The sequence below is a fragment of the Loxodonta africana genome, chromosome X, assembly GCF_030014295.1.
Source record: "Loxodonta africana isolate mLoxAfr1 chromosome X, mLoxAfr1.hap2, whole genome shotgun sequence".
Lineage (NCBI taxonomy): Eukaryota > Metazoa > Chordata > Mammalia > Proboscidea > Elephantidae > Loxodonta > Loxodonta africana.
In genome coordinates, this window is record NC_087369.1 from 120612852 (window position 1) to 120673799 (window position 60948).

General features: G+C 39.6%; 1 protein-coding gene across 1 annotated transcript; it reads left to right on the forward strand.

The window, feature by feature from the left end:
* Positions 1–32582: 32582 nt before the first annotated feature.
* TNMD (tenomodulin) lies at positions 32583–49867 on the forward strand. The gene is made up of 7 exons (XM_003420017.4): positions 32583–32630; positions 32794–32925; positions 41434–41574; positions 41783–41884; positions 45812–45965; positions 48830–48996; positions 49529–49867. The coding sequence occupies exons 1-7, from the start codon at positions 32583–32585 to the stop codon at positions 49736–49738; spliced, it is 954 nt and encodes a 317-aa protein (XP_003420065.1). The 3' UTR covers positions 49739–49867.
* Positions 49868–60948: the final 11081 nt, after the last annotated feature.

The window sequence follows — 60948 nt, forward strand, 5'->3', positions numbered from 1 at the left end:
TACAGAACACTCCACCGAACAGCTACAAATTATACTTTCTTTTCTAGTGCACGTCGAACATTCTCTAGAATAGACCACATATTAGGTAGTAAAACAAGCCTTTGCAGAACCCAAAACATCGAAATATTCCAAAGCATCTTCTCAGACCATAAGACCATAAAAGTAGAAATCAATAACAGAAAAACCAGGAAAAAGAAATCAAATACTTGGAAACTGAACAATACCCTGCTCAAAAAAGACTGGGTTATAGAGGACATTATGGAGGGAATAAAGAAATTCATAGAATGCAATGAGACTGAAAACACTTCCTATCAGAACATTTAGGACACAGTGAAAGCAGTGCTCAGAGGTCAATTTCTATTAATAAAAGCACATGTATAAAAAGAAGAAACAGCCAAAATCAAAGAACTGTCCCTACAAGTTGAATAGAAAAAGAGCAATAAAAGAAACCATCAGGCACCAGAAGAAAACAAATAATAAAAATTAGAGCAGAATTAAATGAATTTGAGAACAGAAAAACAATTGAAAGAGTTAACAAGACCAAAAGCTGGTTCTTTGAAAAAATTAACAAAATTGATAAACCATTGGCCAGTCTGACTAAAGAAACACAGGAGAGGAAACAAATAACCCGAATAAGAAATGAGATGGGGCATATCACAACACACGCAACTGAAATTATAAGAATCATATCAGATTACTACGAAAAATTGTACTCTAACAAATTTGAAAACCTAGAAAAAATGGATAAATTCCTAGAAACACACTACCTACCTAAACTAACACAAACAGAAGTAGAACAACTAAATAGACCCATAACAAAACAAGAGATTGAAAAGGTAATCAAAAAACTCCCCAAAAAAAAAAAAGTGCTGGCCCTGACAGCTTCACTGCAGAGTTCTACCAAACTTTCAGAGAAGAGGTAACCCCAATACTACTTAAGGTATTTCAAAGCATAAAAAAGGATGGAGTACTACCTAACACATTCTGTGAAGCCAGAATATCCCTGATACCAAAACCAGCTAAAGACAGCCCCAAAAAAGACAATTACAGATCTATATCCTTCATGAACATAGATGCAAAAATCCTAGCCAGCAGAGTTCAACAATGTACAAAAAAAATAATTCACCATGAACAAGTGGGATTCATACCAGGTATACAGGGATGGTTCAACATTAGAAAAACAATTAACGTAATCCGTCATATAAATAAAACAAAAGACAAGAACCACATGATCTTTTCAATTGACGCAGAAAAGGTATTTGACAAAGTTCAACACCCATTTATGATAAAAACTCTCAGCAAAATAGGAATAGAAGAGAAATTCCTCAACATAGTAAAAGGCATTTATACAAAGCCAACAGCCAACATCATCCTAAATGGAGAGAGTCTGAAAGGATTCCCCTTGAGACTGGGAATGAGACAAGGATGCCCTTAATCACCACTCTTATTCAACATTGTGCTGGAGGTCCTAGCCAGAGCAATTAGGCTAGATAAAGAAATAAAGGGCATCCAGATTGGTAAGGAAGAAGTGAAACTCTCTCTGTTTGCAGACGACATGATCTAAAACCCAGAAAACCCTAAAGAATCCTCAAAAAAATACTGAAACTAATAGAAGAGTTCAGCAGGGTATCAGGTTACAAAATAAACATATGAAACTCAGTTGGATTCCTATACACCAACAAAAAGAACATTGAAGAGAAAATCACCAAGTCAATACCATTCACAGTAGCACCCAAGAAGATAAAATACTTAGAAATAAATCTAACCAGACACGTAAAAGACCTATACAAAGAAAACTACAAGGTACTACTGCAAGAAATCAAAAGGGACTTACATAAGTGGAAAAACATACCTTGTTCATGGATAGGAAGACTTAACATAGTAAAAATGTCTATTCTACCAAAAGCCGTCTGTATATACAATGTAATTCCGATCCAAATTCCAACAACATTTTTGAATGAGATGGGGAAACAAATCACCAGTTTCATATGGAAGGGAAAGAAGCCCCAGATAAGTAAAACATTACTGAAAAAGAAGAAGAAAGTGGGAGGCCTCACTCTACCCAATTTTAGAACCTATTATACCACCACAGTAGACAAAACAGCCTAGTGCTGGTACAACAACAGACACATAGACCAGTGGAACAGAATTGAGAACGCAAATATAAATCCATCCACATATGAGCAGCTGATATTTGACAAAGGCCCAGTGTCAGTTAATTGGGGAAAAGATAGTCTTTTTAACAAATGGTGCTGGCATAACGGGATATCCATTTGCAAAAAGATGAAACAAGACCCATACCTCACACCATGCACAAAAACTAACTCCAAATGGATAAAAGACCTAAACGTAAAGTCTAAAACGATAAAAATCATGGCATAAAAAATAGGAACAATGTTGTGAGCCCTAATACATGGCATAAACAGAATACAAAACATTCCTAACAATGCAGAAGAGAAACTGGATAACTGGGAGCTCCTAAAAATCAAACACCTATGCTCATCTAAAGACTTCACCAAAAGAGTAAAAAGACCACCTACAGATTGGGAAAAAGTTTTCAGCTATGACTTCTCCCACTAGCACCTGATCTCTAAAATCTACATGATTCTGCTAAAACTCAACCACAAGAAGACAAGCAACCCAATTAAAAAATGGACAAAGGATATGAAAAGGCACTTCACTAAAGAAGACACTCAGGAGGCTAACAGGTACATGAGGAAATGATCCCAATCATTAGCCATTAGAGATATGCAAATCAAAACTACAATGAGATTCCATCTTGCCCCAACAAGGCTGGCATTAATCCAAAAAACACAAAATAATAAATGTTGGAGAGGTTGTGGAGAGATTGGAACACTTATACACTGCTGGTGGGAATGTCAAATAGTACAACAACTTTGGAAATCAATTTGGCACTTCCTTAAAAAGCTAGAAATAGAACTACCATACAATCCAGGAATCCCACTCCTTGGAATATATTCTAGAGAAATAAGAGCCTTTACATGAACAGTTACATGCACACCCATGTTTATTACAGCCCTGTTTACCACGGCAAAAAGATGGAAGAAACAAAGGTGCCCATCCATGGAGGAATGGATAAATAAATTATGGTATATTCACACAATGGAATACTACTCATCAATAAAGAACAATGATGAACCCGTGAAACATTTCGTAACATGGAGGAACCTGGAAGGCAATACGCTGAGTGAAATTAGTCACTTGCAAAAGGACAATAGTGTATAAGACCACTATTACAAGAACTTGAGAAATAGTTTAAACTGAGAAGAACACATCCTTTTGTGGTTACGAGAGGAGGGATGTAGGGAGGGTGGGAGAGGGGTATTTACTAATTAGATAGTAGATAAAAACTACTTTAGGTGAAGGGAAGGACAACACTCAATACAGGGAAGTCAGCACAACTGGACTAAACCAAAAGCAAAGAAGTTTCCTGAATAAACTGAATGCCTCAAAGGCCAGCATAGCAGGGGCAGGGGCTTGGGGACCATGGTTTCAGGGGACACCTAAGTCAATTGGCATAATAAAAAAATATTAAGAAAACATTCTGCATCCCACTTTGAAGAGTGGCCTCTGTGGTCTTAAACACTAGCAAGCGGCCATCTAAGATGCATCGATCAGTCTCAACACACCTGGATCAAAGGAGAGTGAAGAACACCAAGGACACAAGGCAATTTTGAGCCCAACGGACAGAAAGAGCCTCATGAATCAGAGACTACATCATCCTGAGACCAGAAGAACTAGATGGTGCCTGGCCACAACCGATGACTGCTCTGTAAAAGGAACAAAACAGAGAACCCCCGAGGGAGCAGGAGAACAGTGAGATACAGACCCCAGATTCTCATAAAAAGGCCAGATTAATGGTCTGACTGAGATTAGAAGGACACCAGTGGTCATGGCCCCCAGGCCTTCTGTTAGCCCCGGACAGGAACCATTCCCGAAGCCAACTCATCAGACATGGATTGGAGTAAACAATGGGTTGGACAGGGATGCTGGTGAGGAGTGAGCTTCTTGGATCAGGTGGACACTTGAGACTATGTTTGCATCTCCTAACTGGAGGTAAGAGGAGAAGGTAGAGGAGGTTGAAGCTGGCAAAATGGATACGAAAATAGAGAGTGGAGGGAGGGAGCGCATTTTCTCATTAGGGAGAGAGTAATTGGGAGTATGTAGCAAGGTGTATATAAGTTTTTATGTGAGAGACTAACTAGATTTATATAATTTCACTTAAAGCACAATAGAAAGTACAAAAAAAAAGAATGTCACCAAGACATATTATAATCAAACTTGGCAAAATAAAAGATAAAAAGAGTTTTAAGAGCACCTAGGGATAAACGAAAAACCATCTACAGAGGAGAGTCAATAAGAATAAGCTCACACTACTCAGCAGAAACCATGCAGGAAAGAAAGCAGAAGGATGGCTTATATAAAGCCCTGAAGGAAAAAAAATTGCCACCAAGAATCACATATCAAGCAAAACCGTCTCTCAAATATGAAGGCGAAATTAGGACATTTCCAGATAAACAGAAGTTTAGGGAATTTGTAAAAACAAACCAAAACACAAGAAATACTAAAGGGAGTTCTTTGGTTAGAAAATCAATAATATCAGATATGAACCCAAGACTGGAACACTGGAAAGAGCAATCAGATGTCAACCCAGACAGGGAAATCACAAAAATAAACCAAGATGAAAAAAAAAAAACACTCAAAACAGGGAAACAGCAATGTCATTATGTAAAAGAAGACAACATTAAAACAATAGAGCGAGAATACGAAATGTAGTCATAGATCTTTCAATAAAGAGGAAAATAAGGCAATACAAACAAATAAAAGTTAGCTTTAAACTTAGAAAAATCGGGGAAAATATTAAGGTAACCACAAAGGAGACTAACCTATACAACAAAATAAAATACAAGAATAAAATACTCAGCAGAAAAAAAATCAACAACAATGAATATGAGGAAAAGACAATCTATAAAGATAATCTACTCAGCACATAAAATTACATGGGAAAAAGAAACTGCTAACAACACACACAAAAAAAGACATCAAAATGGTAGCACTAAATTCATACCTATCCATAATTATGCTGAATGTAAATGGACTAAAGGCACCAATAAAGAGATGGAGTGTTGCAGAATGGATTAAAAAACATGATCCATCTATATGCAGCCCACAAGAGACACACCTTAGACTTAGAGGCACAAATAAACTAAAACTCAAAGGATGGAAAAAAATAAATCAAGCAAACAACAATCAAAAAAGAACAGTAGTGGCAGTATTAATTTCTGACAAAATAGACATTAAAGTTAAATCCACCACAAAGGATAAAGAAGAACACTATATAATGATTAAAGGGACAATATACCAAGAGGATAAAACCATATTAAATATTTATGCACCCAATAACGGGGCTGCAAAATACATAAAACAAACTCTAACAGCATTAAAGAGTGAGATAGCACCAAAATTATAGCAGGAGTCTTCAACACACCACTTTCAGTGAAGAACAGAACATCCAGAAAGAAGCTCAATAAAGACACGGAAGATCTAAATGCCACAATCAACCAACTTGATCTCACAGATATACAGAACACTTCACCCAAGAGCAGCCAAGTATACTTTTTTTTCCAATGCGCTTGGAACATTCTCCAGAATAGACCACATATTAAGTCATAAAGCAAGCCTTAGCAAAACCCAAAACATTGAAATATTACAATGCATCTTCTCTGACCATAAGGCCAGAAAAGTAGAAATCAAGAACAGAAAAAGCAGGGAAAAGAAATCAAACATTTAGAAACTGAACAATACCCTGCTCAGAAATGACTGGGTTATAGAAGACATCAAGGCTGAAATAAAGACGTTCATAGAACCCAATGAGAATGAAAACACTTCTTATAAGAACCTTTGGGACACAGCGAAAGCAGTGCTCAGAGGTCAATTTATATCAATAAATGCACATGTACAAAAAGAAGGAAGGGCCAAAACTAAAGAATTACCCCTATGACTTGAACAAATAGAAAGAAAGCAACAAAAGGAGCCCTCAGGAAGCACAAGAAAGCAAATAATAAAAATTAGAGCAGAATTAAATGAAATAGAGAACAGAAAAAAATTGAAAGTGTTACCAAGACCAAAAGCTGGTTCTCTGAAAAAATTAACAAAATTGATAAACCATTGGGCAAACTGACAAAATAAAAACAGAAAAGGAAGCAAATAACCCGAATAAGAAATGAGATGGGCGATATTACAACAGACCCAACTGAAATTAAAAGAATCATACCAAATTATTACAAAAAAATTACACTTGAACAAATTTGAAAACCCAGAAGAAATGGACGAGTTTCTAGGAACACACTGCCTACCTAAACTAACACAGAGGTAGAACAATTAAATAAACCCATAACAAAAGAACAGATTTAAAATGTGATGAAAAAACTCCCAACAAAAAAAAAGCCCTGGCCCAGATGGTTTCACTGCAGAGTTTTACCAAACTTTCAGACAACGGTTAACACCACTGCTACTAAAGGTATTTCAGAGCATAGAGAAGAATGGAATCCTCCCAAACTCATTCTATGAAGCCAGCATATCCTTAACACCAAAACCAGGTAAAGACACCAAAAAAAAAAAAAAAAAAAAAATTACAGATCTATATCCCTCATGAACTTAGATGCAAAAATCCTCAACAAAATTCTAGCCAATAGAACTCAACAACATACCAAAAAAAATAATTCACCATGAACAAGTGGATTCATCCCAGGTATACAGGGATGGTTCAACATTAGAAAAACAATTAATGTAATCCATCATATAAACAAAACAAAAGACAAGAACCACATGATCTTATCAATTGATGCAGAAAAGGCATTTGACAAAGTTCAACACCCATTCATGATAAAAAAAACTCTCCGCAAAATAGGAATAGAAGGGAAATTCCTCAACATAGTAAAAGGCATTTATACGAAGCCAAAAGCCAATATCATCCTAAATGGAGAGAGCCTGAAAGCATTCCCCTTGAGATCGGGAACCACACAAGGATGCCCTTAATCACCACCACTCTTATTTAACATTGCGCTGGAGGTCCTAGCCAGAACAATAGGGCTAGATAAAGAAATAAAGGGCATCCAGATTGGTAAGGAAGAAATAAAAGTATCTCTGTTTGCAGATGACATGATCTCATACACAGAACACCCTAGAGAATCCTCAAGAAAGCTACTGAAACTAATAGAAGAGTTCAGCAGAGTATCAGGATATAAGATAAACATACAAAAATCAGTTGGATTCCTCTACACCAACAAAAAGAACTTTGAAGATGAAATCATCAAATCGATACCATTTACAATAGCCCCCAAGAAGATAAAACACTTAGGAATAAATCTTACCGGAGATGTAAAAGACCTATACAAAGAAAACTACAAGACACTACTGTAAGAAACCAAAAGAGACCTACGTAAGCGGAAAAACACACCTTGCTCATGGATAGGAAGAATTAACATTGTAAAAAAGTCTATTCTACCAAAAGCCATCTATAGATACAATGCAATTCCCAATCCAAATTCCAACATTTTTTAATGAGATGGAAAAACAAATCACCAACTTCATATAGAAGGGAAAGAGGCTCCAGATAAGTAAAGCATTACTGAAAAAGAAGAACAAAGTGGGAAGCCTCACTCTACCTGATTTTAGAACCTATTTTACTGCCACAATAGTCAAAACAGCCTGGTACTGGTACAACAACAGATACACAGACCAATGGAACAGAATTGAGAACCCAGATATAAATCTATCCACACGTGAGTAGCTGATAGTTGATAAAGGCCCAAAGCCAGTTAAATGGGGAAAAGACAGTCTCTTTAACAAATGGTGCTGGAATAAGTGGATATCCATCTGCAAAAAAATGAAACAAGACCCATACTTCACACCATGCACAAAAACTAACTCAAAATGGATCAAAGACTTAAATATAAAATCTAAAATGATAAAGATCATGAAAGAAAAAAATAGGGACATCGTTAGGAGTGCTAATTCATGGCATAAACACTATACAAAACATTACTAACAATGCAGAAGAGAAACTAGATAACTGGAAGCTCCTAAAAATCAAACACCTATGCTCATCCAAAGACTATGTACAGACAGGGAAAAAAGTTTTTAGCTATGACATTTCTGATCAGCGCCTGATTTCTAAAATCTACATGATACAGCAAAAATTCAACTACAAAAAAACAAATAACCCAATTAAAAAATGGGCAAAGGATATGGAAGGCACTTCAGAACAGGTAGCTAGCAGATACATAAGGAAATGCTCATGATGATTAGCTATTAGAGAAATGCAAATCAAAACTACAATGAGATTCCATGTCACTCCAACAAGGCTGGCATTAATCCAAAAAAACAAAAAATAACAAATGTTGGAGAGGCTGTGGAGAGATTGGAACACTTATACACTGCTGGGTGGAATGTAAAATGGTACAACCACTTTGGAAATCAATTTGGCACTTCCTTAAAAACCTAGAAATAGAACTACCATACGATCCAGCAGCCCTACTCCTTGGAATATATCCTAGAGTAATAAGAGCCTTTACATGAATAGATACATATACACCCATGTTCACTGCAGCATTGTTTACAATAGCAGAAAGATGGAAGCAACCAAGGTGCCCATCAATGGATGAATGGATAAATAAATTATGATATATTCACACAATGGAATACTACGCATCAATAAAGAACAGCGAGGAATCTGTGAAACATTTCGTAACATGGAGGAATCTGGAAGGCATTATGCTGAGTGAAATTAGTCAGTTGCAAAATGACAAATATTATATGAGACCACTATTATAAGAACTTGAAAAATAGTTTAAACAGAGAAGAAAATATTCTTTGATGGTTACGAGAGCAGAGAGGGAGGAAGGGAGGGATAGGAGTTTTCATTAATTAGATAGTAGAGAAGAAATATTTTAGGTGAAGGGAAAGATGCAGACAACACAGGAAAGGTCAGGCACGACTGGACTGAACCAAAAGCAAAGAAGTTTCCTGAATAAACTGAATGCTTCAAAGGCCAGCATAGCGGGGTGGGGATTTGGGGACCATGGTCTCAGGGGACATGTAAGTCAGTTGGCATAATAAAATCTATTAAGAAAACATTCTGCATCCCACTTTGGAGAGTGGCATCTGGGGTCTTAAATGCTAGTAAGCGGCCATCTAAGATGAATCAATGGTCTCAACTCACCTAGAGGAAAGGAGAATGAAGAACACCAAAGACACAAGGTAATTATGAGCTCAAGAGACAGAAAGGGCCACATAAACCAGAGACTATATCAACCTGAGACCAGAAGAACTACATAGTGTCTGGCTACAATCGATGACTGCCCTGACAGGGATCACAACAGAGAACCCCTGAGGGAGCAGGAGAGCAATGGGATGCAGACCTCAAATTCTTGTAAAAAGACCAGACTTAATGGTCCGACTGAGACTAGAAGGACCCCAGAGATCATGGTCTCCAGACCTTCTGTTAGACCAAGACTGGAATCATTACCAAAGCCCACTCTTCAGACATGGATTGCACTGGACTATGGGATAGAAAATCATACCAGTGAAGAGTGAGCTCTTTCAATCAAGTAGACACATGAGACTATGTGGGCAGCTCCTGTCTGGAGAAGAGATAAGAGGGCAGAGGGGGACAGAAGCTGGACAAATGGACATGAATATAGAGAGTGGAGGGAGGGAGTGTGCTGTCTCATTAGAGGGAGAGGAACTAGGAGTATACAGCAAGGGGTATATAAGTTTTTGTATGAAAGGCTGACTTGGTTTGTAAACTTTCACTTAAAGCACAAAAAAATTTAAAAAAAAAAAGAAAGAAAAGAACTTAACCAGGCACCAAATGGAATAAGAAACTGATAGAGAACAAAGAGTGAGGAGAGACAGAGCAGAGGTCTCCCATCAGCTAACGCAGCACAAATTTGCCATCTTGAACTCCTGTTGAAGATTGGTGGACAGGGAGTACAGGAAAGCAGCTTCACGGAGCTCCCAGCAGGAAACAGAGCACCCAGTAACCAGAGATACAGGCTTTCTCACCCCCCCTTTTTCTCTTTCTCGGCCTCCACTGCTTTCCAGCAGCCTGTGGTCACTCGGCCTGGGAGACACCAACTCTGTACCACCTGGATTCACCCCACCCACAGCAGCCAACTCCTTCAGTGCCATTTCTTTGTTGCTTTTTTGGCTTCTTTTGGTTTCTTCCCTCTCTCTCATCTCCTCCCCTTCCTTTCTCTCAAACCCCTGGCTCCGTGTGCCATCTCTGCTTGTTCTTGATAGGCTGTGAAGTGCCCCTTGGCTGGGGAACCTCTTCCCGGGACCTTGCCACCACACCAGTGAGATCCCTGAGGCCAATTTTTTTTCCTTTGGTTTTTCTTAGTTTCTTGTCTCTAGCTACTTTCTTTCTTTTCCTGTCTCTTGAATAACTGGTGCTGTGTGCCATCTCCACTTCTTCTAGACTGGCTGTACCACGTGGCTTGGGAGCCAATTCCTGGTCTGCAGAACCACGCTGGTGGGATCCCCAGGGCATTATTTTTTCTTTTTTGTTTTTCTTCATTTCTCAGTTTCTCATCTCTCTATACATTTCTCCTTTTCCTATCTCCTGAGTACGTAGTGCTGTGTGCCATCTCCACACCTTCTAAACAGGCAGCGCCCTGAGACCTGGGAGCCACTTATCAGGTTGCTGATAGGATCCCTGGGGACAGGTTTTCTTTTCTTTTTCTTGTTTCTTTTTTGTTTTTCTTCATTTCAACATTTCTTGTCTCTCCACTCCAATGGCAGACACCCTCAGCACTTCCCCTCCATTTGTCCTGTTTCTCTCTACTCTTTCCCTCCTCTCTCATACCCACATAGCTCCACGCATGACAACTTTCTCCCATCCCTCCTGCCTATCTGCACCATGCCCTGGACGTTGCACCCTCGAAGCAGCACAGGTGTGGTCTACCAGAACCTGCCATGCACTGACCCCTGGCCCTGCCCTGTCGGCCCCAGTACATGCCACAAACAAGCCATCCCAGAGCCATCCCGTTCAGGTGCACCTGCCCTGCTGCATCATACCTGAGCAACTGGCCCTGCCTATTAGACAAGGTAGTGAGAAATATCATGCCCACAGAGAAGCAAACAACAAAGAATGCACAGCCTGCCTTCTCAGACATAACCAAATAAAACAAAAAAGCAGGACAAAACAAACAAATCTACAATCAATAGACAAAGAAAATAACTATTCAACGTCCAAAGACAGCAGACAATTTCAAAACATATTTAAAAAAAAAAGGACAGAATGGATTCAGTAGGGGTCCAAAATAAAACACCAGATGACTTTCCAGTAGAAGAAAAGGTACTGGAACTACCTGATAGGGATTCAAATCTCTAATATTCAGAGTTATCCAAGAGTTGAAGAAAAGGCAGACAATGAGGAAAAAATAGACAAAATCATGGAAAAGTCAGACAAAATCATGAAAAAGGCAGACAAAACAATGGAAGAATTCAGGAAAATAATACAGGAACAAAAAGTGAAAATAAACTCACAACTTGAAATCATACGAAACACCAATTAGAGATCCAAAACATAAACAACAAGATTTCAGAAATGGACAGTGTCATAGAATGGCTGAGGAGCAGGTTTGAAACGATGGAAGACAAGATAAGTGAAATTGAAGACAAATCTTTGGATACCACTCTGTTTGAGGAAAAATCAGAGAAAAGAACAAAGAAAAATGAAGAAACCCTGAGAATGATGTGGGATACAATCAAAAGAAAAAATTTGCAAGCCATTGGAGTTACAGAATGAGGGAGAAAATGAAAAACACAGAGAGGATCACTGAAGAATTGCTGACAGAAAACTTCCCTAATATCATGAAAGACAAAAGGTAACTGTTCAAGAAGCTCAACAAACCCCATATAGGATAGACCTCAAAAGAAAATCACCAAGTCATATCACAATCACACTAGCTAAAACCAAAGACAAAGAAAGAATCCTGAGAGCAGCTCTAGAAAAATAAAAAGTCACATACAGAGGGGAAACAATAAGACTAAGTTCTGATTACTTGGCAGAAACCATGCAGGCAAGAAGGCAATGGGATGACATATATAAAACATTGAAAGAAAAAAAATTGCCAACCAAGAATATTATATCCTACAAAACTCTTGTTCAAATATGATGATGAAATTAGGACATTTCCAAATAAAGAGAAATTAAGGAATATGTAAAAACCAAGCCAAACTTAGAAGAATTATTAAAGGGAGTCCTTCAGCTCCAGAACAAACAACATCAGACAACAGCCTGAATCTAGGATGTGAGATTGCATCAGTCAGATACCAACCTAGGAAATGAACTCTCAAGAATTATTCAAAACTAAAAGATTTATAACAGAGAACAAGTGAAGTTAATCTGTAAAAGACAACAATGTAAGAACAATAAAAGAGGGAATAAACGATGTAGTTATAGAACTTTCTAATGGGGAGGTAGGCAAAGCGATTAAAAAAAAAAAAAGCAAAGCGATACCAAGTAATAAAACACTGATTCAAACTTAGGAAGATCAGGGTAAGTTTCAAGGTAACCACAAAGGAAGTTAACAAACCTACTCATCAAATAAATAAGAAAAACATAAAGTCTCAGTAAACACAAAATATACAAAAACAAAAGAAAAGAAAAAAAAATCCACAAACAAAAGAAATTCAGTATAGGAGAGTAAGAGGAACAAAGAAAAGGTCAGCACCACAAAAAAAAAAGCGCTACAAAATTACAGCAATAAACTCACAACTACCAATAATTACACTGAATGGAAATGACCTAAATGCACCCATAAAGAGACAGAGAGTGACAGAATGAATTAAAAAAAAAAACAGGATCCATCAATATACTGTCTACAAGAGACACACCACAGAAGCAAAGACATAAGTTTATTAAAAATCAAAGAATGAAAATATATATCAAGCAAACAGCTACCAAAAAAGAGCAGGAGTGGCAACGCTATTCTCAGATAAAGTAGACTTTAAAAAAAAAATCCACCATAAAAGACAAAGAAGGGCATTATATAATGATTAAGAGGATGATCCATCCTGAAGACAGAACCATAATAAATATCTACACACCCAATGACAGGGCTCCAAAATACATAAAACAAACTCTAACAGCACTGAAATAAAAAATTGAAAGTTCCACAATAATAGTAGGAGAATTCAACACACCACTGTTGGTAAAGGACAGAACATCTAGAAAGAAACTCAACAAAGATACAGAAGATCTAAAGGCCACTTGAAATCATAGACATATATAGAACACTCCACCCAACAGCTGCAAAGTACACATTCTTTTCAATGCAAATGGAACGTACTCCAGGATAGACCACATCTTAGGCCAAAAAGCTACCCTCAACAAAATTCAAAATACTGAAATAATACAAAGTATCTTTTCTGATCTCAATGCCATCAATGTAGAAATTAACAACAGGAAGAGCAAGGGAAAAAATCAATTACATGGAGACTGAATAACACCCTGCTTAAAAACCTCTGGGTAATAGAAGAAATCAAAGATGGAATCAAAAAGTTCTTAGAATGAAACATGAATGAAAATGCATCATACCAAAACCTTTGGGATAGAGCAAAGACAGTGCTCAAGGTCAATTTATAGCAATAGATGTAAACATCAAAAAAAAAAAAAAGAAGAAAGGGACAAAATCAAAACATAAGCACACAACTAAAACAAATAGAGAACAACAAAAGAAGGCCACAGCTACCAGAAGCAAGGGAATAATAAAGATCAGAGCAGAAATAAATAAAATAGAGAATAGAAAACCAATAGAAAGAATCCACAAAGCCAAAAGTTGGTCCTTTGAAAGTATCAACAAAATCAACAAACCACTGGCCAAATTGACAAAAAAGAAACAGGAGAGGACACAAATAACACCACCAAGAAATGAAATGGGGAACATTACAACAGACCCAACTGAAATAAAAAGGATCATAACACAGTATTATGAAAAGCCATACTCTGACAAATTTGAAAACCTAGAAAAAATGGACAAATTTCTAGAAACACCCTACCTGCACAAACTAACACAAGACAATCTTGAAAATCTGACCAGACCCATAACAAGAGAAGAGATTGAAAAGGTAATCAAAAAACTCCCTCCAAAAAAAAAAAGTCCTGGCCCAAATGGTTTCACTGGCCCAAAGAATTTCACCAAACATTCAGAGAAGAGCTTACACCAGTACTACTCAAACTATTTCAGAACATAGAAAAGGAAGCGGTGCTTCCGAATTCATTCTATGAAGCCAGCATAACCCCGATACCAAAACCAGGCAAAGACACCATAAAAAAGAAAATTAAAGACCAGTATCTCACATGAATATAGATCAACAAAATTCTAGCCAATGGAATTCAGCATCATATCAAAAAAATAATACACCATGACCAAGTAGGATTCATACCAGGTATGCAAGGATGGTTAGCATTAGAAAATCAGTCAATGTAATCCACCACATAAATAAAAGAATCACATGATCATCTCAATTGATGCAGAAAAGGCATTCCACAAAGTCCAACACCCATTCCTGATAAAAACTCTCAATAAAATAGGTATAGAAGGGAAATTCCTCAACACAATAAAGGATACAAAACCAACAGCCAACATCATTCTTAATGGAGAGAGGTTGAAAACTTTCCGCCTGAGAACAGGAACAAGACCCTACTTAACACTGTACTGGAAGTCCTTGCTGGAGCAATAAGGCAAGAAAAAAGAAGTAAAGGGCATCCAAACTGGTAACGAAGAAGTTAAACTCTCCCTATTTGCAAATGATATGATACTATACAAAGAAAACCCAAAAGACTCCACAAGAAAACTACCGGAACTTATAGAAAGATTCAGCAGAGTAGCAGGATATAAGATAAGCATGCAAAAATCAGTTGGATTCCTATACACCAAAAAAAGGAACAACAAAAAGGAAATCAGGAAAACGACACCATTTACAATAGCCCCTAAAAAATAATAAAATACCTAGGGATAAATCGAACCAGGGATGTAAAAGACATATACAAAGAAAACTACAAAACACTACTGCAAGAAACCAAAACAGATCTACATAAATGGAAAAAATACCATGCTAATGGATAGGTAGACTCAACATTGTGAAAATGACAATTCTACACCCAGAGCAATCTACAAATACAATGCAATCCCAGTCCAAACATCAACTACATTCTTTAAAGAGATGGAAAAACTAATCATTAACTTTATATGGAAAGGGAAGAGATCCCAGATAAGTAAAGCACTATTGAAGAAGAATAAGGTAAGAGGACTCACACCACCTGACCTCAGAACCTACTGTATAACTAAAGTAGTCAAAACAGCCTTGTACCGGTACAACGACAGACACATTGAACAATGGAACAGAATTGAGAACCCAATTGTAAATTCATCCACCTACAGTCACCTGATCTTTGAAAAGGGCTCAAAGTCCATCAAACTGGGAAAATACAGTCTTTTTAACAAATGGTGCTGGCAAAACTGGATGTCCATCTGCAAAAAAATGAAACAGGACCCATACCTCACATCATACACAAAAACTAATTCAAAATGAATCAAAGACCTAAATATAAAAACAAAACTATAAAGACCATAGAAGAAAAAAATAGGATCAACACTAGAGTCCCTAATACATGGCATTAACAGGATACGAACCATAAGTAACAACACACAAACTCCAGAAGATAAGCTAGGTAACTGGGATCTTCTAAAAATAAAACACTTATGCTCATTAAAAGGCTTCACCAAAAGAGTAAAAAGAGAACCTATAAACTGGGGGGAAAAATTGTCTATTACAAATCCAACAAAGGTCTAACCTCTAAAATCTACAGAAAATCCAACAACTCTACAACAAAAAGACAAATAATTCAATTAAAAAATGGGCAAAGGAAATGAACAGACACTTCACCAAAGAAGATATTCAAGCAGCTAACAGACACATGAGGAAATGCTCTCAATCACTAGCTATTAGAGAAATGCAAATCAAAACTACAGTGAGATACCATTTCACCCCGGCATTACTGGCACAAATTAAAAAAACAGAAAATAACAAATATTGGAGAAGCCGTGGGGAGATTGGAACTCTTATGCACTGCTGGTGGGAATGCAAAATGGCACAACCACTTTGGAAAATAATATGGCACTTCCTTAGAAAGCTAGAAGTAGAAATACCATATGATCCAGCAATTCCACTACTAGGATTATATCCTAGAGATATAACAACCATCACACAAATAGACATATGCACACCCATGTTCGTCGCAGCATTGTTCACAACACCAAAAAATGGAAACAACCTAGATGTCCATCAACAGATGAATGGATAAACTATGGTACATACACATAATGGAATACTATGCAACGATAAAGAACAATGATGAATCTGTGAAGCATCTCACAACTTGGATGAATCTGGAGGGCATTATGCTGAGCAAAATAAGCTAATCACAAAAGAACAAATATTGTATGAGGCCACTACTATAAAAACTCATGAAAAGTTTTACACACAAAAAGAAACAATCTTTGATGGTTACTGGTGGGGAGGGGGTTGGAGGTGAGGAGGGAAAAACACTAACTAAACAATAGATTGGTTGTGATTCTGTTGAAGGGTAAGACAGTGCACAATACTGGGGAAGCCAGCACCACTTGTGCAAAGCAAGGTCATGTAAGTTCCACAGACATATCCAAATTCCCTGAGAGACCAAATTACTAGGCTGAGAGGGCAGTGGGGACCATGGTTCATGGAACATCTAGCTCAATTTTTTTTTTTAGTTTATGAAGAAAATGTTCTACATTCTACTTTGGTGAGTAGCATCTGGGGTCTTAAAAGCCTGTGAGCAGCCATTTAATATTCTGCACTGGTCTTACCCCATCAGGAGCAAAGGAGGATGAAGAAAATAAAAAACACAAGGGGAAGATTAGTCCAAAGGAGTAATGGACCACAGCTACCACAACATCCACCAGACTGAGTCCAGGACAACTAGATGGTACCCGGCTACTCCCACTGACTTCTTCGACTGGGATCACAATAGAGGGTCCCAGAAAGAGCTGGAGAAAAATGTAGAACAAAGTTCTAACTCACAAAAAAAAGATCAGACTTACTGGCCTGACAGAGACTGGAGAAACCCCGAGAGTAAGGCACCCTTTAAGCTCAATAATGGACTAACTCCTGAGGTTCACCCTTCAGCCAAAGATCAGACAGGCCCATAAAACAAAATGAGACTAAAGGGGCACACCAGCCCGGGCGCAAGGACTAGAAGGCAGGAGGGGACAGGATAGCTGGTAATAGGGAACCCAAGGTGGAGAAGGTAGAGTATTGGTTGACATGTCGTGGGGTTGGTAACCAATGTCATAAAACAATATGTGTACTAATTGTTTAATGAGAAGCTAGTTTGTTCTGTAAACCTTCAGCTAAAGTACAATAATAAAAAGAATAAAGAGTCCAGAAATAAATCCACAGATTGATGGTCAACTGGTTTTTGACAACGGTGCTAAGTCCATTCAATGGGGAAAGAAGAATCTCTTCAATAAATGTTGCTGGGAAAATTAGATTTCCACATACCGAAAAATGAAACAGGATTCATGCCTCACACCATACAAAAAAACAAATTCAAAACGGATTAAGGATCTAAACGTGAAAACTACAACCATAAAATTCTTAGAAGAAAAAGAAGGGCAATGCTGTCGGGCCTAGCTTTTAACAATGGATTATCTAATATAATAGGAAAAGTCAAAATAAATAAATGGGACCTCATAAAAATTAAAAACCTTTTTTCATCAAAAGACTTTACAACGAAAGTGAAAAGACAAGCTACTGACTGGGATAAAATATTCAGAAACCATATATCCGACAAGAATCAAATAAGCCAAATGTATATAAAACGTTGACAACAACAAAAAGACGAATAACCCAATCATAAAACGGGCAAAGGACTTGAATATATATTTCAACAAAAAGGACTTTCGAATAGCTACCAAACACATGAAAATATGCTCAACATCATTAGCCACCAGAGAGATGCAAATCAAAACCACAATGAGATACAACCTCACTCCCACTAAAAACTAGGAAGGCTAAATAAAAAAAAAAACAAAACTGAAAACAGCAAATATTGGCGAGGGTATGGGGTAGTTGAAACCATTACTCATGGCTGATGGGAATGCAAAATGGGACAGCCATTGTGAAAACAGTGTGGTGGTTCCCCAAAAAACTAAAAATAGAACCACCATACCCCAAAACAAAACCCAGTGCCCTCAAGTTGATTCCAACTCATAGCAACCCTATAGGACAGAGTAGAACTGCCCCATAGAGTTTCCCAAGGAGTGCCTGGTGGATTCGAACTGCCGACCCTTTGGTTAGCAGCTGTAGCACTTAACCACTATGCCACCAGGGTTTCCAGAACCACCATATGACCCAGCAATTCCAATCCTAGATACATACCCAAAAGACTTAAAAGCAGAGGCTCAAATAAAGACCTGTGACAACAATGATCATTGCAGCACTATTTCTACCAAAAGGTAGAAATAGCCTAAATGCCCATCAACAGATGAACGGATAAACAAGATATGGTACATACATACAACGAAATACTTACTCAGCCAGCAGGAGAAATGAAGTCTCGACACATGTTACAATCTGGATGGAGCTGGAAGACATGCTGAGTGAAATAAGTCAATCACAAAAGGACAAATATTCTATGACCTCATTTATATAAGAAGACAAGAAAAGGCAAATGTATAGAGAACAAAGTTTATCAGTGGTTACCAGGGGCAGCAGGGAGGGGAAAAGGGAGGATTAACAGTGATGGAAATATATTGATTAAGGGTAGGATTGCACAGCTTATTATTTTAATTGCAGTCAATAATTTCTACACCTGCAAAAACTGTACAATTGGCAAAAGCTGTGTGATAGACATATTTACAACAATGATTTAAAAACAAAGAGTAACTGCTGAGGCTGCTTATGTACACCCAAAAACTCATGGGACTTGGTTTCTTGATTTGGAGGTTTAGGGTCATGCTTTCATGGGACATCTCACTTAATTGGCCTAATAACATGTTTACTGCTTCTGTTCTACCTCCTAGTTTGTTGCGTAGTGCCTGGGGGTTCTTAAAAGCTCACAGGCAGCCATCCACAGCAAAACAATTGGCCTCCATTTGCCTGGAACAACAGAGGAAGGAGAGTCAAGAATAGAAGGAGAATATGGAATGTGTTGGTAATTGCCTCCGTGAACAACTGCCTCCTTTGCCACGAGACCAGAAAGCTTGGATGGTGCCCGGCTACCATTACTGAACATTTTTATTAAAGATTCTATAGAAGAATCCTGATCAAAAGGGGGGAAATGAAGAACATAATTTCAAATTCTCTTGGATTCCAGGCTTCATAGAGACACGAAGGTTGAATGAACTTCTGAAACTACTGCCCTGAGATAATTTTTAAGTCTTAAACCAAAAGTGGCTCCTGAATTCTTCTGAAAACCAAACAATAGTTTAGCTTAACTAGTAAAATATGTCTGTCTTGAGCGTTAATGCTCTTTTAAGAACTATCTGTACAGGATCAAATTGACAACAGCAACTTGAAAAATTAGACAGGAACTTTAGGAGGCAGTGAGTTTATGTTAATGAGGGAGGAACAACTCAGAAAAGGAGGGTGAGAATGGTTGCACAATTCGAAGAATGTAATCAAGTCACTAAATGGTACACGTAGAAACTGTTGAATTGATGTATGTTTTGCTGTGTATAAAAATAGTCTGTATTTATTTATTATTGTGCTTTAGATGAAGGTTTACAGAGCAAATTAGTTTCTCACTTAAAAATTAATACACATACTGCTTTGCGACATTGGTGGCCAAACCCAGGACAGGTCAACACTCTCCCCTTCTTGACCTCGGTTTCCCCATTACCAGCTTTCCTGTACTCTCCTGCCTTCTCATCCTTGCCCCTGGCTGGGTGAGCCCCTTTAGTCTCGTTTTGTCTTATGAGACTATCTCATCTTTGACTGAAGTGTGAACCTCAGGAGTGATTTTAGTACTGAGTTAAAAGGGTGTCTGGGGGCCATAATCTCGAGGTTTCTCTAGTCCCTGTCAGTAAGTACATTAGAATTTTGTTCCACATTTTTCTCCAGCTCTGTCCAAAAACCTCTGTTATGATCCCTGTCAGAGCAGCTGGTGGTGGTAGCTGGGTACCATCTAGTTGTACTGGACTCAGTCTGGTGGAGGCTGTGGTAGTTGTGATCCATTAGTCCTTTGGACTAATCTTTCCCTTGTGCCTTTGGTTTTCTTCATTCTCCCTTGCTCCAGATGGGGTGGGACCAGTGGAGTATCTTTAGATGGCCGCATACAAGTTCTTAAGACCCCAAACACTGCCCACCAAAGTAGGATATAGAACATTTTCTTTATGAACTATGTTATGCCAATTGAGCTAGATGTCCCCCAAGACCATGGTCCTCAGCCCTCAGCCCAGTAAATCGGTCACTCAGGGAGTTTGGACGTGTCTATGAAGCTTCCATGACCTTGCCTTGCTCAAGTTGTGCTGGCTTCCCCAGTGTTGCATACTGTCTTACCCTTCAACAAAGTTACCATGCATCTATTGTTTATTTAGTGTTTTTCCCTCCCCATCCATCCCCTGCCTCGTAACCATCAAAGGTTTTTTTCTTTTTGTGTGTAAACTTTTTTGCAAGTTTTTATAATTGTGGACTCATACAGTGTTTGTCCTTTTGTGATTGACTTATTTCACTCAACATAATGCCCTCCAGATTCATCCATGTTGTGAGATGTTTCACAGATTTATCATTGTTCTTTACTATTGCGTAGTATTCCATTGTGTGTATGTACCATAGTTTATCTATTCATCTGTTGATGGACATCTAGGTTGTTTCTATCTTTTTGCTATTGTGAACAATGCTGCAATGAACATGGCCTGTGTATGTCTATTCATGTCACCTCTTTTATTTCTCTAAGATATATTCCAACAACATCATGATAAACGGAGAAAAGATTGAAGTTGCCAAGAATTTCATTTTACTTGGATCCACAATCAACAGCCATGGAAGCAGCGGTCAAGAAATCAAAAGACGCATTGCATTGGGCAAATCTGCTGCAAAGACCTCTTCAAAGTGTTGAAGAGCAAAGATGTCACCCTGGTGACTAAGGTGCGCCTGACCCAAGCCATGGTATTTTCAATAGCATCATATGCATGTGAAAGCTGGACAATGAATAAGGAAGACCGATGAAGAGTTGATGCCTTTGAATTGTGGTGGTGGTGAAGAATATTGAATATACCACGGACTGCCAAAAGAACGAACAAATCTGTCTTGGAAGAAGTGCGGCCAGAATGCTCCTTAGAGGCAAGGATGGCGAGACTGCATCTTACATACTTTGGACATGTTATCAGGAGGGATCAGTCCCTGGAGAACGACGTCATGCTTGGCAGAGTATAGGATCAGCGGAAAAGAGGAAGACCCTCAACGAGGTGGATTGACACAGTGGCTGCAGCAATGAGCTCAAGCATAACAACGATTGTAAGGATGGCTCAGGACCGGGCAGTGTTTCATTCTGTTGTGTATAGGGTCTCTATGAGTCGGAACTGACTCAACAGCACATAACAAAAACAAGATATATTCCTAGGAGTGGAATTGCTGGATCATTTGGTTTTTTTTATGGTATTTCTATTTCTAGCTTTATAAGGAAGTACCGTATCTTTTTCCATAGTGGTTGTACCATTTTGCATTCCCACCAGCAGTGCATAATAGTTCCAATATCCCTGCAGCCTCTAAAGAATTTGTTATTTTCTGTTTTTTTTTTAATTAGTACCAGTAATGTTGGGGAGAGATGATATATCATCGTAGTTTTGATTTGCATTTCTCTAATGATTGAGAGCATTTTCTCATGTGTCTGTTAGCCACCTGAATGTCTTCTTCGATGAAGTGTCTGTTCATATTCTGTGCCCCTTTTTTAATTGGATTATTTGCCTTTTTGTTGTGGAGGTGTTGGATTTTGCTGTGTATATTCTCAACAACAAAAAATGAATAAAATATTATATGTATAAAAAAGAATCTATCCTACAGAAATAATTGTAGAAGTGGACAAAGATATTTAAAATATACTAGTGGGCTTATTGCAACATTCTTTATAATCTCAAAAAACTAGGGGTAATCTAAATGTTCATTCATAGGAAACTGGTTAAATTAATTATAGTACATTCCATTGTACATGGAATATTATTTAGCTATTAAAAAGAATGAGTCCTACATTTTGATTAAAGATTCTATTGAAGAATTCTGATTAAAAGGGTAAAAAATTCAAAACAGAATTTCCATTTTCATGGAATCCAGACTTTCTGGAGCCATGCAGGCTGGAGGAACTCCTGAAACTGTTGCCCTGAGATAATCTTTAAAGCTGAAATCGTGAACCAAAAATATCTCCTGAAACCTTCTTTCAACCAAACAACAGCCTAGCTTAATTAGTAAAGACTTTGAGCCAGGAGCATTGTGCTCTTTTAAAGAACTACCTATGTGGGAAAAAAATTATAATGATAACTCGAAAGTTTAGATAGGAAGCTCAGGGAAGTGAGTCTATGCCAATAGCGAAGGAACAAATCGGGAAAGGAGAGTGAGAATGGCTGCACAATTTTAAGAATGCAATCAGTGTCCTTGAATTTCACATGTAGAAATTGTTGAATTGGTGTATGTTCTGCTGTGTATATTTTCAACAATAATATTAAAAAAAAGAATGAGTCCTTGTACTGACAAGGAAGGATGTCTATGCTATATTTTTAAGTGAAAAAAAGCATGTAGCAGACAAACATATGAATGTTGTGTAAGAGCATATCTTTTAAAAACTATATACACTTATCAAAGGATTAAAGAGAACCCACATACTGGGAACAAATCTTTGTCAAAGACACATCGGATAAGGCCTAATTTCTAAGATATATAGAAAGCTTCAACAACTCAACAAAAAGACAAACAATCCAATCAAAAAATGGGCAAAGGACATGAACAGACAATTCACCAAAGAGAACATCCAAGCAGCCAATAAATGTGCAAAAAAATGCTCACAACCATTAGCCATTAGAGAGATGGAAATCAAAGCTACAATGAGATACCATCGCACCCCTGTTAAAATGGTAAGAATTAAAAAAAAAAAACAGAAAACAACAAATGCTGGTGAGGTTGTGGGGGGACTGGAACTCTTTTACATGTCTGGTGGAAATGCAAAATAGCACAACCACTATGGAAAACAATATGGCGCCTCCTCAAAAAGCTGGAAATAGAAATACCTTATGATTCAGCAGTTCCACTCCTAGATACATATCCTACAGAAATAAGATGAGTGACACAAATAGACAGATGCACACCTATGCTCATTGCAGCATTATTCACAATAGCAAAAAGATGGAAACAACCTAAATGCCCATCAACAGTTAAATGGATGAACAAACTGTGGTACCTACACACAATGGAATACTATGCAACTATAAAGAATAATAAGGTGTCCACAAACCATCTCACAACATGGATGAATCTGGAGGACATTATGCTGAGTGAAGTAAGTCAATCACAAAAGGACAAATATTGTATGGTACCACTTTTATAAAAAATCAAGAACAAATATACACACAGAAAGCAATGTTCCTTGATGTTTACCAGGGATGGGAGGGGGAGGGAAGGGGAATCACTATCTAGATAGTAGACACTTGTTATTTTTAGTGATGGGAAAGGCAATACTCAACATGGGTGAAGTCTGCCCAACTTGCCCAAGGTAAATGAAGACACTAAGGAATATGTAAGAATAAGGTACAATTTTGGTAAATACTATGAGATAATTTTGCAATGACAATAGTAACACTCAGTAAAATATATGTGTGGTTACGTAGGTAGACGTGAATGCATATACGGGTATAGGAGTGCATGTAAGTACAGGAGCATGCATGCACAGGTGTACCTACAGGTATATGTATACACATGGTTATGTGTGCTGCATATATATTCATATACATAATAGAGCATATAAGCTATCGACTGCTAGCCAAAAGGTCAGCGGTTTGAAGCCACCGGCAGCTCCGTGGGAGAAAGCTGTGGCAGTCTATTACCGCAGAGATTTACAGCCTCAGAAATTCTATGGGATCGATATGACTCAGAATCAATTTCATGGCAGTGGGTTAGTGAGTTAGGTTATAGGGGGCACAGTTAAGGTAACCTCGTAGACATATCGAATCATCTCATGGGACTGAGTAATTGGGTTTGAAGGCTCAGGACCATAGTCTCGGGGGACATCTAGGTCAGTTGGCATAATATAATTCATAAAGATCATGCCCTGCATCCTAGATTGGAGAATAGTGTCTGGGGTCTTAAAAGGTTGAGAGCAACCATCTAAGATGCAACTATGGGCCTCTTCCCATCAGGAGTAAAGGAGAGTGATAAAAACCAAAGGCTCAAGGAAGAAATTAGTCCACAGGACTAATGGCTCACGAAAAATGCAGCCTCTTCTAGCCTGAGACCAGAAGAAGTAGGTGGTGCCCACTACCACTACTGACCGTTCTGACCAAGGACACAATAGAAGACCCAGTTAAAATGAGAGAAAAATGTAGAACAAAACTCAAATTACTAAAAAAGGCTAGACTTACTGAACTGATAGAGACTAGAGGAACCCCCGAGCCTATGAAAATACTCTTTGAACTTGGAACTGAAGCCACTCCTGGTGGACACCTTTTATCAGAATAATAGATTGGCTTATGAAATAAACAATATCACCCTTGAATACCGTGCTCCCTTAAATTAATCAACAATATGAGACCAAACAGTCAACATTTACCCTACAACAGAGATGAGAAGCTAAGGAGAGGCAGGGAAACTAAATTAATGGAAACAGAACAAAAGAATGGAAATAAGAATTTTGACACATTGTGAAAAATGTAACCAATGTCATGGAACGAGTTGCATAAAAATTGTTAAATGGGAATCTAATTTGCTATGTAGACTTTGACTTAAAACTCAATAAAATATTTTTTTAACTATATACACATACATGTATATCTGAGTGTACATTTTCCCATGAATAGTAAAGGATCTGAAAATACATTTATTCAGCTGTTAACAGTGGTTAATACTGGGGATTTGGGGGAGTGGAAAACAACTTCAGTTTTTTTACTTCCTACTTTTCATAGATTATATACCAGTGAGAATGTAATTCTTTTGTAATGGAAAAAAAATGTTAACACTCCTAGCATACTAAAATTCTTTCAGTTGTTCAAACATTCCAATCTCTTTCACATTGTCAGGCATTTGTCCATGATTTCCTTTCTGCCTGGAACACTGTCTCCCCTGACACCTTAGCCTGGCTACTCATCTTGCAAGTCTTGGTTTCTTCATCACTTTCTCCTGGAAGTCGGCTCTGAGTGCCCTTCCTCTCCCTATAAAAAAAAATAATAATAACCTTGCAAAATCAGGGTTAGGTGCCTTCTCCTGTGCTCCTTCTTCTGCCTTACAATAGCACTTGCCACTACACTGTCATATGCACTGCAGTATTCCTAGTTGGGATTCAGAATTTATTGAATTGATTAATTGATTAATAGACATTACTGAAAATCCAATTCCTTTTATTTCAAAGGAAAAAAATAAAGAAATATCAAAGACAGTAAAGGAGGGAGCAAAAGACAGACAACTCAGAGATTTTTTTTTTAATCCATTTTTAAAGAACTAGGTGGGAAGGCAGAAAGAAAAAATGAGGCTGCCTGGGAGAAAAAGGGATGTGGGTAACTTGATCTGTTCTAACTTCGTCTCTCCCACGCATTCAGTGCTCCACCCACACTGGACTATTCACTCCCCAACCCCAAAAACACACTCATATACCTATACGACTTTGTGCATGCTGTTCTCACAGCCCGGAATGTTCTTCCAATGCTCTCCACCCAAACCCTATTTTTCACAGCCTTTTGACCTTGCAAAAGCATTTGGCACACTTCACCATCGCCTTCTTTGTCAAACACACTTTGGGCTTTTGCAACACCTCAGTGTTTTTCTCCCATTTCCCTGGCCACTCTCTTGTAATCTCGCTTGCCAGTTCCTCCTCCTCCATCACCTGACTGCTAAAGCTGGAATTTCTACAATGAAACTGACCAGCCAAAGAATGAAAGGAGAAGCTATGGCTAAAGGACCTGAGTAACCCGTAATACCAAAAGACAATGAAGTAATCTCTACAAACTTCAGAGGGAATGAAAGTGTGATCCAAGAATTTTATATATGCTTTCATCCTGCCGTTAAACTGACAGATATTCTCAAGCATGCAAAAATCAAGAAATACAACACCCATGAGTGTTTCTTCAAAAAACAATAACTAGTAGATGACAAAACCTAGACAACCTAGAGATCTATCAAAATAAAGAACCCAGGAATAAAGAAGCTGTGATAAAAAGACTAGTTGGTAAGTTTGGGATTAATTTAAATACAGAACCAAGATTAAATAACTTAAAGAATTCTAGGTAGAGAACAGAATGTAAATGTTATGCACTATGAGAAAATGAAAGCAATAATGTACCTAACAAAAATCAGGAAGTGGGGAGGTAAGTGGAAGGGAGCTCATTTTCTTATATTTCCTCATATTTCATAATAGCTTCTTTCCTCATATTTATAATAATAGCTTACTGTGGAGTCCCTGGGTGGCACACACAGTTAAACGGTCAGCCACTAACCAAAATGTTCGCAGTTTGAATCCACCCAGCGGCGCCTCCGAAGACAGGCCTGAACTACTTCCAAAGGATCATAGCCATTAAAAACCCTGTGGAGTGTGCTAGGAGTAGGAACCAACTTGACAGCAACTGGCTTGTGGCAGGCACTGTGCCAAGTGTTTTATATGTATTAACTCATTTACTCCTCACCTACCCAGTGAGGTACTTTTTAACCCTCAGTTCTACAGATGAGCAAACTGAGACACATAGAAATTAATTTTCCCCACCTTCACACAGCTAATATGTGGCAGAGCTGATTTGAACCCAGGCAGTCATCTCCAGAACCCATGTTCTTAACCGCTTCCAAGTTAAGGGACTCAGTCAACACTATCAAAAATTGAAGCATGAAGATAAAAATATAATGACTGCATCTCTTTATGTTTTTCAATTCTTTGATCTTAACTTTAAAACAGTCTTTCAGAGACTACTGTCTCTTGCGGGAGAAGAAATATATTTATCTGAAGTTTTTCAATTCCTTCACTTTCCCTTTGATTTATTTTTCTTTTGTCCAATTCAAGAGGTTTTTAAAATTTATGTATTTCTAAAACAACATGTGTAGTATTTTTATAAAATGTTTTTCTGTTTATTAATTCTATATAATAAAAGTGATGCCCAGAGTAACACTCATTAACTCTTTTTTTTTCTTGTACTTTAGATGAAGGTTTACAGAGCAAATTCGTTTCTCATTAAACGATTTATACACATATTGTTTTGTGACACTGGTTGTCAACCCCACGACTTGTCAACACTCTTGCCTTCTTGACCTCGGTTTCCCAATTACCAGCTTTCCTGTCCCCTCCTGCCTTCTTGTCCTTGCCCCTGGGCTGGTGTGCCCCTTTAGTCTTGTTTTGTTTTATGGACCTGTCTAATCTTTGGCTGAAGGGAGACCCTCAGGAGTGACTTCAGTACAGAGTTAAAAAGGTGTCTGGGAGCCATAATCTTGGGGTTTCTCCAGTCTCCGTCAGACCAGTAAGTCTGGTCTTTTTTTTTTTTTTTTTTTTGAGTTAGAATTTTGTTCTACATATATCTCCAGCTCTGTCTGGGACCCTCTATTGTCATCCCTGTCAGAGCAGTAGATAGTGCTAGCTGGGCACCATCTAGTCGTGAAAACAGCTCATATTTATTGAGTGCTCACTATCTGCCAGGTAATGGAGTAAGCACTTTAAATGAATTACCTCATTAAATTATTTCAACAACTTTATCAATACATACTATTTTTATCCTCCTTTTTCAGATGTGGAAACTGAGGCACGATAATTGCTATTCCTGGGAGTTTTTTTCTCTTTTTTGCACTTTTCTGTATTGCTTATTTTATGAATACATAGTACATACCTTTTTATATGAAAACCATTCTAAAAGCATATTTTCATATAATTATGGAGAGCCCTCGGGACTCAGTCAAAAGCACTCTTTTCTTCCTATTCTCCATTCTCTCTCTAGCCCATGTTATTAGTTCCCATTGTTTTGAATACCATCCTAAGGGAAATGGCTCCCAAATCTATGTTTCCACCCTAAGACCTGTCTTCTGAGTTCCAGATATTTATGCCCAGCTGTCAACTAGACATCACCTGTTGGATGTTTCATAAGTCAAAACAGAACAAAAAACCTGTTGCTGTCGAGTCGATTCCATAGGGTTTCCAAGGAGAAGCTGGTGGGTTCAAACTGCCAGCCTTTTGGCTGGCAGCTGAGCTCTTTACCACTGTGCCACTGTGCCTCTGAATGCTGCATCCAACCAAAAACCCACTGCCATCGAGTCGATTCCGACTCATAGAGACCCTATAGGACAGAGTAGAACTGGCCCATAGAGTTTCCAAGGAGTGCCTGGCGGATTTGAACTGCCAACCTTTTGGTTAGCAGCTGTAACACTTCACAAAAAAAAAAAAAAAAAAGGCACCTCAAATTCGACATGTTCAAAACCATACTCATCACCTCCCCCAAACCTGGTCCTCCTCACTGCTTCCTAATCCCAGTGAATGAAGCCACTATCCACCCAGATGCACAAACTGAAATATATGAGTCATTTTTTTCAAAGAATAATCTATGAGAAATCTATGAGTCATTTTTATCCCCCCTTCTCTCACTCTCTATATCCAGTCTGTATATATTACCCCCAAAACATGTTACATCTGTATGCTTCTCTGTTGCCACTTCCCTAGTCCAAGCCACTGTAACTCTTGTATTTACCTCCTAATTGGTCACCCTTTTAAAATTACTGCCCCTCGCAGTTCATTCTTTTCGCATCAGCCAGAGCCCCTCAAGGAATTCCCGTTGTTCTTAGAATGAACTTCAAACCCCTTACTGTGACCCTTGTGGCAGAAACTTTAAGTTGCCTGGCCAGTATGTTTTCCCCTTCTATAACAAAACTAGGGGTTTTATTAGTAGTAGTAATAGACTGAGTTGAAAAGAAAACCTTCCCAGATTCCATTACAGCTAGGGCTGGCCATCGAACCCAGTTCTGGCTAATAAGATAAGTGGAAATCTACGGGATAGAGCTTCAAGGAAATCTATCACTTTCTTCACGGAAAGGAACAAACTCAGCTGGCACATGTCTTGCTTTTTGCTTTTCCCCCTTTCCCTTGCCTGAAGGTGGAACAGCCATCTTGTAAGCATGAAGATGAAAGCCATGCTCAAAGGATCACAAAACAGAAAGATAGAAGTGTAATTACATGTCCTTACACCAGCCCTCTGCTGCTCACCTTGAGATTCCTTTTGTGTAAGAAAAATAAAACCCTTATTTGGTTAAACCATCATAACTTGGTGTTTGTAACACACAGCCAAAAACAGTCCTAAAAGATACAATCTTGTATGATATGGCCCCTGACTACCTCTTCAGTCTTACCTCATTCACTATATTACAGCCACACTGACCTTCCTACTGTTCTTTGAACACTTCAACCACTTTTCTGCTTCAGAGTATTTACATGAGCTATTCCCTTTGCCTGGAATAATCTTTCTCCTACTCTTCACTGGCTAACTCCTACTCATTATTCACATCTGAGTTTAAGAGATATCGCCTCAGCATGACCTTCGCTGATCCCCCAATCCAAATTAGGTGCTTTCATAGCACCCTGCACTTTTCCTTCTTTGCGTGTTTCATACTTTATATATTTTTTTATTTATGGGAATTTTTCTTCTTTCAGTTTAATGTCTGTCTCTCTAACTGAACTCTGAGCTCTATGAAGTTAGAGAATATGTTCGTCTCATCCACTACTAAATATATATCCAGCCCCTATAACAGTGCCTGCCACATACGGGAGACCGAGTAAATATGTGTTAATGAATGAACAAACCTACTGAAATGCCGTGTGCTTTGTAACATTTTCTCTGCTCTCCTGAATTAGAATTAATCACTCCTTCTTATTTTTTATCCTTTATGCTTCCACAGCATATTGCTTTGACCTCTACTTTAATTTAATCCTATTTGACAATAAGGCATGTTTTCAAGAACCTCAAGGTCTATTCAGGAGAAAAATACATAAAAACAAATTATAATTGTGTAATATTCACAACAGTTGAAGTATAGACAAGATATGAAATTAGAGTGATTAAATCAATGAAGTGGTAGAGATGAAACCAAGGAAAACTTCCAGGAGGAGGCAACATTTAGGTAGCATTCTGAAAGCTAAATGGGAATTTTCCAGGTAGTCAAGGGAGGAAAAGAAATTCAGGCCAAAGGAATGGCATGTGCAAATGCCCTGTAGAGTGAAAAAGCAGAGTAAGTTCAGTATCAATAGAGCATAAAGTGTGAGGAAAGCACCAGGGGCATAGTGTGAGTAACATTGTTGAGGGGAAATATCTGACCCTGTAAACATATGTTTCTCCATGAGACTGCACTCATGACTATTCTCTCTTTTTTAATCTTAGCTAAAAAATTGCTGAACAAATAGAATCTTGACTTATATTTCGTAATTTACATAATCAACTTCATGCACAATTGTGTTTCCAACAATTAGAAATTTGTTACCTTTGAGACATGTTGACACAACATTAGGATGTAGATGGAGTCACATGTATATGCTCCATTGCTCTGACAATTGAGACCCCCCCCCATTTGGCTCCATCTCTGTAAAGGAGACTATCCAAAATGGAAGCTAGGGAGATAGACAGCGTCCAAACCATGAAGTGCCTAATATGTCACCATAAGTAGCTTGGATTTTATAAACAATGAATAGACACTGTGGGAAAAAAAAAACACCTTGAAGGCAGTGTATTGGAGGCAAAGAAACCCATTAGGATGCTACTACAACAGCAAAAGTAACTATGAAGACTTCAACCAAGGTAGTGGCCATTGAGGATGGAGAGAATAGGACTGATTAGAAAGATAATTCAGAGTTGGAATTGACTGGACTTAGTAACTGATAATTTTTTTTTTTTTTTTAGATATGGGGATGAATGAGAGAAAGAAGTCAAGGGTCATTTGGAGGTTTCTGTTAGAGACTGATAGTCGTGTAATTTATTGAAAAAGGTAGGCTTGGAAGAGAGATAATTAATTCCATTTTAGACATGTGGTATTTGAAGTGTCTGTGGGATATCCAAGTGGAGATGTCCAGCAGGTTAGATGGACACACTGGTCTGGAGCCCCAAGAAAGCAGCCTGGGCAAGCTATGTGGTTCGAGACTTGTCAGAGAGGATGACAACTTAAACTAAGGTTGTAGCAGTGAACGTAGGAAAGAATGGCTTTGAAAGATGTAAGGATTTAGAATAGATGGACGTTAAGGACTGACTGGTTAAGAGAATTTGAAAAGGAGGGGCAAGCCTAGGGCAAATCTCAGGTTTCTGATTTGGTAAACCAGGTGGATGATTGTGCCACCAACCAAGATGGGGAATACTGGAAAGAAATAGGTTGGGGGAAGTAGGCATTGAAAGTAAATGAGGTTGTTAAGGGTCCTGCTGAGTTTGAGATGCCTGAGGTATATTTAGGTAGAGGCGTTCAAATGGCTTTGAAATTCAAGAGATGGAACTGTATTATAGGTACAGGAACGTCATTAATATATTGGTGACCTTTTAAATTAGAATAGTGGATGAAATCACCTAAGAAGTAGATGAAGAGAAGTAGAAGCATAGTGAGAAGATCATCAAGGACAGAACTACAAAGAATATCTACAGTAAAGAACAGACAGGAAGAGGACCCAAGAAAGGAGACTAAGAAGGAACAATCAGAGAGGTAGGACGAGGAGAGAAAGAGAGAACTTCTAGTCTTTATTTTATCCTGTTTTTAATTATAATTGTTTGAGTATATATTGATCTCAGCCCTCATAGCTTTACAGAGTGGAAGAGAGAATGCCTTATTCATTTCTGAGTCTCCAACATCAAGCACAGTGCCTGACATTTAATATCCCCGCAATAAATATTCGTCGAAGAGAATGGAATTGAAATTAGAACTTTAGTCTCTCTTTTTTGTTTTGTTTGCTTATTTCTGGAGTGTGCAGCCTGTATTACCACTGATATTTTAAGTTCATGGTGAAAAATCATTTCAGTGTGTCCTAGGCTTGGTCTCCTTCCAACCCAACCCCCAGGACAATAGTTTTCATTATAACCTTCTGTCTTTGCCATTCTGGATGGAATTCTATGCACAGAAGTTATATACATATATGGGTATATCTATGTAACAAATTGCAGAACAGGAGCCCCCTGGGCTCCTTCAGGCTCTGGTATGACATATTTGAGCCATATAAATTCAGCTTCTCCTCTGGCATCTGTTAGCCGACTCACTTGCAACTCCACCTCAGCAGTGGTCTCTCAGTCCTCTCAAAGAAGGGAAAGAGTACTGCGCGCTGAGAGACTATGGCAAAGAATCCTCCAGAGAACTGTGAGGACTGTCACATTCTAAATGTAAGTTGATTCATATTTTTTTCCCTTTTGAGCAGAAGCGTGGTTTCACAGATTAATCGTATTGCAGTGTGACCATTAGAAAGTGAAATCAAAGATGACTGAATTGTGGCTTACTATTTTAAGAGTTATTGTGTACTTTTTATTCTCTCTGTCCTTTGTTTAGGCAGAAGCATTTAAATCCAAGAAGATATGTAAATCACTTAAGATTTGTGGACTGGTCTTCGGCATCCTGGCCCTAACTCTGATTGTCCTGTTTTGGGGGAGCAAGCACTTCTGGCCGGAGGCACCAAAAAAAGTAAGTAAATACACGTTATTATCCAATTCTTCTGAGTTTGATCAAAATCAGTTCATGGTTGACGTAGAGGTTACCCTGAAAATGAAAATCATTAAGTCTCATCTGTGTTTGTTTTCTGGTGGTATGAAAAACTGAGTCAAGATTTTGCTCTCTTTCATTTGTCTAATTATTTTGAAGGGAAAAATGTTTTCTGTATTTGGGCTATGATTTTTTTTTATAGAATTACCTATGCTCCTATAATGCTTGGGTTTAAGGAATTCCTCCTGGAAGCAAATTTTTTTACCGTAAGAAAAAATATTTTCCATCTTTCTTTCAATTATCTGGGCAGAAACTGGTGGAAAAATAATTATACCACTACATAAGAAGAAACCAGCAGAAATGGCAGCAAAGGATTTTCAGGGATTATGTTTCTTACTTAATGCATCTGCTGTGAGGACAGACAGCAAGCTCCTTTTCAGGAGCAATTCTCATACCTAAGTTCACAGTTATTTATGACTTAAAAAAGAAAAACCTAGAGCTTTTCAGCTCCTCATCAGCCACAATTGCCGCTGTCCCACTGAGATAGCAATGCTACGAGGTAAAGCAAGTGACACCAAGTCATTAGTCACAGATATGTCAGAAAGTTTCTGATGTTGAGGGTCATCTGTTGAAGCGTGGCTGGCCGTTATAGTTTGTACTGGTGTGCCTTAGTGTTACTGTTACTCCCTGGCTCACCCACAATAGGCGAGTTTGGATGTGACACAAAGAAAATTCTAGTCCCTTTATACTAACAAATTCCATTTGAAAGCGAATTAATAGATATATAAACTACAAGGCGTGAAGATGGTTTTCTGACTTTGCCATGTTTTTCTCTCCGTGTGTGGGTTTGTGTTGCTATTGCTACTCTGGTTAATTTGTTGTCCTGAGATGCTCATTTCTATTCAGTAACAGATGTAGGGAGGGAAAGACACAAACCTAGGAGGAAGGATGAGAGAAAAGAAGAAACTGGGTGGCCATGGACCATAGGGAGTCAAAGGAGCAATAGGAGCAGAGAAGAAAGAACATAGGTCAACAGAGAAGAGGAGATAGAGGGGGAGAAATAGAAAATAAACTGGCCAGTGTCCAAAAGGAAACAGAGACATGTAACCACCCTTGGATTCTCTACCCCTGCTGTCGTCCCTACTTTTATTTAGTCTCAAAGGATACCTTATCAAGTTTAAGTAGGAGGGAGAAAGGAGAGCAAACCAATCTACTTTGTTTGCCTTGTTCCAGAAGGGATTTCAGGCATCACTCAATGCCTATAGTTAGCCTTCTCTCTCTCTCTCTCTCTCTCTCTCTCTCTCTCTCTCTCTCTCACTGCTCCTGGCTTCTGAACTACTTTCTGTTCAGGCATCTTCCTAGAGAAGCCACCTATGTTCAAGGGTGAGCAAAGCAATAGAAATCCGGAAGGAAACAGAAAATGATTAACAGTGCCAAAATGAATTCTGATAAAATTCCTTTACCACTTATTTAATTCCCAAGGTGACAAGTTGCCCCATGAACTGAATCTTGGATCCTCCTGACAATTCTAGATGAGTTAGAAGACAATAAACCCTTTTGTCCTCTGTGGTCCTAATGCACTTAACTGGGTGTGGAAGGGAGCTAGTCCTTTTGACCACCCATATATGCTTGCCTAAGTATGGGGCCAGATGGCTTTTGTTTGATTGTAGCTGTTGGTACTGTGACTGCTCTTCTCAAAGGGTTTACATGTTTTTCTAAACTTCCAATGCTATTTGCCTCAATGCAGCTATAAATGACTAGGTGGGACTTTGCCTTTACCTTGTAAGGCAGCAAAGACAATGGCAGGGTCCATGGTCCCTTCTGCTTCCCTATGATATCATCTTTACTTCTCACTCCACTTTTCTTTTTAATGGATTATAATTGTGTGGCTCCTCAAACCAAAAGTAAAACTTAATCAATGCATGAGTAGAAGTGGGGTATGCTACAGAATAAGTTTATCAACAATCAACTCTGTGAAGTAATTCATCTTGGGAAGCCGTTTTCAGCAAAAGGATTCTCAGTAATGGTTAAAGCTTTTACCAGCTAATCCAGGTATAAGACAATAGGTGTCTCCTGGGGCAAATTTTTCAACCATGAACAAAGGTTGCTTGTTCTCCATTCTAATGGGAGATTGCAATTTATTGTCTTTGATATTTCCTGTGTCTTCGCTGCAAGTCCAGGTTGGGTGCATTTCAAACTAAGGGACCAGCTGGAGATATGGGTGCCTCATTCAGTCCACTACTCCCTTCAGGTCCCAGGCAAAGAGCCCAAAAGACCATTTATGTTTCCAGTGGCTGAAACTGCAAATACGCCTACCCTGAAGCAGATTTATGAATCCTGGGAAGAGAACAGTAGTCAGATTAGTGTTGGAAGAGGATTTGCAGAGGAAAACGTTCAGGCAGCTTGCATAGATTGAAGGCTCTCCCCTTAAGAGTATGGCCTAGCAAGAAACAGCAGGGAGCAGATTAAAACACAGGCATTTCTGGGCTTTCCTTTACAAGCCTGTGAGGCCAATGGGGGCAGTGCAGCCCTTAGTAGAAAAAAATTGTTGAGGCTACTGTACTTATTGATGGCAGTGATTTGTTTGTTGTCCGGGGGCTTCTTACAAGCTCTAGTGTTTGCTCCTGTCACCCCCACCATACCTCCTTTTTATTTTGCTTTTCAACATCTGTTTATAATAACCAGTTTTTATTTAACATCCCACATCTGGTGTTGACATTTCCATTGCAGTAAGCCCTCCTGCTCCTTCCATTACCTCCCACCTTGGTATGTACAAAGGATTTAGATTCCTCATCCCAAAGGGAGAATAAGCCGTGCTTGACTACCTCTCCTCATACACCTTTAGTACAAACAAACTCACATGTGCGCATGCTCACACAGACACATACACAGAGACAAAAGAGCAAGAGAGAGAGAAAGAGAAAGAACAACATAAAGTAAGACAAAGAAGACTAACTCTGGGTGAGCTGTTGTGCCCCTCCCAGGTTCTGTGTCACCCTGACCCACAGCCACATATAGGAGCCACTTGAGCTGAATGAAAGCCTAGTCCGTAGAGCTCTGTGTTCAGCTCCCTTAACCAAGCAGAGGGGACTTATTCAGTCCCAGAGATTTTGACAGAGCATCACAACGAGGCTCTACTTCCAAGCAGTGACTGCCCTGGGATCCTTAAAGCAGGCTCCTTGGGGCAACATTCTTGCTTAAAGTTCCCTGTATTGTACATTTAACTTGAAACAATTAGAGGCCAACTCCCCAGCTAATTAATCCAACATGGACAAAACATATTAGAAAAATCCCAGCCCTCAAACTAACAGTTTATAGACATAGTGCAGACCTTGTTGCCCATCCCCTCCAATCCTTTGTGGAATGAGGCAGAAGAGAAATAAATGAAATGCCATACATAGGAACTGCCTGGTGACTTTAGAGCTGTTTGGAAGCCATAGGCCCTACGGCCCACACAGCAATCAACATGGGCATGTTCCCTCAACTTCTGCATACCACCAGTTATGAGGAGTGGTGGGATAGAGCAGGCATCTTTCTGCACCTCCTAGCTCAGAGGCAGATTGGTCATTAAAACATTATCACATAGGGTTGCAAGCCCAATATCATTCTGTGTGGAAAATCCTTTACCCAGAAAAAAACACTTGTGTGCCAATTCTGGGTCCAGCTTTCTTTGTACCTACTTCTCTAATGCCAGCACAAGCCAGAGACCATCTGTCTTCATTCCTCTTGTAGGTGCACGGGGGCTACGACTTTCTTCTCCAGCTTCCCCTGGCTTTCCTACTCAGCAGTTTAGTGGGTGAAATGTGGATCTGGAGAAGCATTTATACCCTCAAGGAAAAAGCTGGAGTTGTAGCAGGAATCTCTTTAGCAGAGGGAATGAACTTCACCAGATGGTGCCACGTCGGCATTTTAGAAAAGAATACTTCTCTTCTTTTTCTTTTCCTCCCAAGCCCTGTGACAGCCAGCTTCACCCTTGTACAGCAAGTCCCACTGAGCCAGCTCCTGCTCTGGGCTACTAAGGGGCAACTCGCACCAGTTATGTAGACTCAGACTCTGGCCACTATGGGCACGTTCTTGTTAAGTTCCTTCATTCTCCTAAGGCAGCATTTGCTGAGCAACTTCAGTGGTACCAGCAAGGAACGCCTGGGCCTTCAAAAAGAGCCCTTGAGAGGCAGCTGAGAGTGGAATTGAGGCTGTAGAGGGAAAGAAGCTCAGGTGACCAACAGGTAGTAGCTAGTCGTAAAATCAACTCGACAGATATCAACCCCAATCTGTGCAAAATTGATTTTGCCAAGTATTCGACATTGCATCTAGAAAGGAATGGGGAGTATAGATGGGAACCGAGTCCCAGAGATATTCAGTGACCTGCCTAAAATCACACAACTTGTAAGTGGTAGAGTTGAGGCTGGGACTAGAATCTGATCTGGGGATTCTTTCCACTATTCTTCAGTTGCATTTAAGAAGGGGTAGGGTAGCGAGTAAGAAAAAACTTCCCAACCGGCTTGAGTCTGTAGATGAAAGAAATGGCTTTTTCTTGTTGAAAAAGAGGAATGTCTGTGCTGCTTATGCCAATTTTTTTCAGGGCTAAGAACCAGTGATTGAAGATGCAGAAGTCCAAGTTTGCGTAAGAAACAGTCTGTCTGCTCTATGTTGGTAAAGAAATACCCCGAGGCCCTTTAATTCACACAGGCTAGGTTGGTAATGATATGATACAGTGCATTCCCTTCCCTTCCTTACAGCCTAACACCTGCTAGCCAGTTATTCTGAGCATGTATTTCACCTTTGGAGGGTGTACCTCATAAACAGACAGTAAAGGATGAAGGTGGAGAGAGGAGCAGCAAGATTAATCACAGACTTCAAAAAACAAACCTAAGCCAAATGTCCTCAAATCCCTTCCAGGGCAGGCTAAAGCTACTTGTCCCCAAAACAGATCCATCACACTGAGGTCTGAGGCAGCTTTACTCTTTATAAAAAGCTTTCTTTTCTGGTCTCAGAGACTGTCACAAACAAAGGTAAGAAAACAAGACAAACTGTGAAAGAGGATGTTAGGGATCATTTGCTGCCTGAGCGGAGGATTTAACTAGACTGAGGACAGAGTTCCTGGGCAGGGAAGAAGAATGAGTTTATGTTGTTTCCATGTTTTGTCAGTGTAGCCTTTTTACACCTCTCACTGCCTGGGCTTAATCATGTATCTATCTCATTTCACCTCGGAATCATATGCCACTCCATTGGCTTTCCTGCCCCACTCCAGTATTCTGATTCTTATAGTTAAGGCCAGCCTTATGTGTGGGTGGAATACATGCCCATTTGAGAGGTGCTGGAAAGATGCCTCACCACCAAAATATTTCCTACTTCTGGTGTCGCAGTGCCTAAAATCCACCATTAGCAATTCATTCCTTTGAGTTCAATATTGCCTCCAATTTTTTTCACAGACAAATATCCACCACTAACATCTTAGCGTAAAATTATTTGTCAAATTGATTTCTTCTTTGACAGAAGAGACCTGAAGCACCATGAGATTCCTCGGTGTCTAGACAGGAGGCAAAGGGGCTGAGGGAGATGGGAAGAGGAGGGGGAAGGGCTAGAAAGGTACAGAGTGAGCAGGATATGAAAAGAGAACAGAAAAGGGAACTAAGAAGCATCAAAGACTAACTTTCCTTATTTGCCAATTTGGCAGGAGTGTACTCTTCGTCACACTCTGTCCTTGCTCTGTCCTTCCTGGAATAAAACTGCGTTGAGGTCAGAGTCTGAGAGGAGCTACTGGTAGACCACTCCCACCTTCCTCAGGCCAGTCGTCCTGTCTCTGCTCTGGTTTGCTCCTGGAAAGGACAAAACAATTTATTCATCCCCAGAAAGACCCTCACCCCCTGAGCCAGGGAGCTTAGTAGAGAGCAAGACACTTCTGAGGCCAAAAGCATGAGCTCAGTCTTCATATGGGCCAGTGAAGCTTGCATAGCCATTACCCAAGCAATATGTTCCACAGGGACCCAAGCGAGACAGTATGTCTGGATTTGCTCAAACCCATCCCCAAGCAGTCCAAAGTGGGTCACCGGCATCATCTTCCTAGACAAAAGTCAGTCTGTTCCAAAAGGACACCTTTGATAATGGAATTCCATCTGGGTAGATATATATAGCCCCCACCCCACCTCCATCCCCCATCAAGGATTCACACATAAATGAAGTCATTCTGATCCCACTTAATTAACAATCCACCATTCCTAAATAAGTGGGTTGATAAATGCAATCAGAACGGACCCCCACCTCAAAAAATTATTTGAAGGAATGTTGAAAATAATCAAGATCTGCTGAGCTTGGCAGTTTCCAGTAGTTTTCATCTAGCAAGGTGTCCAAGTGAAGTACATTGCCAATAGTGCAGGAAAACTCATTCCACAGAAGTACACTGAAGTTCTAAATGTCACCAATATAGTTCCATAGTCTTCTACTAATGATTGAAAATACAGCCTGTATTTTCTCCTTTGCCCAGGTAGGCAGCATTCCAACATCCCCTAGTCCCTAACCTCATTTTTCCATGCAATAATCAATCAGTGGTGCTACTGATGAAACAAACACCCTACCCCGCCCCCCAGTGGCTATTGGTGTTGACATTTGTCTTAGCAATGGATAGTATTTCTAACGAAATTCCCCCCCTGTCGGGAGACCTGACAAGACTGGATCTGAAGTAGATGCCTCTTTCCTCTACTTAGGTCAGGCCGACTGAGAGCTCAATTTGCTGCCATAGGTAGAAGTCTCTCTTCTCAGGCTGGCTGCAGAGCTGGAACTGAGGACATATTTATAGCTGGAAGCAAATAACAAGCCTAAAGGAATTTGCTACCTGTCACAAACCAGGCTGCACTTCCTGAGTTAACTCTGCAATTGCCGAAGGATGCTGAATGAGGTTTTTCTTCCCCTTTTAAAATATGGTTTCTTAAAAGACCTTTGCCAATGCTCAAAATATCTCTTTAGGAAAATGAGAATTTGCTGTTGATAGGGAAAATGCATCCAACAAATACTTAAAAAAAATTTTTTTTTTAACCAAGTCCAAACCACCATCAGGTGACAATGACATAAGTGCATTGTCTCTTGTTTTTCTATTCAGCAGCTAACATTAGACTTCTCACGCCTGAAGTGACACTTGTTTCTACAAACTGTTCCAACTTGTTTTTCTACCTGAGTTGGGGAAAATTTGACCAGGTTAAACTAACATTCAGTCACAGACATCAGCAGACATTAAAAAACAACCCAACCCAGTACGAGATCTAAGAGGCTGCCACTGGGAACATTAGAAAGCAATGTTGGCTCTCCACATCACTTGCTTTTTCAGGCTTTCAGTTTTCTCAATTTTTTGCTAAGAGAAAAAAATGAGTTTGAAGAAACTTGATCGCTGAAGGCCTCCTAACAATAGGGATAAGATAGACTTCCAAATAGGACCATCAGGACTGGCCTGGTTTGTGACAGGTGGCAAATTCCTTTATGCATGTTATTTGCTTCTAGCTATACATATGTCTTCAGTTTTAGGTGATGAGCTTATTCCTAAAATGGGCTACTTTGTGGGACTGATCCTCTTGGTTCTTAGAAAGAAGTGTCTCCTTCAGAGGGCAGGCAAAAAGTCTGGGGGTTTTATTCTAACCACTCAAGAAAAACCTGATAAGCAGCTTTTCCAAGGCAATTTTCTTGGGAGACTTCATATTGCTTAGCTCAAGGCATTTGACACAGTTGCTGAATTCTATATAAAGGAGAAATCTCGAGAACTTGGAAAGAACTGAATGAATTTTGGCAAACGGAATTCAGGAATAAGCTGGGTAGAGTTGCTTCATCTATAAAAGAGAAGACTCAAGGAAAGCAATAAATGGCTCCAGGAAGTTTAATGGCCAAAAGGAAGGAAGCAGGGGCAGGGTAAGACTGCTACCTAATACTGGCCAAGGAGAATGGTCTTCAGACCTTAAAAAGGACAGATACAGACCAATGAGGCAGTGTTAAAGCCCTGGATAGATGAGGAGGGAACAGAACCTAACCACTCAAAATGTGTTCTAATCCCCCAGCTCTGGTGAATTTCATTGGGGTGGGGGTGAAGTGAGCACTGAGCACTTAAAGAAGGAAGTGATAGCCTAAAGAACCTGCATAGGTTTTAGGGTCATCCCTCTGCTTAACGCAAGGGGAAAATACACTACAGGCTGGTTTGGAGGATATTATTTGCTATTTAGTCAAGGCTGCCAAGAAAACTGTTGGAATTCTTAGTAATTAGCTCAGCAACTTGGCTTGAATATAAAAGCCTGGCTCTGAAGGGATCCCCATATCAGCTCTAGTGCCAAAAAACACCTCACTTTAATCTCAAATCTCAAGCCTCAGAGAATTCCCAATGGCAAGCTGCTGAGATGGTACCTCACTACAAAAGATCTGGAAAGAGAAGGCACCCCAGATATCACCCAATAAAAGGATCTTATGAAAGGACACAGTGAGGGTCTTAGAATTTTATTTCTTCTGTTCTCCCAGACCTACGACATGGAGCACACTTTCTACAGCAACGGAGAGAAGAAGAAGATTTACATGGAAATTGATCCTGTGACCAGAACTGAAATATTCAGAAGCGGAAATGGCACTGATGAAACATTGGAAGTACATGACTTTAAAAATGTAAGTTGGATTTTTCCTCCGAAGGCTTGCTTTAAAATATTAAAGCATTTAAGTCAAGTTAAAAATAGCCTTTAGTCTCCGTTTAATTTATAAGACAAAGCTTTCCCATTGAGCTCAAATTTTGCCAGCTGGGAGCCTTGACAGATCATGGAATTTATTAATTGTGGTTATTTCAGGATGTTTTGTTATTGCTTTGTCTGTTTTTTAGGGATACACTGGCATCTACTTTGTAGGCCTTCAAAAATGTTTCATCAAAACTCAGATTAAAGTGATTCCTGAATTTTCTGAACCAGAGGAAGAAATAGATGAGGTATGTAAGAACAATAATAGTAGTAGCAAAAGCCATCATTTATTTGGGTGTCAACTATGTGCCAAGTGCTACGCTAAATGCTTTACATACGTTAACCTCCCTTTGATTCTCACAACAACCCTATACATAGTTACTATTATTATCCCCATTTTTCAGATGAGGAAACTGGGACTCAGAACCCATAAGTAACTTGCCCAAGGTCACACAGCTAGTAAATGGGGTCTTGAACTCAGGGCTTTCAAAACACTGAAGTTCATGCTTTTAGGAGCAACACTGGACTTTTACACCTGAGTACCAATTCATATTATGTATGTTTGCTTTCAAACTAAAGATTTCTAGTAGAAGGGGTGAGCTAGAGGGAAAAAATCAATCCTGTCTAACAAAGTCTTAAAAAAAGTCCCAACGCCACTGTGGGTCTTTGCCACTTCTGTCACACTGCCCCATTTGCCTATTTTAAAGAGTTCAGTTCATTCACCTTACCATTTTATGCTGGACTGCTAATGAAATAAGCCACATTGTCTTTAATAATTTATTTTGTAGTTAATGAAAATGTACACAGCAAAATATATACCAGTTTGACAATTTCTGTGTGTACAATTCAGTGACACTGATTACATTCTTCAAGTTGCACAACCATTCTCACCCTCCTTTTCTGAATTATCCCTCCATCCTTAACATGAACTCACTGCCCTATAAGTTTTTTCTCCAGCCTTTGGAGTTGCTGTTGTCAATTTGAGTCCATGTAAATAGGAAATAATCCACATTTAACCTTACTGATGTTGTTGTTGTTGTTGTTAGGTGTCATTGAGTCTATTTCAACTCATAATGACCTCATGAGACAGCGTAGAACTGCCCCATAGGGCTTTCTAGGCTATAATCTTTATGGGAGCAGACTGCCAGGTCTTTCTCTCATGGAGCGGCTAGGTGGGTTTGAACTACCGACCTTTCAGTTAACAGCTGAGCATTTAACCTTTGCACCACCAGGGCCCCTTTTTAACCTCACCAGGAAAGGTGCTTTGCTGCTAACCAAAAGGTCAGCTGTTCAAACCGAGCAGCCACTCTGAGAGACCCTGCTTCTGTAAAAGATTTACAGTCTAGGAGACCCTATGGGGCAGTTCTACTCAGCCCTATAGGGTCGCTGTGAGGCAGAATCAATTCAAAGGCATTGGTTTTGGTTTGGTTTTTGGAGGAAAAGCAAAGACAGTGAATACTAAGACCTATAAAAAAAAAAAAAAAGAACTATAGTGTAATGCAAATTCTCTGGAAATATACTGCTAGGCCAGGGTGAGGCAACCTAGGGTACTGGTGCAATCACTTAATGACCCCTGAAAGGTGAGTGGGAGATTGGGTCATTAAAAACAAAAAAACATTGCCATCAAGTCGATTCAAACTCATAGCAACTCTATAGGACAGAGTAGAACTGCCCAGTAGGGTTTCCAAAGAGCACCTGGTGGATTTGAACTGCTGATGTTTTGCTTAACAGCTGTAGCACTAACCACTACATCACCAGGGTTTCCACTGGGTCATTAGTGCCTAAAATACAGCCATTAATGAATGCCCTAAAGCTGTTTATTTTTCCCTTGAGTTTTGTCTGTAATTACAGTGTGTTGCTATCAGTTGAGGGGGTGTGGGAAATTTCAGCTAAAGCCGTATTTTGACAGCATACCCTTTCTGTAACCAGGAAGAAACACTTTTGTTTGCTTGTTTGTGTTTGTTGTTGTTGTTTTGTTTTATTAGTGCTCAACTGGCAAATCTAAAATGGGATTATGGTAATGGCACATTGGCCTAACTACACTGTAAATGTTTCTTCTCTCTTTCCCCTGGTTCTTTTTCACTGTCCTCTCACCCACCCCTATCCATGTGAATTCTCATCTACCTTTTTATTGTCTTTTTCTCTTCTTTCTTTGGGGTCCCAGAATGGGGAGGGGGGAGCACTTTTGCCTTTCCCTTGGCCAAGTCTCAGAGTTTTCATTGGGTCCCACAGGCATTGCTCTTTCATGCTACTGGTCTCCTCATGGCCAGAGAAGTTACTGACCTGTATTACTAGACTGTCCAAGAAAAAGAAGAAGATTTCGCCAAAGGTGTTGCTCTGCTCCCAAGTTCCATGGCAGTGAAAATTTTTGGAGATTTTTTTTTGAAATAAGTATAAATTAGATTCGCCTGAGGAACAGACCAACTTCCAGGATATTAGAAATGACTATAAGAGGCAAGAGTAAGATGAAAGGAGAATGAATAGGATAAAAAGCAACTATATTCAATATCATGTGCTTTTTTTTTTTTTTTTTTTTTTACAGAAAATGATGTAAGCATTCGAGTAGGGCTGGTGAGCAATGAGAGCCTGAACTGATATAACAAGATGTATTTTTCTCTCATTTTGGCCCTAATTTATTCTTCAGTTAATTTTGTCAAACCTTCTAAGTGACTCAAGTATTCTTCTCATGATAGTAAGATTACTACACCTTCAAGAAAATCCTTTATATATGTACAAAATTTTTTATGAGACAAATTTGTGGCCCTGAATAACAAAAACCCTCTTATTCTTCTTTCCCTCACTGCTGTATCCATGGTGTCTGCATGTTAAACATGCAGAGCAGGTATAAAAATAGCCTTGATTTTGCTAACAAAGCTAGTCAGCATACCAACCTCATTTTACACAATCCCTTCACAATGCATCCCAAGGTCCTTACAGACTCAAGGGCAAAGGAGGTTAGACTTGGGAGTTGTAAATGGCTAGAGGAAAAATTATACAAAGGCATATTTCAGGGACTAAATAAAAACACTGAAATCATAAAGCTAGAAAGAAACAAAAGAAAAAAACCTTATTAAGAATAGGGGAAAAAATGTCTAAAGCCCAAAAGACAAGTGAAGAAGAACTAGATATGCAAGACAACTAATTCCAATACTAGAAACTGAAGAGAAAATGGTGTCGTTGTCAATATAAGAAAGGCTATGTAAAGAAAAAACAATACCTGAGACCAGCCCTAAGCATCTAGAATAAAAGGAATAAAATAGTGATAAGGCCAGGGAAGTCAGAGGCTGGAAACTGAGCTTAAAAAAAAAAAAGACATTTTTGTACTGCAACTAACTACCGTTAACAGACAAATCTTGGAAAACCAAAATATTAGGTCCAGTTGCTATTTATTTCACCAGTTTGGATTATGTAAGTTTTTTCCATTTGAGATAAAATGCCACTTGCAGCCACAGTTGCAAGCCTAAAACAAGGCAGGCGCTCAGAACATCCATTTAAAAGAAAGAAAACAAATACACGTCATCCAGGGTCCAGAGGCCCAACTTAAAACATGAATGACCCAGCAAAAGGCCCCAAAAAATGATGGAAAGCCTTCCTGACTTTGAGTGAAATGGTACCAAAGCAGGTTTCTATTTCAGTGAGCAGTCTTGTTGATGACCTGGGAGAGCAGGATCAATTATTAACCCCCTCCCCATTGCACTTACTGTATGCAAAGCACAGAGAGCCCAGTGCTAGTTCACAGGCAGCCCTAGGACTATTGTTATTGTCAGCTGCCATCCAGTTAGCCTCTGACTCATGACACCCCCATGCACAATGGATCAAAAGGCTGCCCAGTCCGGTGCCATCCCCATGATGGGTCAGAAGTAAATCGCCAGGCCTTTCTTCCTAGTCTGTCTTAGTCTAGAAGCTCTGCTGAAACCTGTTCAGCACATAGCAACACACAAGTCCTCACTGATAGATGGTGGTGGCTGCACATGAGGGGCATTGGCCAGGAATGGAACCCAGGTCTTCCACATGGAAGGCAAGATTTCTACCACTGATCCACTAATGTTTCAGTTTCGGAACTGGAATTCAGTTATTTAGACTCAAAATGTAGTGTTTTCCAGTGTCCCATAATGCCTTGCTCATTTTCTTAACGTCTCTTCCTATCCCCACCCTGAACTACTTTCTTCTTTCAGAATGAAGAAATTACCACAACTTTCTTTGAACAATCTGTGATTTGGGTCCCAGCAGAAAAGCCTATTGAAAACCGAGACTTTCTTAAAAATTCCAAAATTCTGGAAATTTGTGATAATGTGACCATGTATTGGATCAATCCCACTCTAATAGCAGGTATGGCATCTTCCTCTTTCTTCTAAAAACAGTAGCAGCTTAATGCTCCCAGCTTTCAGAGACTATATTTCTAGGGAAAAAAAAATGATCAGCTCTTATCTTCTTGGTTGAAACTGTATATGCTGACTGCCAGTGAGGAGGAAATTTTTCACAGCCAAGTTATAAATCAGATAAATTAATGCTGACAGGCTTTTAAATATCCCAGCAAAAGTAACACCACCCTAATGTGACTAGTGATAGCAAAAAGCTCGTCTGTCTTTCTTTGCACATCTATATTCATTGCAGTCAGGATACTAGCCTATTGCTCGAACCACTGTGGATCCAACCCAAGAACAGAAGAGAGAAGTGCCAAAACAATGCTCTGTTTTCTCAGGAAAGATTCTCTATGACAAATGGTGCCATTCTCCCCAGAAGATAGGGTAGTCATTGCTATACAAAATTGTTTGTGGCTGTTTTAGAAATCACTATAAAAGTAATAGAGATCTAGGGGTCTTAAAGCTTGTGAGCGGCCATCTAAGGTACTCCACTAGTCCCATCTGGAGGTAGGGAGAATGAAGAAAACCAAAGACACAAGGGAAAGATTAGTCCAAAGGACTAATTGACTATGACTACCACAGCCTCCACCAGACTGAGTCCAGCACAGCTAGATGGTGCCTGGCTACCACCACTGACTGCTCTGACAGGGATCACAATAGAGCAGGAGAAAAATGTAGAACAAAATTCTAACTCACAAAAATGGACCAGACTTAATGGTCTGACAGAGACTGGAGAAAAAAACCCAAGAGGATGGCCCCCAGACACCCTTTTAACTCAGTACTGAAGTCACCCCTGAGGTTCTCCCTTCAGCCAAAAGATTAGACAGGCCAATAAAACAAAATGAGACTAAATGGGTACACCAGCTCAGGGGCAAGGACAAGAAGGCAGGAGGGGACAGGAAAGCTGGTAATAAGGAATCCAAGATCTAGAAGGGGAGAGTGTTGACATGTCATGGGGTTGGCAACCAATGTCACAAAACAATATGTGTATTAATTGTTTAATAAGAAACCAATTTGCCCTGTAAACTAGCTAAAGTACAATAAAAAAAAAATCACCCCTTTAAAAAAAAAACGTAGTTAAGATCTAGAGGTTCAAAGCAGAAGAGTCTAGTCCCTCAACTTCCATTCAGCCCATAGAGAAGAAGCCAAAGATCCCTAGATGTCTTATTCTGCCTAGCTAACACAGAATTTGGCCTCCCTCACTCTGGACAGTGTAGATTCCTGTATTACTCAGGAGACCATGTTTCCACCAATGCAGCATCTACTGGTACTCTTTAGAGATCAAAAAAAAAAAAAAAAGGATTGGACACTGGAACAGAAAAGGAGCTTTAGTGGAAAACTGGAGAAATTGGAATAAAGTCTATAGTTTAGAATAATTGCACCATGGTTATGTAATATGTAAGATGAAAGGAGCCCTGGTGGTACACTGGTTAAGCATTTGGCTGCTAAGTAGGCAGTTTGAACCCACCAACCCATCCGAGGGAGAAAGATGTGGCAGTCTGCTTCCATAAAGATTACAGCCTTGGAAACCCTATGGGGCAGTTCTGCTATGTCCTATAGGGTTGCTGTGAGTCAGTATTGACTCGATGGTAGCAGGTTAGACATGTAAGATGACAACATTAAGGGAAAATGGGTGAAGAGTATAGGGGAACTCTGTACTATCTTTGCAAATTTTCTGTAAATCTAAGATTATTTCAAAATAGAAAGTTAAAAAAAAATTTTAAGACAGGAAAGAGAAGGGAAGAGGAAGCAGAACAGGAACACCAAATCAAATCAAGCAACTAAGATATATAACTATTTCTGTCATGGATTGAATTGTGCCCCCCAAAAATGTGTGTCAACTTGGCTAGGCCACAATTCCCAGTATTGTGAGATTGTCCACCATTTTGTCACCTGATGTGATTTTTTTATGTGTTGTAAATCCTACCTCTATGATGTTAATAAGGCCTGATTAGTGGCAGTTATGTTACTGAGGCAGTACTCAATCTACAAGATTAGATTGTATTTTGAGTCAATCTCTACTGAGATATAAAAGGGAGAAGCAAGCAGAGAGACAGGGGAACCTCATACCACCAAGAAAGTAGTGCCAGGAGCAAAGTACGTCCTTTGGACCCAGGGTCCCTGCACTGAGAATCTCCTATTCCAGGGGAAGATTGAGGACAAGGGCCTTCCTCCAGAGCCGACAGAGAGAGAAAGCCTTCTCCTGGAGCTGATGCCCTGAATTTGGACTTCTAGCCTCCTAGGCTGTGAGAGAATAAACTTGTGTTTGTTAAAGCCATCCATTTGTGGTATTTCTGTTATAACAGCACTAGATAACTAAGATAAGCACCTAAAATCAATTGCAGTTCTCAGCTGCTAACCAAAAAGTTGGTAGTTTGAACCCACCCAGCAGCTCCTTGGAAGAAAGACCTGGTGATCTGCTCCTGTAAAGATTACAGCTTAGAACTACAGGGCAGTTCTACTCTGTCACATGGGGTTGCTATTAGTCTAAATTGATTAAATGGCACCTAACAGCAACAACAACAAAATCAATTTGGGAGGCACAAAAAGTCTCCTGTCCTCAGTTTTTAATCTAGTACACTAATAAGACAAAGCAGTAAATGCTTGGTGCCAAACAAGCAAAAGTCTGTGTGTGGGGGAACGATCAGGTTCGTTTTGGAAAATACTCCTTAAAATATGAGCTGAAGGAGCTGAGAAACGTGGTATGTGCATGCCTAAATGATGCTAGTGAGAAGACACAAAGAAAATCTCAATCCCAACTGCTATTCCCCTAAGCACGTCTTTCAGAAACGTCTGCAAAGCCTCCCAATCTTGTATTTATTATCTTAGTTTCGGAGTTACAAGACTTTGAGGAGGATGGTGAAGATCTTCATTTTCCTACCAATGAAAAAAAAGGGATTGAGCAAAACGAGCAGTGGGTAGTTCCTCAAGTGAAAATGGAGAAGACCCGTCACGCCAGACAAGCAACTGAGGAAGACCTTCCAATAAATGACTATGTGAGCTATGTGCATGTTATTCTTGTTTGAAGGTCCCTGGGTGGCAAACAATTTGTGCTTGACAGGCAGTTCGAATCTGCCAGTGGTACTGCAAAAGAAAGGCCTGGCAGTCTGCTCCTGTAAAGATTACAGCCAAGAAAACCCTATTCAGCACTTCTACCCTGTAACACATGGGGCTACCATGAGTCAGAGTCTGCTCGACACAAACGGGTTTTGTTTTGTTTTGTTTTGTTTTGTCTTACTCTTGTTCAAGAAAAAGCAAAGAACCCTCCCAAAACTTATTACCCTCAGATCTTAATCTTTGGAAGGCAAATGATCATGGTTTTTAAAAAATGTTTAAGAAACTTAGAACCTCCAGGAGACTCATTCAAAATCCAATCTTGATCTCCATTGATTTATCTTCAGTTAAGCTGAGGAGCTTAATTTCTCATCAGCCCTTAACTCAAATAATCTTGTAGCCTTCCCCTGCTAGGTAGGACATCTTTCTAGTGAACTTTCCTCTCCAACACTGGCTTGCTTCTTCTTCTTTCAGACTGAAAATGGAATAGAATTTGATCCCATGCTGGATGAGAGAGGTTATTGTTGTATTTACTGCCGTCGAGGCAACCGTTACTGCCGCCGCGTCTGTGAACCTTTACTAGGTTATTACCCATATCCATACTGCTACCAAGGAGGACGGGTCATCTGTCGTGTGATTATGCCTTGCAACTGGTGGGTGGCTCGCATGCTGGGGAGGGTCTAATAGAAAGTTTGAGCTCAAATGCTTAAACTTCTGACAGCCAACATATAAATGCATGCTATTCAATGAATTTCTGCCTATGAGGCTTTTGCCTCCTTGCAGCCAGTTCTTCGGAACTACTCGTAGATAATTCCTCTCTTCATGTTCTAATAAACTTCTACATCATCATAAATGGCCTGATTGCTGCTGAACACGATGGGTAAGTGTCTGCCTGTGAATATTCCCTGCAACTGAAATGGAGCAGATCTAACATGGATGACATCGAAGGAAATTTGGCCTTCATTGGGACTGGGGACTAGGGAATGGGAAACCATAAGGATTCTCAAAGGACTATATTTTATTATGCTGGATTGAGGAAGTGCAAATGAGGGGCTGATAATTAAGTGTCCATATAACTGATGCATTAAAACATGCCCTTCTATGTATAGCCCCAATGTTTAATTATCTGAAAGACATATTGTGGGCTTGCTTAAGCATCTATTAAGCTGCTGGACAGACAGCGAGTCACAGCAGGCCAACACTAAAATATTCCAGGTGCTCAGATTCAGCAAAGGAAAAAGCTAACCTAGCAAAAAGGGCCCCAGGCTCTCCTCCTGTGAATAGGAACTCACCTTTGGACAAATTCAACGTTTCATAACCTTTAGGTCTGACTTCTCTTTAAATAAGTGTCCAGTTACATAACTTTCCAAGGCAATTGTCTAGAAAATGGGAACCCATAAATATTCACAGAAACAGTCATCATAGGAAATTACTAGGTGAGAAGTCAAATGGGATTTTTCCATCAAAACCACAGGGGACCATCAGTATGCTGCTTTTTCAAAGGAAAGGTAAGGCCAAGTTCCCAATCACCTGATACTTTGCTTGAGAAAGGGGAAGGGACAAAGGGGAGGAAAAAAAAGGAGTGGTTAGAGGGTAATGTTAACCTTGATGTCCTAGCTAATTCCAGCTTCAGAAATGATGCTCTACCAATCTAAATCACCTCTTCTAGTTCTGTTTTGTTTTTAAGGTAACCCCCTTTACTGCTCAATTTCAAAATTATTGTGTCACAAAAATATATGTCTGGTACTTTCCATCAAAAAAGCATTTTCAAATAGTAAAAAGTTCACCAAGATGCCTGTGGGCCAGGAGTCATTTTCCTCATTTAACAGTTGAGAAAGCAAATAGAAACAGATTTGCCCAAGGCTGAGTTAAGATTAACCAACCAGTCATTAACTGATAATTAGCATACATGCCATGCTTAGATTATCAATTCTCAGAGAACGTGAGCAGAAGAAAATATAACTAGCAATACAACACCACTGAAAAGATTTTCTTTTTATTGGTGATTTAGAAGACATTTGAGAATTTTGCAATGCTTAGGTTATCATAACAGGCATTACTGTAGAGTTGAAATAAACAAAAAAACCAAATGCATTGCCGTAGAGTCGATTCCGACTCCTAGTGACCGTATAGGACAGAGCAGAACTGCCCCATAGAGTTTCCAAGGAGTCCCTGGTGGATTCAAACTGCTGACCTTTGTGTTAGCAGCTGTAGCTCTCAACTACTATGCCACCAGGGTTTCCAGAGTTGACATAGGGAAATGTAAAAGATATGAGATTAATTTGAGGTTGCATGAACTCTATAACATTCTGTATCATTGTTTTTATATGAATTATTCATTTTGACATTGGTTTTTAAGATCAGCCAATAATTTTAAATTCCTTAGGCACTCCAATTTATGCAGTATACACTATTCTGTACATACCTGGCTCTGTGGGGGATACAAATGAAGTAAAAGTTGTACTTCCTATTTACAAGGAAAGCTAAGACACCCACAAATACGTAAGCCCAAGTACAGAAACTTATACACAATTAACTAATATATATCTCTCTCTCATATATATATATATATATTTGTTGTTGTTAGGTGCCGTCAAGTAGACTGTGACTCATAGCGACCCTACAGGACAGAATAGAGCTTCCCTATAGGGTTTCCAAGGAGCAGCTGGTGGATTTGAGCTGCCAACCTTTTGGTTAGCAGCTGAGCTCTAAACCACCATGCCACCAGAGCTCCTGAGGTCAAAAGAAAAACAAATATGTGCTGAAAGATGCATTCAGATCATCCCACACTTAGGAAAAGATAAAACAAAACCCAAACACACTAGTCTGTCACTTCAACTTAGGCCCAAGCCAGGTTGGAAAAGGAGAAAAGATGATATCTCTTTGGTAGTAGACTTTTGTCCCTAATTTGAGTCTTGAATAGGCTCCTTATACATTCCTCCCAGACCAATCCCACTGAAGATGGAGCTGCCTGTCTTCCTTCCACCTTCCCTTGCCTAAACCCAGCCTCCTCACAACAAGGAGCAACACCAGAGTAATTCTGATCTCGCAAGCAAGAGACCTTGCAGTAGTTCCAATTTATCCCTGTCCTTCACCCCAGTCTCTTGCCAAATACTACTGGCTTTCCCTCCTAAACCATCCCTCAGTTATGCTCATGGTCCAGGCCTCACGTTATTTCTTAGAGTAGCTGTTACAATCCCCTCCCTGCTGAAGTTCCCAGGTTGTAGACTGAAGTTAGCATAAATGCTCTTAAACGAAGTTTATTTTTCACTTGTAAATTGTGTTAATGCCATGTCCTTCCCTGAGAGCCTGTAATAGCTACTAACTACATTAAGGGTCAGGCCTAGGTGACATTCAGAAAGTCTTTCCTCAAACCACTCTGAACCGCCTCACATCCCTTTTCTCCTCCCACTGCCCTGCCCACCCTTTTCATTTGTCAGGCACATTCACTTCCTGCTCTGTTTGTTCAGCCAATCCATCTCCTCTACAGAGCTGTCTCTCACTAATTTAAGGAGATTAAATAATCTCATTTTTCTCTTGCCTAAACATGAAACCTAAATCTTCTCTATGTTATCCTTGTATAAGTTAATACATTGCTCAATACACATACTCTTTATATATGATTTTATCTTGCGAATTCTAAAAGAAGAGGGTCCATAATCTTTTCCATTTTGCTCTGTCCAGATTTAGCACAGTATCTAAAGCATAGAGTTAGCCTTTACATTTTTTTTTTGATTGCACCCTTGAAGGCCAGGAGAAAGAAGCAGGGGAAGAAGGTAGAAGAAAAAGAGGAGATAGTAAAAGAGCACAGCTACAAAGCCCTTCAGAATATTATCACAAAAGGGCCGGCCTTGAGTTCTGTCCAAATTTGAGATGAAAGTTCTTATCTCACTTAAATGCATTTTTACATTCCTCATCTTTTGACACAGTCAATTTCTGCAAGTATGAGGAATCCCTCTAATTCCAGAATGATTAGAAGCATCAATGATTGCTCACAGCTCGATTATCTATTTCCATTATACAAGTGCAGGCTTTTTGCATTTTCATCTCAATTTTCAATGGTTCTATGCGTAAAAAAGGCAAAAAGCACATTTGCTGTGAAATCGGAAGAAATATCATATTACCTTTCAGGTTCCTTGGAGATCTAAATTCCAATCGAGAAATGTCAGGTGAGGCAAGGCCATCCATTGCTCCCACTCAACATAAGGGCACGTGCATTAGAGTGCTCAGTGCCTTCCTGCACACCTAAAATGGCTCTTTGGCAGGACTAGGGGCAAAGGAAATCTATTTTGAGTCTTTATATATAAGGCTTACTGTCTGGCTGAGTCCAAAACTGTCACTTTGGCTCCTAAAGTCTAACACTGAAAGCTTACTGAGATAAATATGGACCTTCTCATCAGGCTGTCAGGAAATGCATGGATCTATTTTATTTATACCCTTAAAAATTATTTAATTTTGACTTTCCTTTTTTGAAGAAGTTTCATTCTGGTGCTTAATTTTGCTGACAACATGCTGTTCCCCAACAAGAAAGAAAAGTGGCTCCATGTTAAAAAACAGGTATGAATGCACACACACATATCCCTGACTCATTCCAAACTCTTGCTTCTAAAGTCTGCTTGGATATCTTTAACCAATTCACATGAAAGCTACTTACCCAATAACTTCATTGATAATTTATTTAGATCAATATTCAATTCTGGCATTTGTAGCCTGATGAGTGAATAGTCACCTGTCTATTTGCTGCTTTGAAATTTGGGTCCCATTTGCCTATCTTTTCTTGCATTCACTTTCTTGACACTCGGGCCTGTTGTCCTTGCTAAAAGGGCTCAGAAAAAGAGAGGCAGATTGAACCAAGGGAAACACACCAAGCCACAATAAATCCCTCAACCAAAACAAAAAGCAGTAACTCCATAGTGCTGAGATCTTTGTCTGACAGTGATATTAATATATTGTTTATATTTATCCCTTCCTGCTGATGCTATCATTTGCCATTCTGAATTTTCCACTGACAGCAGTATTTCCCCTGGTCTTACTTACAGAGATGGTGGCTACTAAGACACAATTCAGGCTCACACTCACATTAGTCATCAGTGAGCCAAGAGCAAGACACCTGCCAAGGGCGGAGGATTTAGGGTACAGGCCCTAGCCACAGTCAAGTTGCTGAAGTAGAGAACAAAAAGCAGCAATGCAACTGTCTGGAAATAGAACACAGGGATCCAAATTTATTTATTTTGTCAAGGGGCCTATGTGGCATGCCCACTCACAATTCACCTGTGCCCTCTGAAATCCAGATCCTTGAGGGCAAGGGGAGTTTGCCTATTACACAGGAATATTGCTGTAGCCATGTCTGGTGAACCACTGTGACATAAACACCCCATGTTGAAAATAATACCTTTTGATGCTTTGTTTACACTAAATTATATCATGTTCATATCAGAATGGTTTGTGGTTGGCCTTTTATATTTCCTGCTCCCACAAACTACTTCTCTATTTGAGAGTCTCTTCCTACCAGGGCGTGTCAGTCTGGGGTAACTGTTAAACTAATACAATCAACACCATATGAAGAACCCAGCACTCTCCTAGACACTGTGGCATGGCAGATGGAAAGTAAGTTATCCTCTTTGTCATCTAGTCATTTTATAACATATTTGGCATGATAAGATCTAAACTTTCTAAACAATTAATAAATTATGACACAGAATTTTTTCAGAAGTATTCTTAAAGAGGGCAAGAGTTCCCCATGTGCTCTCAGAGAGAGAGAACTCTTTCAGAAGCCAACAGTGATGATTTTCTCAGGATCAGCCCTACCAGTTAGGCTGAGAGATGCTGCAGAGCCTTGATTTCTGAAAGATATTTGCCTTACTCTATCCTTTGGATAGATTTCATCTGCATGTAACCAGAGTCTCCAAAATGTCAAGAACTTAAACAAGGTAGAAATTGGTAGTCCAGACAGTTCAGTCAGCTGATCCATGCACCTCTTTCTGCTCCACTGTCCTCATCGTCTGGCCCCCATCCTCAAGGCCACCTCATGATCTAAGATAACTCTAGCTCTAGTCATCATGTCCACATTCCAGGTTCATGTCAGGAGGAAGCTGGAGAGGGCAAAAGGCCACCCCCTATCTTTTAAGGAGACTTCTGCTTACATATCATAAGCTAAAATTTAATCACATGACCACACATAGCTGCAAAGGAGACTGGAAGCAGTATTTGTTCTGTGTGCATTATCATCCCAAATTAAATCAAGATTCTGTTACTACGGAAGAGGGCAAGAAGACATGTTGGTGGAGGCAACTGGCAATCTTGGCCACATCTAGTAACCTCTCACAGTGTCTAGAATTCCTACTATTAAAGTTATCCCTTTTGTATTAAGTGCTGTCTTTAAAAATCTCTGTTAAATGTAAATATATTAATTGGAAAGAGGCAAAATATTAACAGATTGAGACCTGTTCTCGTATGAGCACAAACCCATCTACGAGATTAATTTTGTCTCTGAAAAATGGGATCATAAGAAAAGGTAACCAAAAACAATAATGGGAAAACCAAAGATTATGTTAAGGGAAAGTATCCAGAGGACTCTGGGAAGTCAAGGCACTACAGGTCAAAAGGCTGAGGATAGGGGAGGGGTCAAAAACAATTTTGCTTACTTCACTATTTTGCTGAGGACAGACCCACATACATCCATGTTGACACCAAAAAAACCAAAACCGTTGCCGTCAAGTCGATTCCAACTCATAGTGATCCTATATGACAGAGTAGAACGGCCCCATACGGTTTCCAAGGAGCATCTAGTGGATTTGAACTGCTGACCTTCTGGTTAGCAGTCATAGCTCTTAACCACTATGCCACCAGGGTTTCCCGTGTTGAGTCAATGGTATGGAATTTTTGTTGTCTATCCCTAGGGTGGCGCATATGGTTTGCACCTGTCTGCTAATCTAAAAATTGGCAGTTCGAACCCACTCAGCAGTGTCGTGAAAGAAAAGACCTGGTGATCTGCTACCATTAAGATTATAGCCAAGAAAATCCTATACAGCAGTTCTGTTCTGTAACACATGGGGTCGCCATGAGTCGGAATCAACTCAATGACAACCAACAACAACAACATAGATTCTACCCAAAGACAGTATATCACAAGGTGAATAATTCCATTTATTAATTATTTTCCTTTGCAGGGTTTTTATTTGTTTTTCATCTATACCATCAAAAGGGGAAAAGCGGTATTAGCAGGTTTAGAACTGGTTGAAAGAGAAAAACTTCCAAATAACTACAGCCAGGGATGGAATAACCCAAAAGGCAAGCTATGCAAGGGCTTACCTGTGCTTACTTAGTAATCTGTAGTGCTCATTTTCACCATGTCATGGGTGAAACCCATGTGAAATTGTTCACTGCAAATTAGTAATTAAATGGAAGTAAAGCCGGACGTACCTTGCTTAATGGTTAATCCTCCCCTGACTACAGCTCTTGCTTCTGAATCAAAATAGAGCACCATTTGAAAGAAAGGCATGGGGACAGGTTTATCTTCAAATATCCTTATCAATTTTTGGAGTAAGATTTTTATAAAATGAATATTATTCCTCAAAGAGATTTTGTTTTGACAGACTTAAATTGACCAAAGGAAGTTCATTTTCTACATTATAGGGAATCAAAATATGTCTAGTAGAACAGAGTAAATTTCATGACACATCAGACAGAGAGCAGATGTGAGAATCTAAGGCCAGAAAAAGCAAGCTCTATTTTACTGTCACCCAGGGAAATTTCTCTTTTCTTTCAAGCAGCCAATAATCCACACTTATTTTTCTAAATCTTCATTATTTGCACCACCAATGGATCCTATCAATCATCCCAATGAATACGGCTTTGGAGATGTAAAAGGCTGTAACCAATTTATAGACCAATCCCAAGAGCATAAACCTTTATATTCAGAGGAACTATGAGGACTATTTAAGCCACCAGAGAAAAAATAAGGGAAAAAATTTATTAGTTTGAAACTTGTTCACAGTCTTCAAGCCAACACAAACTGATTACCTACAGCACATTCGTTGTGGGCACTCGGTGAATATGAAGTAACATTCCCCAGTGTTTTGACCCAGTATTACATTTAGGCATCTTAAGAATGAAGCCCACTTCAAGTACTGAAAGGTTGCTTCACAGAAATTCGACGTCTCATATATTCGGTTCATTTTTTTTTAATTCTAAAACTTGTATTCCTAGTGTCTACATTTTATTAATGAACTAACCCTTCTCTTTGAGTTTACGAAAAGTTGTACAGAAACCACAGAAAAGTGCTTGTATTTGAGTAGATTAATAGCGTGATCTCAGGTGTTTTGACTTTGGGGGGCTGGGGGAGGGGAGAGGAAGCTGATCCAAGTTTTTAGCTTTCCCCCAAAGCTCCCAAATTCAAGCCCCTCTCATTTCCTTTCAGATGCTAATTAAACGGTCTGTGGGAGCTGAGGAAAAACATCTCACACCGCAGAAAATTGAAATTTATCAGGCATTCAAGTATTTCCCTCCAGGTGTCTAATTCCACATGCCAAAGCACGTTGTTTTCAAAAATGGAATAATTCAACATCTCATAATTTTACTTACTCATTTCTCCACATTTCACACCCCATTCCAAAGTGGTCAACTGGAATGCTCGTTACTCATGAAAGGAGGCTTCTATTTCGTTTTATAGAATGGCATGTCTAAAGAACTTATTTTTCAGATATAAAAGTTTTTAAGTTTTCATTCTGTGTCATCTTTGAAAAATGAGCAAATGCTACCTAGAGGGTCACATTCCTACCCCACACGGAGGTGGCCCATGTCCCTTATTATCCATCCCCCAGAATAAGGTTTCCATGCCAAAAAAGAGAAAAAGCCATCTCCAAATTCTTTGTTATACCAAGTCTAAGATCAATAGACTGACTGTGCTCCCTACTGGTAAAAGCTAGAGCTACAGCCAACCTCAAAACTTTAGTTGACAAAAGCGTTATGGAACCAGCAATTTAAAATCTGTTTAGTATGCCCAGAAACGGGATATCTTGCCAACTAAGTTCAAACTTTACAAGAAAAGAGTATCCATTAGCCTGAGAGAAGAAGCAAAGGAAGTCAGAGCAGCTCCAGAGCCAAATTTAATGTAGATTCACACACATACTGTTGTGTTGTTAGATGCCATAGAGTCGATTGATTTTTGAATCATGGTGATGCAGTGTGACAGAGTAGAATTGCCCCACAGGGTTTCCTAGGCTGTAATCTTTACAGGAGCAGATCGCCAGAGCTTTTCTCCTGTGCAGTCTCTGGGTGGGTTTGAACCACCAACATTTAGGCTCGCAGCAGAGCACTTAACCGTTGCACCACCAGGGCTTCTTATTCAAATACTAGTATATATTCATTATACTACAAAAAAAAAAAAAAACCTTTGCCATCAAGTAGATTCCGATTCACAGTGACCCTATAGAACAGAGCAGAAGTGCCCCATAGGGTTTCCAGGGAGCAGCTGGTGGATTTGAACTGCTGACCTTTTGGTTAGCAGCCCAATGCTTAACCATCGTGCCACCAGGACCCCATTCATCATACTAGTACCATTCAAATTCATTGTCGGTGTAACCAGTTACTTGCTGTGTTCTGACAAAACTATACCTAAAGATCCCTTGAGGCACCCTGGCAGAGCAGTGGTTAAGTGCTTGGCTGCTAACCAGAAGGTCAGCAGTTTGAACCCACCAGCCAGTCCGAGGGAGACAGTTGTGACAGTCTACTTCTATAAAGATTTACAGCCTTGGAAACCCTATGGGGCAGCTCTACTCTGTCCTATAGGGTTGCTAAGAGTCAGAATAGACTCAGTGGAACAAGATAAGGATTCCTTGGTCCAGTCATTCTCAAACTATAGTCTGAATCAGAAGCTCCTGGGATGCCCACTAAAAATGTACAGTCTTAGATCCCAGGCCCAGAGATTCTGATTCTGCAGGTTTGGGATGAAACCCTGCAACTCTTCCTTCCCATGGTGATTCTGATCCAAGTGGCCAAGAAATACATTTTGAATAACATTGAAGTATTCAAAACCAAACATTCTGATAATATGGTCAGAACAATTACTGATTACGTTGTCAGTAACACCATCAGAACCATGATCTTCCTGGTGGGATTGGAGGAAAGCCACTGCTTTCCTTGCTCTCATACATGCCTGCTCTCTACCTCTGGCTCTTGCTAAGCACCTGAGCAAAGGAGAGCCTTTTTAAATAATAATAGCTAACATTTATTGAGTGCTTACTATTTGCCCAGTAAACCAAGACCAAACCCACTGCCCTTGAGTCAGTTCCGACTCATAGCAACCCTATCAGACAGGGTAGAACTTGTCCCATAGGGTTTCCAAGGCTGTAATCTTTCCTGAAGCAGACTGCCACATCTTTCTCCCATAGAGTGGCTGGTGGGTTTGAACTGCTGACTTTCTGGGTTGCAGCTGAGCACTTTAACCACTATGCCACCAGGGCTCCTATTTGCCTGGTTAGTATAGCATAAAGTGCCTGACTTCCCATCCTGACTATGCCACTTACAGGGTGTGTAACCTTGGGCTTTTCTTGTATTAATTAATTTAATCTTTGTATCAATCCTATGTATGAAGTAGGAACTGTTATTATCCCTACTTTACAAATGAGGAAACTGAAGCATTGCCCAAGGTCACATACCCTGTAAGTGGCAGAGTCAGAATATGAAGCCAGGCAGTCTATATGCTCTACTAACTGCTTATGTTTAAAATGGAAAGTAATAACTATTTTTTTTCTTTCTAATTATATGATTTTTACTTCACTCACCAAGGGACAAGGGTTTATGATTGTTGTGAGGAGAAAAAAGCATTTAAAGATGTAGCCCTTTACCAGTGGCTTACTTGATCAAGTTCAGTTTCCCTGAATAGTATGTGATCATGTTAACACCCATTGTAATGCTTTCTGAGTTCCCTGCTAATTCCTTGCCTCACTTAAGAGATTTGGAAACTGAAACATTAAGCAACTTTTCCAAGGTCACCAAGGATTTGGTGGCAGTAGCATGGTGAGATGTCTGTTCAAACCCCTCCCCCCCATTCCTGCATGCTCTCCACTCACTTTCTTCATACACTGGCTTGGTTTAAGTAGCACAATTCTATCCATGAACCTGGGAATGGCCATGTAGGGAGGATATAAAAGAACAAGCTGTGTATTAAGTAAGCTGGTCACGGCTTTTGGAAACCATGTTAGTGCCCAAAAGACAACAAACATAGTTGAAGACATCAGTCTAGACAAGGGAGGTCCTTTCTTTACAGTTGTCATAATAAACTTCTTTCTGAACTTTACCTGGCATTTACGCATATCAGGACTTCAATTGCAGACCTTTTGATTTCCAGCTGTCTTTTTAACTTCAATATTTTATTTCCTATATCCCCTCATCCCCCATGTGTCTGTCAGTTTGTCGTACTGCGGGGGCTTGCGTGTTGCTGTTATGCTGGAACCTATGCCGCCGGTATTCAGATACCAGCAGGATCACCCATGGAGGACAGGTTTCAGCTGAGCTTCCAGACTAAGACAGACTAGGAAGAGGAACCTGGTAGTCTACTTCTGAAAAGCATTAGCCAGTGAAAACCTTATGAGTAGGAGAGGAACATTGTCTCCTATAGTGCTGGAAGAGGAGCCCCTCAGGTTGGAAGGCACTCAAAAGACGACTGGAGAAGAGCTGCCTCCTCAAAGTAGAGTTGACCTTAATGATGTGGATGGAGTCAAGCTTTTGGGACCTTCACTTGCTGATGTGGCACGACTCAAAATGAGAAGGAACAGCTGCAAACATCCATTAATAATCGGAACCTGGAATGTACAAAGTATGAATCTAGGAAAATTGGAAATCATCAAAAATGAAATGGAACGCATAAACATCAATATCCTAGGCATTAATGA

Bases quoted from the DNA above. Each gene is read 5' to 3' on its own strand.
- TNMD (XM_003420017.4), top strand. From the start codon at position 32,583: ATGGCAAAGAATCCTCCAGAGAACTGTGAGGACTGTCACATTCTAAAT. The intron at 32,631-32,793 runs GTAAGTTGATTC...TCCTTTGTTTAG, and splicing joins AGGACTGTCACATTCTAAAT to GCAGAAGCATTTAAATCCAA. The intron at 45,966-48,829 runs GTATGGCATCTT...TTATTATCTTAG, and splicing joins CAATCCCACTCTAATAGCAG to TTTCGGAGTTACAAGACTTT.